General features: G+C 44.1%; 2 long non-coding RNA genes across 3 annotated transcripts; both read right to left on the minus strand.

Moving 5' to 3' along the window:
• Positions 1–13,390: 13,390 nt before the first annotated feature.
• On the minus strand, positions 13,391–17,668 carry LOC309875784. Its single transcript, XR_014317068.1, has 3 exons — positions 16,003–17,668; positions 14,498–15,275; positions 13,391–14,208 (listed from the first exon to the last, which is right to left on the minus strand). It is a non-coding gene; the product is annotated as an uncharacterized lncRNA (long non-coding RNA).
• Positions 17,669–20,671: 3,003 nt separating this feature from the next.
• LOC309876364 lies at positions 20,672–46,067 on the minus strand. 2 transcript variants are annotated; one of them, XR_014317163.1, is made up of 3 exons: positions 46,031–46,067; positions 33,435–33,715; positions 20,672–23,924 (listed from the first exon to the last, which is right to left on the minus strand). It is a non-coding gene; the product is annotated as an uncharacterized lncRNA (long non-coding RNA). The 2 variants fall into 2 exon arrangements; XR_014317164.1 differs by lacking the exons at positions 33,435–33,715; positions 46,031–46,067 and adding an exon at positions 24,256–28,110 and having other exon boundaries at positions 20,672–22,819; positions 22,935–23,924.
• Between the last annotated feature and the right edge of the window lie 26,022 nt (positions 46,068–72,089).

Genomic DNA, 72,089 nt, shown 5'->3' on the forward strand with positions numbered 1-72,089 from the left:
ATGTCAGGGCTATGTGAGCCAGAAGCTCCCTGCCCCAAAATGACAGGGTGTGCGTCTGAGCTGAAGTGGATTAGATATATTTAGATTTTAAGCAGCATCCTGTTTTTTTTTTTTTTCCATTTTTTTTTTCTTTTATTTTTTCCCCCAGGAAAATGTGAGGTAACATTCAAATAAAGTACTTTTTTTTTTTTTTCTCTCCCTTTTTTTTTTTTCTTTTTTTTTTTCTTTTTTTTTTTTTTTCCACAACCTTTTTTCTGAAACTAAACTGACCAGAGAGACTCACCGTAATTCAATAAACACATTTCAATGAATGTGCATTTCTGGTAAGGAAAAAAAATTGCTTCTGATAATATTCTAATTATTTCAGTGAGGTACAGTCTTCATGGGATCGCATAATACTGCTGTTCTTGGTTTCTCTAGAGCATGTACCCACTGCTTTGACTTCTTCTTACTGCTTAGATTAGATGCTTTCTGGCCTGTATGCAATGAAATATCAGTGTTGGTTGGAGCCTGGAAGCAGTGCTGTAGTACAAAAAGAGCAATATTTGTGAGCATTAATTAACTGGATGCTCACTGCCAGCAAAGGGTTGTTTCCCACGGATTGCTCTGGCAGATGTGGAGTCTCTGATGTCTACCAACGCTGAGCCCATACCACAACCATTTGCATCACGGGAGGTCACCAGATGGGTCTTGCCTTGTTTCCACAAGGTGGAAACACCTTTCCAGACTGATTGCAACGGGCCGACGGGTTTCAAGGCTTGTGCACCCACACACCCATCCATACACACAGAGATAAAAGCCAGCCCACATAGCCTGAAGAAACCCAGATAAAAATAATGTTGCCTTAGGAAGCTTATGCTATGCATGAGCAAGATGTGACACCGGGGACCGATTAGATTGCAAGGCTTCCACCGCCCGCGACGGTTCAGCATTTCAGATTCAATTAAAGAACTTACCGAGGAGTCACGGCACAGCCCGGGCTGGCTATCCGTGCTACATCCTAGATTAATTCGTGGTCAGCAATAAAGCTAGTTGAACAGCATTTATCAGATTGTTTACTTGGCATACCCTGCAACGCTTGGAATAACTTATTCTACATTTTTTTTTCCTCCCAGCTGTTTGCCCAGATGACAGGCTAGATGCAGGGCTCACTAATATAATTATCAAAAGCAGTCCTTTGATGAATCTTAGAAAAATGCTTGTGATACAGCACCAGGTTTCTCGGCAGAGCTGCTCCAAGCAGCCACGTAGTTAGGAGCACATGGCAATGCGCCGTGACTTCTGCTCTAGCCCCAGGGCTGGAGAGGGGGCAAGAAATTGCAGTGTTTTTTACCTTGCTGAGGGTAAGGTTGGCTCCATGTAACAGGCTGGGCCTTCTGGCTGTGCCAAAAGCCAAGGATGTTTGTGAAGCAGCAAGCTTTTCTTCCCATTATCAGCCTGTGCTCTGTACATTAAGGACGGAGGACCTGCCATGCAGGCTCATTTTAAATTGCAATTTTGAAATGCAGTGGTGACTTTTTTTTTCTTTTCTTTTTTTTTTTTCCAGAAGAGCAATGACCCCATTTAGCTCAAGAATGATGCTCTCTTAGAAAGTGAAATGTATATGGTAATAGCGATGGTGGGGGAAAATCTCTCTTTCATAAGAAAACCTGATACATAAACACACAATGCAGCATAGGGCACATCTTCATTTCACGCATGAGAAGTTTGTGCGAGTGAAGAAAAGTCCAGGTTTTTCTCCTAGCCCCAAAGAAACATAATCCAGAGTTTATATCAGATGGTTTATGGGAGTTTATTGGAATATCCAACAGGGTTCATGTAGTGTGTCATAAGGTAAAGCCTGTTCATTGGTGATTTACAAGCAGTGTGTGCCGGTGTTACTGTAATTTATAGACCACAGATGGTCAGGGGGTGCCCCTGCTGACTTGGAGCTGAATAAGAAGCTGAGCCCTGTGTGTCATCTGCTGCGGGTACCTCCGGCTCACTTGCCCAAATTAGCCCTGATGGAGAGCTGCCTCCCAACCTGGAGGGTCCCGAGTCCTCTGCCGAGAGACTACAGATGATTAAGGGTGGGGGAAAACAAAGCACAAAACCAAACCAAACCAACAACAAAAAAAAACCCAAGCATTTTGGAACAGCACTGGAGGAGAATTGCTTTTTACAATAATTTCCCTTACCCAAGGTTTGTACTTCACTTGATGGGTTTTTATCACCTGTCATATGCAGAAGGGAGAATGTCAACCCCTCTTCCCCCCTTCATAATCTGTTCGAAGACAAACATTTCCTCTCCCCAAATTTATATAGATTCATAAATCTCCCTTAAAATGGCCTCTAAGATAGCTCCCGTTTTTGTTTTTGTGATTTTACCCTTTTATTTAATTACTTGTAAGACTTTCTTGCACCAAGTTTACCCATGCCTTTGTGTCTTTAAACCTCATTAAATAATTGCCTCGTTACTAGAGCACCTCGTGCTGTTCGCACGGGGCATTGGCTCTCCGTGGAGGCAGGCAGCCTAGGGAGGCCAGGGCTCGCAACGCATCCAGCCCAAACACTCAGCAGTTATTTTTTTCAAGAGAATGAAGCCCCTTTCAGTTTTAATTCCTCCAGCTGACAAGGCTCATCGCACCGCCCTATATTTCTGCCTGACATGCTTTGCCTTGCTGCGTGTGGCCTTGTCCTGCCCGCAGAAATACCGCGGAGGTGGCGGGCAGGACACGGTGGCCTTCGGAGGACGTGTGGGATCCAGCCCTCGCTGGGGCCGCCCGCCACTGCAAGGTCATGCGTCTTAAAGGGCATCGATTATGTTTTGTTAAAATGGGCTCTGAACTGGGCTGACCCCTTGCCGGGAGGATGGTTCAAGATTTTTTTCTGCACTTGCCACCTGTTGCCAAACACAGCGGCAAATGCCTCTGTGTAAACCCATGTCCCAGCTCAAAAACAAGTGGCTTCTTTTTTAATTATTATTATTTATTTCCCAGAGATCAAAGACGTAAGAGAATTTGGTGCCTTCTTTAGTTAATAAAAAGAAAAAAAGAAAAAAAAAAAAGGAAAACATTTTTTTTCTTATCAAGAGGAAAAAAAAAACACCCTATAGACAAAAGAAGCAGAAGGAGAGCTGTAATGGAAATAAAATTGACAGCCTCTCAAAACTCAGGTGGCACTTTCCTTTTCCAGTTAATTACAGTTTTAATTACATGGCTTCTTGTGACTCCTTGATACCTAATAAACTAGACTCTGTGGGGCGGCAAAGTTGAGTTTTGCTTGAACTGCAGGTGTAAGGCTCAGCATGAAACATAAATCAACTTCTTAAACATGTTCCCAGGGTGTGTTCAGGCTTTTTCTTCCTATTTGCTTGTAAAAATCACATCTTTTCACCATTGTTGGTAAAAAAAAATGATTGGAGCTACAACGCTGCAAGTATTAGCTTTGTGTCTTTGGTTGTGAAAGTCCCCTTTTAGTAGGGAAAAATGGCTTTTTTTTCCCTCTTTTTTCTTCAATCTGATAATTTTTAAAGGAGTGATACATTACCTGCATAGACCCTTTCTCATTATTGTGTTTTTCATGGAGGTATTTAAGATAGCAGGAGAAAATATATTAGCAGCATGAAAGCAAGAGTAGATGGTGATGTGGAAAACAAGACATTCAGCCCGCAGGAGCTGCCTCCTCTGAAGGTTTTGAGCAAAGAGAGCTCTGGTTTGCTTTGCGTGTGTGCTGCCCTGGAAATCTGTGCCCAAGGTAGGCCCGAGTGCAGCACCGTGTGTTACACAGGAGCAGGTCCTGTGCTGACAGCCTGCTGCGGCCCAGAGGTGGACACAAACACGGTCCTGAAGCTCCACTGGCCTCAGTCACAGGACAGCTGGTGGGGCCACAGGTTGCCTGCGGTCCTCAGCACAAGCTCCTCGTGGCATGGGCTTTTGTGCCAGCATCAGGCCTGGAGCGCCTTGGTGCTGCAGAGCCCTGAGGCCTAAACCATGGCAGGCCTCAGCCAGACAGCCCAGCCTGCTTAACCACCAGCCTGAGCTCCCAAAACTAAATGGGGAAGCCAAAAAAAACCAAAAACAACAACAAAAAACCCCAAACCCTGCAGCCAATCGAGAATTTGCAAGAGGGGAGAAAGAATTCCGCCTGCCTTACTGACAAAATAGAGCGTCTCACCGTCTTTTTCAATTAGTTTTGGTTTTATTTTTGAAACCGCACAGAGACGCAATTGCAGAGGCGCTTTTTTGGTTTTGTTTTTTTTTTCCTCTTGCCACCCCCATAGTTTTTCCAAAGTGGGAAAGGCAGGGCAGAGTTAAGGGAGTTAGGGAAAGGAAGGAGAGTGGGGAAGGAGAGGAATAGGAGTGTAAAAGAGAAAAGAAGCCATAAAATCCGCAGACACGAGTGCCTCTCATTCTAGCACTCCAAGTGGCGTGGAGAGCGAGAACAAAGAGGGAAAAAAAAATCAAAAATCTAAAATGTTTTGGTTCACAACAATGAAATGGAGCAAACATTTCCAGCTGAAGCAGAGTATGCATTTTGTGTGTTTTGCAAGGCTTTCTGTGAAAGTTTTCAGACAAGGAGAAGGAAACAAGTGTGGGTGTCAGGGTAAGGGCACCAGTTTCCCTCTGTACTGGGCTGCCTGTCCCTGTCCCTAGGAATGCAGAGCCCAGAGGCTTGTTGGGCCACCCAAACACAAGGGAAGGCCAAGTGAAGAGAGCTTCATGACTGAGAAAGTGCTGTAAGACGCATCCTCCAGTGAGCGCATCCCTGCAGCACGTGCCGGTACCCGCCGGCTCTGCAGAGGGAAGCCTAGCAAGCATCAAACCATACGCCTCTGAAGCATATGGCAATGTGGTCTGAAGTCTTGCAAGGCAGCTCCGACTTGGAAAAGGCTGAAAAGTTTTCAGCCGGGGTTTTATGGTCTGCTGAAACACAAATGACCATTTTTCATCCAAGAGAGAAAGTTTATCTGGGGGAAGGCGAGCGAGAGGCAGCCACCCTCAGCCAGAGCCGCCCGGTCCCTGCTCCTTCACCACGGTAGCATGAGGAGCGTATTTCTTCCCAAGTTGTCGGCAAGCTGTGTTTTAATAATGGCATAATAGATAGTGCATGAAGGAGCATTAGCCGCAAAAATGATCCTGGTGGGAAGGCAGCTTGGAAGAGGTTTCCCTTCTAAACTTGACACCAGTGCTGGGAACCCTGCACATCTGCACAAGCCTGCCTGAGGACAGAAAGGATCAGGCGAGCAGTGTACAGTGTGAAGAAGCAACACTGGCTTGCAACAAAAACTGGGAAGATCCAAAAGGCATTGAAAAAAAAAATTGCTTGGGATAAAAAAAAAAAAAAAAAAAAAAAAAAAAAAAAAAAAAAAGATCCATTAGCTCAATGTGTTGCACAGTTTTATGGCTAAGTGCAAGGTGAAATGCTACATGCCAGGCATCACGGCTTTCTTTGGAGTCACCTGGTCGTTGGTGTTTTTCTTCTAGATTGTGCTCCTGGCATCTTGGCATTAGGAAGAAAAACAGCATCTAGGATAACATAAAAGAATTCTGACCCAACTGGTGCAGGCAAAGAAATTTCCTAAAAATTGAAAACCCAGGGAGGAATAGCACACCCCAAAGCCTAAAAGCCCCACCTTTAGGAACTCCTTTAATCCCACAGCTTTGGAGAGGACTTGGTGGCTCATGAAGATCCCACCTCAGGGCCAGAAGAAATCTAGGCTGGAGGAGGTGTCACAGCGATGGCAAAATGCTCTGCAGGACAGTCACATACCCAGCCAGAGAGGACTGCAAGAAGAGCAGACCCGCGCCAAGTGTTCCTATCCATGGTATGCTCTGTAGATCTCCTGGGATCCATTATTTCCTGGTTAAACAAGTACCTCCTTTGTTCTAACCAGCTCAGCTTGTTTTTAAGCTGGTCCCTCACAAACTCAGCCCAAGTTCACCTGAACAATCCTGGTTTTTAACTTGTAGGGAGAAGGCAACTTAAGATTTACTGGATAGTGATGGCGAGCCTAATGTAATAAAAGTCTGACCCTTCTGATGTGTATGGGCTACTGTATTATAAATATTTAATAAGTTATATGGAAAGAAAAGAACTATAGGGGTTACAGAAATCATATTAAAGCAACTAAGTAAATACAAAGAAGGTTAAAGTGTCTAACTCTATATGGTATAAAGGCTAAAGCAAACCAGATCTCTTTCTAGATACTTTTTCCATGTACAGCAGTAACTGGGCTGCATAAAAATAAGGCAAGTATTTAAAGACAGTAAAAAAAAAAAAAAAAAAAAAAAAAAAACAGGAAGGAAAAAAGAGAGAGAGAGATCTAAAGCATTTGGTTGGCATTGATAGCAATCGTTTCAAAAAGCCCTGGAACATTTAAAGAGAATTAGAAGGGATTTTGCTGGAATCAAAGGGGGAGCACTTTCCAGGGCTGGGTACGTATTTGGGTATCTACAAGCTGACTACATCAGAACGAGCAGAACAGCCTTGATCATCCAGGACTTTAAAATCAGAAGAAAAAGGGTTTCCTGTTTGGGCTCTTTTTTCTCACTCACACATCTCATGGCTTTCATTCTTCTGCCTGCTCGATGGTAAAGTAACATTTATTTTGGCACGGAGGCTTGCGGAGCGCTTTGAAAGGCCCGCCGGGTCGAGCAGCTACAGCGCACAGCGAGCCCGCCGGGGTGAGCAAACCTGGAAATATTTAGGTTTACCTTGGGAATCACTCTGGGGGGCTTTTATATTATTTTTTTTTTCTTCCTAACCTAGGTTTTGTTTTTAAAGAAGAAGTGGATACCTCCCTGCATGGCTGCAATACCCGCCGGGACACAGACGCTGCTGGCTTGCCGCCTCGCCAGCCCGCCATTCCCACTGCGATGCCAGCCCCATCACCAGCTCTCTGCCGCACCGGCCAAAATCCTTCCTGGCATTTGAGCAAGGATTTTGCCGGTGCAGTCGAGTCACCCTCGGTGTCACCAGTGGGGAGAGGGCAACCAAGCCCACTGAGAGGGCTGCCCTCTCCTCCAGCGGGGAGCTGGGATAGTGCCCACACAACAGGGTGCACTGCTCAAGTGCCCTCTGGCCTGGGCATGTTTCTATTCGGAAAAAAAAAAAAAAGAAAGAAAAAAAAAAAAGGCTATGGAGGGGAGTGAAGCAAGATGTTCAAACCAGCTGGAGGTCCCACCACTGCCAAGAGGGGCATCTCCTCCCTGTGATCCCTCAGTGGGGTGGAGGAGCTCACCGGGCCCCTAGGAACCAGGTTGCCTTGCAAAACTTGCTGAAAACTTCCATTTTTATTACTATGATCATTTTTTTCCTATATTTCTTTTCCCCTGGGAAAGGCAATGGGCTTGGCCGGCAGGAGGTCCAGGAGCAAGTAGGGGAGAGGGGACAGTGGCAGAGGGCAGTGGGAGGCAGAGCCTCCCCTCCTGCTGGGGCTCGCATTGGTGCGGCTTCTCCCCACCGGCCCCCGCCCCGCTCCTCCCACTGCCAGCAATGCAGGGGACGGAGGAGATCAATCACGGGTGGGGAGAGTTCATTGCGATGGGTTCACATCTTTGTTTTTCCCTTAAGCCCCAACATATGTTAGATATAGAAATTTTAAGGCTGGAAGTGTGCAGAGAGTGCGAAGCAGACGTACAGCAGATCCAACGAGAAAACGCAAAAATAAGTAGGCATTGCACTCATTTCCCCCCTTTCTACTGCCTCTGTGCTGTCAAGGTTAGTGAACAAGCCTACAAGAGACTTTCTTTGCGCAAGGAAAACCTGAGCTGGTTTTAGGTCAGGGAATGCATTTTCTTATATTTTCTTCTAATGATTTTTGTAGGCACAGGACACACAACACCCAAGAAATTTACCTCTTAATCATGTTGTGGATTCCCACCATGACCCACAGAAGAGGCGACATTCTTGCATGGGCTCTGGTGGGGTTGAGGGTAGCATCAGTGAGCAGTTTTGGGGGCTTTGTCATGGTTTTGGGGGCATCAGTGTTGCAGTTTCTATGCCCATGCTCCTATGAGGATGTTTCATGTCTGCTCTGCAGACCAGAAGTAAGGTTTATTGAGAAGGAGGGTGGGAAAAGTCACCTCCCGTGCTGGCAAACAACAGTCAGTGCAAAGACGACTGTGATTCACCTATTAAAATATCCACTTTTTTTCTCTGATGACCTTTTTTTTTTTTGTCTTTTTTTCAGTATTTTCCCTGCTACAGCTATCATCCTAAATAACACCAGCCCATCATGCTACTACCAGCGGCAGAGGCTTTACAGTGCAATGGAGAACTATTCTGAAGGTACAAATCACTTGACCTAAGGAATCTCCCTGGAGTGTCAGTGCTATGCGCTGCATTTTCACTCCGCCAAAGCCTTTATTTAGCACATGCTAAAGAACATTTAACATTTAAAGATCCCCTCTGCACATCCTCCAAATGTCTCCATCCTTTACTTTTAGATTAATATGTCTTCTGTGAAAATGAGATAATTGATTGCAGAGCCGTATTATTTACAAATGAAGTGTTGTTCATGTATTGACCTTTCATTTCTATAGCTCAATACTAGTTCTTGTACAGCACTTGTAATTAGTGAAATAGTAACAGAATTAGAAGAAAGATGTGGGGGGAAGGAGCTTATGTGGATGTTGTTAATGAGAAGAAACTTTAAGATGAGTTACACTTTTAAAACTGCAAAACTTCATGTTTGGTCAGTTTCTACATCCTAAATCTCTGTTTGGGAAGGAAAAAGAATATCCATCTGCTCCCAAGGGGAATCACAGGGGATGGGGCTGATATATAGGCACAAGTGTGTGTCTGCCCTTCACCCCATCCTGCAGCCCTTCTGCGCCGCGGGACTCGGGGCAGTCCAGCTGCCCTAGGGAGCAACAGGCAAAACCCACGTTCATGTTTCAGGATAACCAGCACCAGCAAAGGCAGGGGACTCGGGCATGTATGGCAATAAAGGTCCCCATACCAGTGTATATGGATCAATGGATGCTGCCATCGAAGATGCTCTCTCATGAGAGCCACTCGCAGGCTTGGAAAAACTTGGGATTTTGAGAATAAACAGGAAAATCTATCCTTCTGTGAGTCTGATGCAGTCCTCGTGTAAAGGCCATGGCCTGTTTGCATCTGGTTTAGTGTGACCTCTTCAACGAGTGACTGCTTCCAGTGAATGTGCTCTTCCCAGACTTCTGTGGAGAGGAGGCATGCGGGGGCCAGCCTCTCACCCTGCCTGGGGAACGTGGCTGCTCCAGGGGAGAGACACCCTCTGTATGCAGGCAACATAAACCATGGTGATGGTTTAATTGCTTCTAATGCAAACAGACAAACAAACAAACAAACAAACGAATCTAAATTTGGCTGGACCTTGTGCTTTTATTAAAACACCAAGCAGGCAGAACTGACTGGAATTTGAGCCCCCTGCTTTTCCCTGGGAGGGTGAAGGAGAGCTTCCCAATGGGACTTCAAACCCAGGAACATAAATATCTGAAAGAGAAAGCAAATGATTCAGCATCTCAGTAACAAAGATGTTAATAGCCTTACAGCTATAAAGGAACTATTGCAACTGTAGAAGAGGTTTTATTGTATGTATAACTATTAATGCAACAGAAATGTATTAAGAATGTCTGTCGTTGCAGGTCTGGAGAAAAATATTAGGCTTGGATAAGGTCATAGAGGAAAAACAGAGGAAAATAATAGAGATAAGGATGTGAAGGTGTTTCCAGCATCCTATGGATGTGGACAAATAGGACATGGAGTTCTTCAGAGCGTCTCTTTCAGAGAAGAATTTTGTCCCAGTAGATATGGGCTCAAGTGCAACATCCACTGAACCTACAAAAAATTACAAAACAAAAAACAAATCAGCAACCTTCACTGTTCTTTAGGGAATGCAAACATGCTGCTTTGGTGACTGTGTTATTTGCAGCACACACTGCAACTGAGGTATCTCCACTTCCATCTTCTTACTAAGGGGCCAGTCCCATTCCTCTCAAACAACTGGCATCCTCCGGCCCCAGAGAAATGCCAGCAGTGGTGCTCTGGTCTTACTGAACAGCCGTTCTTATTAAATGACGCTGCAAGAAGCAAAATTTCAATACAGCAGAAACAATTACACTATTTATGGTTGATCTGCCTTGCAAGCTACATTGTATGTGTAGGACACACAGCAAGTGTATAATGCTGCAGGAGGTGGCAGCAAGCTCAGCACTCCTGGTGCTGATCCCCCTCTTATGGGATGTCCCCACAACTGCACAGAAAAGTCCCTAAAGGGGACTGGCCATCCCAAAGAACCAGCTTTTAGCCTTCTGCACACATTCATCATGACCAAAACAAGGAGACCAGGGAGCTGCCTCTTGAGCACAAAGTCCCCCATACACGCGGGCGGCTGGGCTGTGCGGAACACACGGACCCTCAGAAGTGGAGCCAACAGGGAGCATGCTGGCTACCTGGGATTTTATAAATCTTTCAGCTATCAGTCTTTCCGAGCTCCAAATGCAAAATCCAGCAGCCCAGGATATCATGTGGATTTATGAGCTGGGATTTATGAACTGGTCTGGATAAAATAAGAACTGCCTTGACATTTTTTTTGAGGTTTGAGGAAAAGAAACAATAAAAACCAAATACCTGATTTCCAACCCCCCCCTTTTCAAAGCATGTTTATAGAAATGTGTGTACTTGTAGATGTATATATTCAATTATTTTGATTTCTCTTTCTACCTGTGTGCTCTTGGTCCCGGCTGGTGCTGGTCTTGCAGGGCTTCCTGCCTAGTGTGGGGAGGAGGAAGTAGCACACATCTCCCAAAAAAACACAGTCTCAAGCCATTCCCAGCCTGCTTCTGGGTTGGGAAAGGTGCTGTAAGGGCTCTGTGAGATTTCTGAATGTCTGCAAATAGTAGGACAGCTCCCCAGAAGGACACTGTTACAGCTCTCACTGTGCCACTTTCTTTCATCATTTTTTTCCTTAGGTTCTTTTGCAGCCCTTGTTTGTTGGGCTTTGTTGTTTTATATTTGTGGCAAGCTGTGGTTTTAGGTGTGCATGTGTATATAATGTGTGTACATATGTGTGCATGTGCACACTTGCATATGTATATATCAGTGCACGTGTGCACTCATACATGTATGAATCAGCATCAGTATATATACAGATACACACATATACCTATGTATATATACCTATAGGTATATGTGTGTATCTGTATATATACTGATGCTGATTCATTTACATATGTACATATGTATATATGTAGTTGGATGCTTGTTTATTCCTCTATAACAATGCATACAGACACACACATTTATGAACAAGTATTATGTATGGTTTGTGTATTAACTCTTTGATTAGAAACCAATACAAAATATCACTTTTTATTAATACTATTGAACCAGCTGTACTTTACATGAGCCTTACAGGCCCATCCCAAAGGACTTTCTATCCTTATCTGTATCTCATGACCTTAGTTTCAATTTGTCTTATCTTAAAAACAACAGTGAAAAAGAAAAGACAGCTTTTACCTTGGTCAAAAGGAAAACTGCCAGATACATTTTTGGCCTCTCTTCTGGTTGATCCTTTCATACTTCTGCCCACATTTTCCAGGTGGTTTTCCTTCCATGATCCTTGAGTTAGCTCTTTACTTTATGGATAAATATACCTCTTAGGAAAAGAAGACATATATAAACATAACATATATAACATATATAAACATAGACACATGTAAATACATATATATATATCTACATACATATATACACACATATATATCTACATACATACCTACATATACACATATGGCCAATGCCAAGGATGCTGTTTGACCTCCACATGAAACCCCCTCATGCTGATGACTGTTTCTCAAGGCTTCTGCCAGCCTTCTAGGAAGGATAGCATGGACTTAGCTAATTCCCTGGGCTGAACAGGGAGACAAGCCCAGAGAGGGTGGTGTGAAGGAAGATGCTCTGGGCCCTTCTCCTGGTGGTGTCTCAGCTGCACAGAGGATGCAATGCAAACACTAGGGGATGGGGATGATGCTCCAGAGCAGCTGAATTTTGCTTTGCACAAGAAGACCAAGCTTCTACGTTGCCTGTGCTGCCTGGATAAGCTCAAGTGGAGGCACTTGCCCCAGCCAAGGAGCTCAAGCCAAACAACCAAACAATAGCTGGCGGCAACCTCCCAGCCCCAAACCCATGGACTGCAGCCTGGAAATGCAACAGGCTCGGTCAAGAAAATGTCAGCAGGTTGCAAGGAGCCAGTAAGGGCTTAGTGGCTGAACCAGGCTCTTCGAGGGAGAGCAAAAAAAAAAAAAGGGTTTTCTTAATGGCCCAGTGTTGGTGGTAATTTGGCTTGCTTTGCTGGAATAGCCTTTGTGGGTCTGAAGCAAAAGGTTGTGTTTTGTCTTTAATTACCACACATTCAGAGTGCTTTTTCAGCATGGCACACATCCCAGGAATAATTTGATTTGGAGATTTTGTTTTCAATGAAATAGAGGAGTCCACATCTCATCTGAGAACTCTTGTTTAAAAAACCATACACATACACACTTCTTTTAAAATTACTGTTATTCAGTGTGGATCCCCCAATTGCCACCTTTTAGAGCCCAGGAAGGCCATGGAGAGCCCCAGGCTCAGGGTGAGGAGCCGGCAGACCGCTTACCACATAGGGATGTCCCAACCTCAGCTTCAGTCATGGAAGTTCCCTGCGAGTTTAATGCGAATTAATGAGATTTAACAAACCAGGAGGGTGGCGATGGTTGGGAATACGTGTTCTGGTCTCCACACCACTGAGCCCTCTGTCACCTAAGGCCTCCAAATGGGTGGCACAGCCACCGGCATCTCTCCTCGGCTGCTTTGTGCTGGTACCACGTCTCCCACTGCCCGCTCCCGGTGCGATCGCATCCTCTGGCTCGATCTCGACGTTTGAAATCCTCTCACCATCCGAGGGCGAGGGAGGGGGCTCCCGTGCAAGGCACTGAGTGCCTGGAGCCCGCTAAGTTCAAAGGCACCCTTCCGCCCACCCCAAGGAGAGATGAAGCTGGCCCAGGGATGGCTGGAGGCCACACAGACGGGAAGGTATGTAGCAATCCATTTATCACTTTGCAAATATTAGTGCTGCTCGCATTTGCTGCGGCAATATTTCTTCTTGGAAATTGGTGAAGTGAGTAATAACAATGTTATTTATTCTAAGACCTTGGAGCTGAGAAGCAATAACAGGGGGACTGTTCCCTTGAAAGCTTCTGAGGTGCTGGAAATAAAATGGGGGGTGGAGGGGTGAAGAAGAGATAGACCAACAAAGGGCTGGGGGAGAGAAAGGCACATTATAAAGCCATAGAAATCTTGGGTTTAATTTTGTTGCCCCAAAGGTAATAAAATGCATTTTGTAATGATTTATACACAAACAAGGAGGGGGGCACAGCGGCTGGCATTTTGAGTGTCCTGATGGACGTGCCTCCTGCACCATGGGGCGGCCACTTCGCCCTTGCCTCTCCTCACTTTTTTTCTCCTTCCCCCCCTGTTTTTTTTTGTTTCGTTCCCCCTCTCTACATTGCTTATCTGAATATATAGGGCTGCCCTTTGCTCAGATTTATGGGTTGGGGCAGCGCTGTGTGTATTTACAGTCTCCTGACCTGAAGACCTACAGCTGAACAAGAGAAGGAGGAAACCAGGGCCCGTTCCATAAACAGAGACAGATACGGGGGGGAGGCAGGAGGAACTGCCAGCACTTAACATTTTTAACTATTTGGCCAAGCGAAGGAATTAGTGATTAGATTAGAGCCCAAGAAAAATGAGAAGCAGGGTTAAAGATTTGGCGGGGAGAGGGCCGGGTCCAGCCGGGGTCTGGCACGGGAGAAATGCAAAGTTGGAGGGGTTTTGCAAAAGGTTTTCCATTAAAAGTTAGAGGGGTTTAATAGAAGGCTTTCTGGGGCCAAACGGCATAGGGATGAAAGCGAATCTCCAAAGCGTCTTAATCAGAGCCGTGCTTTCCTTGGGCAGAGCTGAATAACTCTTTTAAAGCACAATTAGGTTGTGAGAAGGTAGATTACTTAGTCTGTGTTTATTCAGGTACTAATTGCCTCAGATTAAGTAAAAGTTTGAAAGCCTTGCTTGACGGTAATAAATATTTCTTATGTCTGTGTCTATCGGGTGGTTTGCAAGCAGAAATTCAGTTCAGATGAGACATATTTCAACGGGCCCCGAGAATTACTTGACTTCTCTGATGTGAAAAGCAGCAAAAGTGGCAACAACCTGGAAAATAAATAAATGAAACGCAACATACGTAGGGGTCACAATATAGCATAAGTATATCAACATGATGAACAGCTTTGATGAAAATGGTAAACAAAACCACCCTCTCTTCCTGTGGCTTGTTTTACATTGCAATAAACCACTGACTCTATAACCTATCAGAACATGCTGAGATTTTATGCATCATTTCCAACTACTATTTGAACATTTGGTTTAGAGTAGTCATGAACTATAATTAATGGTATTTTTTTTTCCCTGATAAAAAGCGCACTTTATTGTAGTTTATTACCTGTTGGTCCAAAGCTCCATAGGTGACGTAAATTCATTGTGGGTTTTAGGATGGGGATAGAGGAGGGGGCTTCTGCACAGGATGATGATGAATCCACATTCACCATCTGTGATCAAACGCAGAAGTTTTGCCTGGGCTTCACTGCCTGTGATGCCCTATCCAATGTGCACATATTGCTGCTCATTCCGAAGCCTGCTGGAAAACAGAAGATGTGCGAGGAATTTAACCCCGATGCTGTTGCTATTGTCTGGTAGGACACTTCTATTATCATTTCTTTTAGCTGTACCACGTGCCTGAGCTTAGACCACGGGCATCACGCACTGGCATCCTTGCTCTTACAGAGGAGAACCCCCCCAGAAAAAGGGGGGATGGGGGGGCTGCTGTCATCATCTCTGTGGTCCCTGACTGGCTCCAGGTGCCAGCCCAGTGCTTTGCTCGTAGGAGCGAGCTGGTAGCACCGGGCCGCCGGGCGCAGCCTGCCAGGAGGAGAGGGGGAAAAAAAAAAAACAGGCACCACAAAGAACATTGAGATGAATGGCTCTATTTTATGAGCCATAAAAGTTTTATTCATCTTGACACCGAAACAGGTTTAGGCAGCGAGCTGACACGCCTTAAATAAATAAGTGGAATTAATTCCCCGGCTCTTGAAACAATAGCGGCGTGCATGTCACGCCGAGAGCTGCCCCATTGTTTCCCATGGCTGCGCGATATTGATATTATTTGTGTTTTTCCGTGCGGCTTCCTCTGGGGCCTGGTTGATCCACTTCAGATTCTTCCCCTGTTTTATTAGAGGTTGAAAAAGGTTCAGGACCTGGTTGTACCGCTGCTCCCACCGACAGCTCAGGAACCAGTTTGGCGTCTGGTTTGTCTGTTGTTTTACTGCTGACCTTCAGCTCAACTTTCCCCCCTGACCCCAGGAGGCATCTATCATGACAAGAGGCTGTTTAACACAAATGGTGCCCATTTATAGGGGAAGAGAGTCAGAAGATTTCCTTTTTATGAAGAATTTGGTTTTTCACCCCTCTTTTCTCAGTCACCACAGGTGAAATCCCTCCCAGCAGCTGGCTTATGAAATAATGCGAGGGGAGGCCGTAATGAGCTGAAAGCACCCTCAGCTGGAGATAAATATATGCAAATGAGATGCACAAACAAAGGAGCCTGGACAGAGAAATATCTGCAATTCCAGCAAAATGCTGCCTGCAGCTAGAAGATGAACAGCTTTGATAAAATGGTAACAAAAAGCACCTTTTTATCCTCCAGCTTGTTTTACATTGCAATAGACCATTGTTATTGTAACCCAGCGGAGCATGCAGAGGCTTTTCTGCGCCGGTTCAAAAAAACCTGTTTAAACATTTGTTTTTAAGGCATTCAGGGGCGATGATCAATGCGCTGTTTTGTTTTTTTGCCGGCTGGGGGTATTTTTTCTCGGCTCGCTTTTGCTGGGGCGGGCGTTCTGGGGGCGTCGGGGCCGTTCCCTGCTGCTGCTCCCGCCGTTATCCCGTTACCTGTTGGGCTCTCCGCGGGCAGCTTCGGTCGCACTGGCTCGCATCGAGGTGCATCGCCAAAAAATTTGGAGTTTGCGTCTGGCACCGCGCAGGGAAGCCGCAAACAGCGAGAGGCAGCGCGGGGACAGAGGGGGGAAAAAAATCCAGGCGTGAGCATTCCCGAAGCAGCACCCAAACAGGCAGCTTTAATGAGAGCAATCAAGCCTTCGAGCTAATTCGGAGACAGCCATCTAACACACTGATTTTAATAAGCTTTTAAAAAGGCAATCGCTAACTTTTAAAAGTCTCTCTTTTTAATTTAATTGTTTGGGGTTCGTACGTTGCCAAAACAAACACAGCCACTAAAATATGTTTTCAATATGCAGAAGTAGCATATCTAGACAATGTTTTAAATTAGCCCTGTATTTTGGGGGTTGGAGGAGGGAAGGAGAGCGAGAGGCTGACTTCAGATGACTCTAAGACATTTTCCGAGCAGGGTTGGTCACGTCAAAATAATACCTTGATATTCTCGCCTCTGCCTTTATGAATCCCCCAACGTATCCATAAGGATGCCTGTTTACCTATAGGTTTCTTTAGAAAATAAGCCCAATCCCATACCATATGCAGTTTACTTGCTAAAATGCAGAGGAGAGAAAGGCACAGAAAAGACAGTGCAGCAATACCATTTAACTTCTAACCTTATGATATCATTAAATAAATCTTTATGAATTTATAAAAGCAGCACAAACACCATAAAGTTTAGGTGGCCCTTTTCTCGAGGCACCAACCACAATTTTTAGATCTGGCAAGAAGAAAAATAGACTTACCTTTTAGGAAAAAAAAAAAAAATCCACCTCTTACTACGTTATACGGCTTTGGCACTTACAGATGTTAGAGCAGACAAGTGTCGGATTTCCCGATGTCAAGCAGATTTCCTAATTTTTCATAGGCTTCTCCTGTTGCATTTTTGGGGCCAAATTCGAGAGTAATCAATTTAATTTGCGTGGCTGCGCACCAGCGATGGGGCTACGCTCACACGTAGGCTCTCGTGACCCCTGGAAACCGACGGGCAGCTCTCCACTGGGAGCCCGGGGTGCCCCAGGCGCAGGGTTTCAAGAGTTAATGGAAACTTGGTGAGGGCAGGGAGCCTTTCTTTTTGCAGCCCAGGTTTGCAGCAGCATAATTATGTTCAACTGCTGTTGTTTGAAAAGGGCAAACAGCATCTTAGGCACAGAACAATGAAATTACAGCTGAGATTTAGGTTAGCAAAAGCCGTCTTCTGCAGGCTTTTATGATTCATTATTTCCCATTAAATACAGTATTAGAAGTGTACACCAGATAGCTCATGGTTGCTGCGCTCAGAGCACATTATCTATATTACACAGGTCTGGGGAGCAGAATTAGAAAACTTTGGGGGAATGAGCAATATGTGTTTGCTGATAGAAGTACCATATGGCTCATCTTCCTCAATTGCTTTCATTGCGACTCTGATGCTGGAGAAATTAAAGTTTTATTTGATGTGGCACAGCTTAATGAACTGTCTTCTGTTAGGAAAATTGAATATGTTTCCTGTTATTTGAGCACAGAGCCCTCATGGTTTTGGCTGATGAGGGATGCATTATGTATTGTTTATTTAGCATTTTGAAAACAAAAGCAGATATTGGAGGTAAAATTGATTACCGCAGGATGCGTTATATAATCACATTTTTCTTTCTCTCTTTCTTTAATTTACAGCCCTGCCTATTATTTTTATGAGCCTTTTTCTATTCCCATTCACCCCCCCCCCACAAAAAAAAAAAGAGAGAGAAGGAAAAAAAAAAAGAGAGAGAAAAAAAAAAGGGGGGGGGGGGGGTTGAGGCAGAGCACAGAATCTCTGCTTTGTTTAAAAGCAGCATTACAATTTTTAAGGCTTAGGGACCAAAGTGTGTGCCCACGTGCATTAACCTGCGGGTCGGCTCTGGGGATGCTTTGTTAGCAGCAGCCCTGTTGCTGTTCCTCCCTCTTGGCTGCAAGACACAAAGAGGGGAGCATCGGGGCTCCACCAAGCAAATCCCCCAGATTCCCTATTGCTAAATGTGCCAGGGAGATGTGGTTGCAGACCGGTGCTGGCCGAAGAGGAAGGGGTGGGTATCAGGGGGGTTGGTGTACAGGAGCGTGGGGTGGAGCAGGGCCTGCGCTACCTGCTGCTGTCGCATCATTTATCTGCATCAGGAGAGAAGTTATTGATGGGAAGGTGGTTGAGTTAAAAGGAAATGTGTATTTTGTGTTGTGCTTTTTTTGTTTTGTTTATAATACATAGAGGGGCACACACACTAAGGCATATGTGCCATACCCATACCATTGGGGTGCTTTTTCTCTGTTAGTAGCAAAAAATGCCATGACAAAAAGGGCTGCATTTGCTCTCCAGGTCTGTGAACAGACAAGTATATTTAGGTATACTGTGACACTTAAAGGGGAAAAAAAAATCTTTAAAGTATGCTAATCTGATTAATTCCCCTTCCACTCTGGAAATTCTGCCCGCTCCCTGTGATGCTTTTGCTGTTATCGATCTCCCAGCAAAAGGGGTGATCAGAGAGCTCAAAGTCAAAACTAGCCCAGCTCCGGTGCAGCGCCTGCTCCTGCCCTCCGCACCGCTCTGACAAAAAGGCAATTTGACTCATGTGCCCCGGGATGCTGGAGGACACTGGCACCCGCACCCCTTCAGCACAGCTCGTGCAGAATCCAAACGCCATCCATTAAAAGAGAAAGTCCCAACGTGTTTATAGCAGCGGGCCAAGTCCTTGTGCCGGCACAACTCCCATTGACGTCAGCAGGGCTTTTGCTCAAGCAGGGAGCGCAGGATCCTGCCCTGCACCTTCCTAAAGCAGAGACCTGGGGGGGGGATGTGGGGGACAGAGGGGAGGATAAGAAGTAGGGGGGAAAAAAAAAAAAAAAAAGAGAGAAAAAGAAATCACCAGTATTAGAAGGAGCATGTTGCTCTTGAAAATGTCTCTTAGCAAAGTGGTTAAGTAAAGGCCATGCAAACAGTGACTATAAATATTTTTGTTCTGTATAGCTGTTCAAACAGTGCCCCGCTGTAATGTCAGATGGGCTCAAAAATAAATAAATTAGGGGGGTGGGGGGGACAGCGAGGAGGGGGAGAATAAAGGATTACATAGCAGCCAATGCCAAAACCACAAAAAACTTCATTTTCAGACAGATATATTTCCCAGGGAAGAAAATGGTACATTTTTATGAAAGGCTGCTCCATGACAGGAGCCTCCTTTGAGGAAGACCATTATGCATTGTTATCAGCGTGGCGTAATTTGACTGTTGACAAAGTATCTGTGGCAGTGAGAATGAAAGCAGTTAGAAGTGTGGCGGGTTGTAATCAAGAAGATGCTTAGCTGTGCAACGCTGCATCTTGAGCAGATTTGAATCAACATTGCCTTGAGGGGACACACACACACACACGCACACACACACGCACACACACACACAAAAAGTCCATTAATTTTTAGTGGGAAAATTAGAGTGGCACTTGATGAAGTGAAATTTGACATGCGTTAATTGCTCCGCAGCTCCCCTAATTAGAGATTTTTCAAATTCTTTTACTGCTGTCAGGCTGATGCCGCATTGTCTTTGCTGGACAACTAGCAAAATTGCAAATTGGGCTGATCGAGAAGTCAGGCGCTGGGCGATCGCTCTGCAGCTCGCTCGCCGCTGATCCTCGTTTTCATGGGAGGGCCTACGAAGGGCACTGGGGGAGAGGGCGAGGACAATAAAATCCTTCTTCCTGATAAATAAGGAGCCGTGGTTTAACAGAGCTTGCCTTAAAAAAAAAAAAAAAAAAAAAATTAGAGGGAAACACAAAGCGAGGCGGTAAAGCAACGGAGTTGAAAACAAACCTCTCCCCTCTGTTAAACCGATGCCGTGCGTAACATTTCAGGGGGGATTCTGCCTGTAGCATGGCACAGCCGAGGGACATGTAGAGCCGAGGATCATGCAGGAGGGCGCTTTGCACCCAGCCACAGCACTGCAGGAGCCCACGTGTGGGGCTGGGCCTCATCGCGGGCTTTTCGGCGTTTTTGCTTTTGTTTTTTTCCCTCCCCGCTCACTCCTCCCCTCCCTTAGCCTTTGACCCTCTCTTAATTCATTAACATATTGAATTTTTTCAATTTTCCATCTTCTTGCAATAACAATATTAATGCCGGGGCCGAGGCCTGATTGGAGCTAAATTACTTGTTACCTGCTGGCATTTATTTATATGGCATTGAATTATAAAGCTTTGCTATTGTCATGCCTTGGGCGAATTGTTTATGACACCAGTAATAGGAGTAATTGTTATTGTTGAAATTACCTGTCAGCTACCCATAGCAGTGGCCCTTGTCCCACTGACAAATAGTGACAGGGGAGAGGGATCCTCCGCACGTCCTCCTGATGACTTCTCCTCCGATAATAAGGAGTGCAGGGCCTCTGATAATTTGCCTGTCACTGCCGAGCGCGGCTCAGAGAGAGTTGGCCAAATTGTTGTCATTCACTTTGACAAAGACAGCAAAACGCTCTGGAGCAGGGAGGAGGATTATCAAAATAAATGAAAGCGCTTACACATCCTTTGTTGTTGTTGTTGTTGTTTTGTTGTTTCTTTTTTTTTTTTTTTTTTTTTTTTTTTTAACGTTGTGTGATTTTTCCCCCCTCCTTCCCCACTGGCCTGCCTTCATGCCGGGGTTGCAAAGAGGGGCACACACGTCACACCCGTGTGACTTCAGAGGGGCAGGGGGCTCAGCCATTTGCTTTCTGTATGGGTTTCCAAATATAAATGCATTATATTTCCCCCCCCCCGCACAAGGCTGCCTATGGTTCAGGAATTACTGAGTGTCTGTCATTGCAAAAAGAAAAGCTTGGATGGTGTTTCTGCTGCGTGGTGGTTTTCTTTTTTTTCTTTTTTTTTAATATTTTTGACTTGCTTTCTTTTCCATACTGGGCAGCAGCATCACAGCTGTCAGCCCTCCTGCCTTCGCCCAGGGCCACGCCGCCATCCCCCGAATTACCTGCCCCCGGCACAGCACCTCCTCGAGCAGAGGAGGTCCCACCACTAACGAAGCGAGCAGAGGGCTCCCTGCCGGTAACGAGCTGACGTTCCTTGTCACGGAGCTGGGCCGCCTACCCAACCCGTGTCTCCCACCCTGCACCTCCCACAGCTCATCCTGTGGCAGCAGTAATCACTACTTTACGCTCAGGTAACAGCAACCTGGGGCATGAGGTGCCTCCGGGGCTGCTTTAGGCCCTTTGCTGCCTTTAGCCACCATCCAACGGGCCGAACCTCCCCGTGTGGCACCGTGACAGGGCTTCGTCAGCTGCCAGGCCGCGGCCTGGCCCATGCCGACATTGACAGTGCCCCAGCCACGTGCCAGTGCCCAGTGGTGGTCGCTCCCATGAGGGGATGGCAAATTTTGGCAGGGGCGAACCGATCACCCCGAATTCAACTCCGCACCGGCGCGGAAAGTGTTTCATTCGTAACCATTCGGCTCAAGCGCATAATTTAGCCGAATTATCAGCTGCCTCCATCTTTCCAGGGAACGAGCGCAAACAATGTTTTAGGAACAGACATCTAAATTTAGTAGGTTTTGAATAATTGATAGGAGCATGTGACAGAAGATAGAAACTTATGTTTCTAATCATCCCAAAGCATTTTCTCGTTCCTCCCACCCCTAAATGAAGTCACTTTGTTTGCAGTTAAATACACGGAAGATGTCCACTTAACAAGTCTAAAATTGTGATACCATTAAGGGGTTATCCACGGCAATAAAACGCAGGGAACATGCCTGGGAACGCGATCTGTAAGGCAGATAATTTTTAAGAATGCGGCTTGTCCTTGCTTTGTCTGGGGAGAGACACGCTAGCGATCCTGGGAGGGGAAAAAATAAGGCACGTTTCAAAATGAAGATATTTAAGATGCGCGATACATTTCGGGGCGTTGCTGGAAGCTCCCATTTGATGTTTTTCCTATAAAGCCTAAATTAAGCCTCCGAGGGACGGCGATGCGTCTCCTGCTCCTAGTTTCACCAAAAACCAAAATAGGTTTTAAATGGCCACGTTAAGAAGGCACGGGCACGCTTTCGCACACGACAGTAATCGTCCTCCCTCTGTTCCCCCCTTCGTTGCTAAACACAGAGCCAGCATCACGATAATGCATCTTTACATTCAAAGCTCATTTGAAATGTAAACTTTTAGCAAATGGCAATGGCTCGTGTAGCTGCATTGCTGAAGTGACTGGCAGCAAATTCCTTTTTCTCTCTCTCCCTCCCCTCCGCGCAACGTTTTGAAATACCCATCAGTGTCAAAGGAAACTGCGCAGAGCGCTGCTGCTGCTCTAAATAAGGCAGAGCAATGTTAAGAAAAACGTCAAAAAAAAATCTCGCTGGATTAAAGTGACATTTCTGTACCATGTCAACGCGGATGACAAAGCTTCATGTTTTGCATAATTTCAAAAGATATTCTTCATAAAACATCCAGTGTATAAACAGGCAGCGGGCTTTTGTTTTAAACATTTAAGATCAAAAGTTATGGTAAGAACAATTAATATTGCCTATTAAAATCCCGTGTTATTCTTAGAGATACATTTTGTGGTCACTGACTATAAATAAAAGCAAAGGAACCGAGCCACGGTTTCTCACCAATGTGCAATCTAGAAATATGAAAAGGCAATTTTCAGCCTTTTTTCCCCCCCTAAGTTTCTCTTAGATGTGTTTGCTGAATAAACGGGATTAACTGTATTTAAAACAAGAGATAAAGAACAGATTTTTATTACGCTGCACAGGCTGCCGGGCTTCCACTCTCCTTTCAAAGCACTGCATGCCTAGAACAAAATATGCATATTTTACCTTTTCTGACACTTTATAGAATAAGCAAAAAATCCCTGCAATAATACAAATATGGAATCAATAGGGAGTGGTGTAAACAGCATTTTTTACCCTTTCTCTTTCTGGCCAAAGGCTGGCGCATTCCTCCTGCGACTTTTGTTTGCAGTTTTGCAGCAGGATTAGGAAGCAGAGAGGAACGCGCTCGTTCAGCTGAAGGACCTCTCGCTGCATCTGCCTGAAAAAACTCCGCGACTGCTGTTAATCCAAAACTAATGGCCAGAGCGTGGTCGTAAGTGCGAGCCTGCTAGCAGCTGAATTTCAATGGACGCTTTCTCAAAAATAGGTACAAAGAAAAGAATTTAGACAAATTTGCCTCTTAACCTTTAAAGATTTCCTGCCTATTCCAGTATGTCCTTTATTACATTAATTTTTTATTTAAATTACACCATTAACTGGATATGAATTTATCAAGAATACATATATTGATTTATAAAACAGTATCATTAATTATTATAATAGCTAGATGTAGCTGATATTACAAAGCCATTTAAAGGTTTTTAATATAACTTGGACATACATAGATAGATAGACATTATGGACAAGACTACAATTTAAACTGGCTACCAGCAGTTAATGAAATCCTTGATTTATCTTCTAGTTTAGAGATTGATTATATTGTTGCTTTGCAAAACTATTTATTTTGTGCCATTTTTCAAAAGATGTCTCAATAAAAGAAAAAAGACAAATAAAATATTCAGTCAATTCTCAAAGCATGTTTTGTTTTATATTTTCTTTCTTAATGCTGCTGCTGATAATTTATTACAAGTTTGGAGACTTGTCACCTTCACAAAGAATTGGCTTGCTTGATAGTAGCTCTGTTTTGCAAATGCACAATTTCACATATTTGGAGGAAAAAAGAAAAAAAAAAAAGAGGCTGTTTTTCCAACAACATTGTGCTTTTTTCATAAAACAAAAAAACAACAAATGCCTTTCTAGCATAGATTTCTTAGGCATATTTTTGTTTAAGCTTTGGAAAAATGGGACTTACCCTAGTGCTGCAAAGCAGGCAGTCATGGAGAGCATTTTGATTTAAAATGCAATCTGAAGAGAAGAAAAGAAAAAAAAATAAGGAATGATATAAACAAACAGTACACCGCTTTCAAGTTACTCCTAAAATGTTCCTAGATTAACTAATACATTGAAAGTTTAAATCTTTACACATTGTTCTTGAGGGGCTATGTCTCTTGACTCTTTATTTATATCACTTATTCTTGTCTGGCAACATATGTTCCCGATTTATTATCGTATTTTTACTGTTAGCCAGACAAATGTAAGGGCTAGCTGAGAAGGGTAGTTTCATCTGATGAGTTTAACAATTGCAGGGCATCCTTTAGGGTTAGCCAATGGGCTCTTTTGAAGCTATAATACTCACCATTAACCGTTTGGATGCTGAAATATTTGTATTGTCCAGGTTGGGGCTTCCCTGGTGTGAGCCTCTTTGTTTCAGATGGGTTCACAGGCAAACGCACCGCAGTGGGCGAGAGCTGCTCATCCAGCAAATGCTCCCGTGCGCATCCCAGACCACGCTGTTAGAGCTTGTGGGTAACAAGTCTGCACCGTGCGTACCCACCTCCGGCCGGATAGAGAGAAAGGCATGCAGAAAATAATGCTTAAAAAGTCTAATTCTGAGATGTATGGCAAATATTAACCGTAAGCGTTCGGAACTCCGCGTGTGCTTTCTGACCACCGGAAGGTAATGGGGAGGAAGGCTTCCTCTGTCAAAGCACAACCCCAAAAACGTGTATTTTAAATAGATGCCCTGACACCTGGGGAAAAGGTGGGAGGAGAGGTGATGAGCTGGGTGCCGCGTTTTATATGTCTCACATCCAGGTGACTTGTTCTGGGGTAAGAACCTGCATTTTTTCCACCTCCTGTTTCCTCCCCTTGTCTCTCTTTGTTCGATGCGAAGAGGTTCCTGCACATCCACCAGAAGCTGCTGGTGGAAACAGGTACATTTGCATTTGCACCCCCACCCAGCTGTGCTTGAGCTTTGGGGCACCAACAGGTTTGCAGCTCCAAGGAGATGTAGGGATATAATTCCTAGCATAACATCACATTCACAATCTGCAGCCTTTTGACAATCGATCAGATCACGACACCCATCAGCGTATCCTACTACAGGTGGGATGCCCATCATGGGATGCTCAGGACCCCTGCGCACCAAAGAGCACAGGGTGAATCCAGAGCAGGCTGTAGGGCACAAGTGACATTTTTTTTGCCTTTGGGAGTCAAGTCAGGCCTTGGGGATAGGAGACTGCTCTGAAAAGTTTTAGTTTCCCATGCATCTTCAGGGAATGAGGGAAGGGTCAGTGTAAAGCTTGCACAAGACCACATGTTCAGAGCAGTAATCTGCTGGGGAACAGAATACAGAGGGCAAGACGCTGTGTTTCAGGTAGAATAAATACAGCAGTTTATAAATAAGCAATAAATACAGCAGTTAGACTCCTCGTGGGATCGCTTGAAAGGGGATTTTGACTTGGTGGGTCAGGGCACATTTCCTGGTGTCACCGGTGGGCCAGTGGCAAACAGCACAGTATGGTTGTCACTGGGAGAAGAGCAAGGGGAGAAGTGCTCCTGTTTTTTTTTGCTTTGACTTAATAGCAGTTCAGTTGTCCTGGGCTCACTTGTTTGTGGCTTTTTTTTTTTCTTTTTTTTTTTTTTTTAATTAGAAAAATGGCCAAACATTCCCTCTGCTTATTGCAGGGGAGTTGATAAGCAGCTGAACTTCCTAAAGATGACTTGGATTCAGCTGTGTGCAAAAACATCATAAAGATGGAGATCTTTCTTTCTGATCGATTTTCTATAGCATGAAGATAGCCCCAATAATTCCTTACCCCAGATTAAATTTTTATTGCACTTTGGCTGACCAAAAACAGTGGAAATGAGTGCAGGTGGAGCACAGGGTGGCTGTGGTCAGGGGCTGGCTCTCTCCAAAGGTTTTCTGGAGGCAGGTGCCACCGGTACCCTGAGCAAGCATCAAAAGTGGCAGTACTGGGGCTCAGAGCACGGGGCTTAACACCTATTTAATTTTCTATTTTAAGGAGGTTTCTGGCAACTTCATAATTAAGTTAATAACCTCTCCTGCTTTTGTTTCACCCCCCCACAACACTTTTTGGTTTTAGTGTGGGGAGGGAGGAACACGGAGCAGCTCGGTCCCTCAATCACTCCCTCTCTGTTTTGTCCATCACCTTGGTTTCTTTCCCCTGTTTTTGACCTGCACTTTTTCTGGATCAGACACTGGCAGGTTGAGAGGTAATAAGAACCAGATGGACAGAGTGCAGAAATTGCCCAAATGGGTACGAGAATGTGGGGAGCTGTCAGGCATGGAGAGAAGCTGGAATTTTTCAGCAATAAAATGGGATTTATCGCCACTCTACCACAGTCATTGCCGACAACCGTTTACCTTGACAGAAACCCCATTCCAATAGGCCATGCCGATGCAGATTTTTTTTTTTTTTTTTTCCCAAAGAGTGATGATTGGTATTTGTTCTAAGGCTCAAATGGCCTGCACTAAAGGTGAAGCATTAGGCCAAAGTCCTGTATTCCCTACTGAGGCAAATGAACCTGCTAAAATAAGTTCCTTCCACAATAGCTGTGTAATTGAAACCAGAAAGTGAGAGAATTTGATAAATTGCTTGACCCTGAAGGAATGTTAAGGTCATAAATTTTCATTGCATTTTTTGCCTCTTTTTCAGGAAAAAAAAATAATTCTCTTTTTATATATATTGATTATGTTTAGCATTTGTCTCCAAATTCCAGCTAGCCTCCAGATCATTAGCCATCGCTCTGCCATCCTCTCCCAACAGGCGACAATTACAAGGTTTCCAGCATCCCCACCTACACCGTCCTGGAACGGCTGAAGGACACAAAACATTCACAAACGGCAGCTCTTACATCCGACGGTGAAGGAATCTGCCGCACACAGCACTAACAACCCGAAATGGAGAGTTTAGCAAGTGCAATCCGTTTAGGAGGACGGAGTAAAAAACGGTGCTGTGCTTGGAGAATGATGGAGTAAAAAAATGTCTGCAAATCATTTATGGGGAATCAAACATTTATTGCCGTTCTTACCTTTTTTTTTTTTTCTTCCTGTCTTCTAGTTGAAAAAGGATGTTTGGTGTATTATTGAATAATATGTGCAGATGTCCCTTAAAGCTCAAAAGACCCAAACAAACCCCAAACCCCAGAGTATTTTATGATGGAAAACCACGTTTCAATAAGAAGTAAATAAATTGAATAAAACCAAGAAAAAGGTTAAGAAGAATTAGGAGAATAACCAGCAAGGTAAAACATCCAGCAACATTCCCTTCCCTGTGCTTGCAACCATCAATAAATACAGCCGTGCTAAAGTCATGGGCTAAGAGGGAGCAGGGGCACATAGAAGTGTTGGTTTTGTGTGTGTTGGTTTTGTTTTTTTTTTCCCCTGCAGTAACAAAATTCATCTCCTCAACTGGACCAGCTTCTGCTTCACCACTGACTGAAATCTGCTATCATACAGCAACTGCTTTTTATAACCAAGCTGCTTTCCCCCCCTGCCTGGAATATAACATTTCAGAGGCAAAACTCTCCTTGTAGCACTTCAGCAAGGCGTTACACTTTCCGTAGCCATACACACTTAACCCAACATGAAGCGAGTTAAATAATCATTAGCACAGTAACCCATTCCTATCAAAAGCTTATTGGTCCTCTAAATTTTAAATTAATGGCCTGTCTTCCTGTTCTCTGTGTGTGTCTGTCTGCTTTTCAGCCACCTCAGTGCATAGTCATAGATGTTTTATCAGCACATATTAGACTATTTGCATTATTGACATTTCAATTTTTAAAATTAAAAAGAAACAAAAAAAAAAAAAAAAAAAAAAGCACAAAGAAGAATAGTTCCTGCTGAGTTGTTTTATCTGTAGACTTCTGGTTCTTAAGTAACTCATCCCAGGATTAATTAGGAGCCAATATTTGACAAACCAACTAAGAAATACACTCTGTCCCTCTGCAGCCAAGTTGCTGTAGCTCAAAGAAGTTTCCTTAAGAAAGCACAAAAAAGAGGAGATAACGTAAAAAGAATTGGAACAATGCCCTGATAAAAACTCAATAATTTATACTCACTTTTTCTTTTTTGAGAAGTTAAATAAAACTGCTTTTTTTGTTGCTGTTTTTGTTTGGTTTTGTTTTCTTTTGAAAAACTTCTTTTTTTTTTTTTTTTTTTTTTAAGTCCTGAAGTAATTTCTAGTCATTTTAAGGCAGTTACTTATCCGGAGAATGAAGGAGTATCAGCTGTGTTTCAATTAGAGAAGGAAAAAAGATAAAGACTTGGAACTTAACCTAAAAACGTGAAGTGACATATTAGGATGAGAATTTTCATATGTTGCTGTATAAATATTTTAATAAAAGTCCTAAAATAATGTGTCTGCCTCCTGCTTTATAAAAGAGAGGAGATTATGAAGTGCAAATGATGCAGCTTAGATGTATCTATCTGACTGGGATTTTTCACCATTAAAGAGTCTCTTCATGCCTCTCCTCCAGAATTTGGTTTTAGAGCCCCAAAAAAGTATAAATCTCATGAGCATAAATAAAATATGAATGGCAAGTGGCTTCAATCACTAATATTTTTGCAAACTAACGTTCAGCTGATGCAACTCGATTTTGTTTTGCATTGCATTAGTGTCACAGTGGCAATGACTGGCCTTTATTCACCGAGCGTTTGAGTCAGCACTTTGAGACATTTTTCAAATTAGGTCATACTGCAAATTTGCAGCCGATACAAAGGTTGATTAAGAGAGCTCCGCAATTTTAAAGGGATGTCGTGTGAGGAGAATTAAGGCCTGCGTGATAGTTCCAGGAAATGTGAGGCCCCATAACTAGGTGGGAATAATGTATGGGCTATATGGGGAAAGAACATATTTCCTCGGAGCGCTTGAAGTAATACTCATTTACAATTTAACAAAGTCCTCCCCCCTGTTACGGAAGAATTGTGTTACGGGCCTTGAAAACAAGCCATGAATGACAACAGGGACACAGGGAGGTGAGCCCAGCTCTCCCTCTGCCAAAAGCCAGCCCTTTCCTCAGCCTCACCTGGTGGTAGGTGCGGACCCAGCACCCTGCCCCAGCACCCTTCCTCCTGCTACCCCCCACTAAAAATGATCCCGTGCCTCCATGTGACCCTTCCCCATAAAGCAGCAATGCCACGGCGAGGCTGAGCAGTGCCAGAAACCCACCCTGAAGAGTTTCTGGGCAAGTCATCAGACACAACTCGGCCAGGGGTGCCGGCTCAAAAAGCACGCGGAGAAAGCACCTCGGAGGAGCTGCTGGGTGCTGGAGAGCTTCACTGCTGATGGCTCCGTGGGAGGCGAGGAGAGTGAGCTCTCTGAAGGGCCCAATTTGCTGAGAGGGCAGACTCAAGCTTGACACTTCTGTGACGCTTTGGGAATTTTATTTTTCAAACTTTTGTTGTGGGGAACAACAGCTCCTTAGGAGCAGAGAGCTCTTCTTAATTGGATGTAAGTGGGTACAAGCTGACCGCCAGCTCCGTTTTGGGTTAGCTCTCTGGCCCACTTGACAAGGCACAAAGCTGTTATTAACGCCGAGTTTGCCTAATGCATCGATGCTTGGGACAGGATAAAAACAAGCAGGATTGTGGATGCAGCAGTAGTGCTTAACCCTCCTGCCACCAGAACTCAAGTCCCACAAGCTATGTTTTCTACACTCAGGACCATTACCGTGATTTAAAGGTCTAACAGCAGTGAAATAAAACATAAACAATTGAAGATTGAAGCCCGAAGAGAGATCTCTCGTGGCATGAACAGCCACGAAAGCCAGAAAAACATTTCACATTCCCCTTTTGTATTTCCCCTCGTTCCTTTGTAGCAGGGTCCCTGAACTTGCATTTTGAATGTGGGCAGCCGGCTGCGTTTCATGTTTTTGATGTTAGGCTCACCCGCAGACCTCTCCATTCCCCATATGTTTCTGGATTCAGTCACTTCACCACAGCCCTCTCTGACAGTACAACACCTCAAATCCCTCCGAGTGGCAGAGCCTATTTTACTCCCAGTCACTTTCAATTTGCCTCCAGTGTTTCTCTGAAGGTTTGAGCTGAATGTGATTTCCAGGACCAAACGAAAGGACGTGGCAAGCAGCAGGCCACAAATGAGAAAGTGGCCGATCCCATGGTGAGAAGTCACTGGAGGTGCTGGCTCACATGGGGACTGAAACTGGAGCGGGAGCTGCTTGCAGCCACCATCGAAATATTTCAATATTTTGAGCTACATTTACATTTCAGCTCCCTTTACCCTGTTCTACTGAGTGAGAGGAAAATTGCCATTAAATCCTGAAACCAGGAGTAGTAAATGAGATTTAAGGACATGAACAGCAACAAAAGGTGTATGCCTACTGCAGCAGCATCCGCACCTCGCAGAACCCAGCAGGAGCAGCGTGGAGGTATCTGCTGCTGCTTCTGGTGCCATTGCCCATCTCCAGCACTCCAGAAGTCATGAATCAGGCAAGAAAGGAAAGGAACTCGTGCCAGAGTGACTCAAACCAATTGTGGGAAAACGAATCGGGGGCTTCTTAGAAAAAATAAAAATAAAAAAAATCTTACTGCCTTTTGAGCCTTTGTGGGGACACTGAGAGCATGCTTCCAAGCTCTTTTGTTCTGCCCTAAGGGATGGAAAGCTGCTCTTAATACAAGAAAACAAAGCCCTCCACTGCCACTACCAACAAAAAAAGCTGAAACGCTTATGAACACTTTGCTCCAGGCAGTGTGGCAGTAAGGAAAAATCATTGCAACCATCACAAGACTTGGCAACACCAGGGCCATGCCAGCAGAGTGCTCTTACCCATTACTGTAAATCACAGGCTGAGCCCAGTTTGTTGCGAAACCTCCAATTGTGGCTCCTTGGATGTGATAAATAAAAATACCGTCCCTTGGTGCACTTGACTAGCATTTGTGGGGCCGAGAGGAAAATTCACGCTTCTGCACAGGGTCAGGACAGAGGCGAGATGATGCTGGGATGTATCTTGGCGTGAACAATTCACAAAGAAGAGCTTCAAGCAAACACGTAGCTCTCTGTGCCTCCATCCCCATCTGCACAACCACTATGGCCAGACAAGTACTTCATTCATTTTAAGCATTGCAGTATAAAGTGTTTGGAGAACAGGGCTTGGGGTCATTTTGGTTTGGGTTGTTGGGTTTTCTTATTTGATAGCAACATCTGCACTCTCACCAAAGTCCAACATGTGGAGTCAAAGAGAAGCTGAGATGGTCCCTGGGGCTTGTCACAGAGCATAGCATTCACCTTCACCAAGACATCTGTCACAGCATGACACTTCTCTTAATAAATACAGGCATCAGACCAGGTTTTGGGGCACGTGATGGCCAGCTCATTTGGTGTGCTTTCTGCTAGGTAAAGACCGAGAGCAGACTTCTACTCTGCCTGGACAGATATCCTGGAGCCCACTGGGGCCAGCAGCCCTTGAACGTGTGCCCGTGGTGCTGTAGGGCCCTGCCTCAGCCCAGCGAGGATGGCGTTACTCAAGCCCTTCCTCTGGGAGTGCTTCCACAAGCACATTTCTAACACAGCTTCTGCAAGTTGTTTTATGGGAATGCGGCACGACCACTCGGTGTGGATGACTTTGCCTCTCTTTTCTGCTGCACAGAGAGCTGGCAGAAGGATGGATGAAGCTAGAGGTGAACCTCCACAGCCAGCTCTGAAACCTGCCGAGCAATCCTCGAATACATCAAGCAGCACACTGCAGGGCTCACTTCCTACAGAGAATGTTCCAAAAACAACCAATTCAGGGCCCTCCCCTTGCTTAGAGCACACACTTTTTTGCACACACCGGACCAGCTGAATATTTATAGGAGAGGTTCGAGGTCAGGTTGCTGTGCTCAGCACCCTGTCGGCCGGTGCTGGAGCAGCCAGCTGGCAGGTGGCACCTCCCTGCCGAGCCAGCAGCATGGCCCCTCATGCACCAGCTGGCTTTCAGGGACACTGGCGGCGAGGGACCTGCAGTAAACCCATCCAGCCTGACACCCAGAGCCACTCGGCTGGAGTGAGAATGGGCCCTGACACACCAGCATTTAGGCAGAGCTTCACTTGGCAAGGAATTTTTGGAAACCATCTTTTCTGCTCTTTTCTTCTTCCCTGTCTCTTTTCACCACCCGAGGAACCCTTGGTATGATGGCTCCCTCCAACCCACGCAAGCCAGAGCCCGGTGTACAAACCCACACACCAAGCAGTTAGACCATAAGTCCTACATCTTCACCAATACCTCTTGTCTGATAACAAGCTCAGGCCTCAAACAAGATGGGGAAGAGCCAAGTGGTTAGGGGCAGGCGGTTTGCCCCACCAGCTCCACTGAGCAGATGAGAAAAAACACTTAATTAGCTAAATTTATTAATACTCTGCTTGCTTTTTTTTTTTCTTCAGAGAGGATACAGCTACATTATAGAGGTGAAACATGACTTTTGATGATCAAGCAAGCAGTGATTAAATAAGGTTAATCCTCATTTTATATGCTAATAGGATATTTATAATCTCAACTGCATATCCAATTTAGCTATTTTATTTTCTGTTGTTAAGAAAGTATTTCTTATTAGTGAAAGAGAATACCCCTACGTTCACTGCAGATGCTATTTTAATTGGGCTCAAGTGCATTGTGTGTAATTAGTCCACTTCTCTAATATTTCATCTATAATTACACCATGAACAATGTGCTTAAATTTCAGAAGGGCTGCCAGTTTCTTTTCTTTTTTTTTTTTTTTTTTTTTAATAAAACTGCTAATTAATTGGTGACCCTTCCCATGGACAAATGATTCATATTGTAGCCCAGCCACAGGGCTCTCAAAAGACTACCTTTTCAGAAGTTTGAACACCTTGTTTTGCCACACAGCCCCCGATGTGATGAGCATGAAAGCACCTCCACCACCCACCTGGCTTCACCAGGACCACCATTACAAGCCTCCTAACGAGATACTGCAGGGCAAGCAGGACTTTAGCAGCAATTTTAGATTATATTGGCTATCCAGAATGAGCAATGGGATGTTGTTTCATCCCACCCACCTAAATGCATTGCACCCATGGCTCCCATTCTCCATCTCAGTGGCCCAGCTACTGCATCAGTGAGACAAAGAAAAGAAACAGCGCCGAAGGTGGTGCCAGCGAATTTGTTGTGATCCTATCAGCAGGACTGAAAGGTCAAGTCTAAAATACACTCTCCTGGAAAATGTCAGGACAAGGTGCTATTCGAAGGCTGAAGAGCAAGCTGAGCTCTCTCAGAGGAAAGCAGCATAATGTGCAAGAAATCACATTTCCCTCTAAAATACCTCCAGTGATTTCACTGGCTTCACGCTGTGCTACCAAGCCTACCATCTTTCATGGAATATTACATGAGAAACAGAGGATACGACACTGGGGTAGAAACACAGTAGAAAAACAGAGGTGGTCGTGAAAATGGAAGACCTTCCCCCTTCCACACCATCACTCCCCCAAAATGACAGCAAGCCATTCAGCAAAAAACACGCTGGTATACATTTATATATATATATGCACAAAGTCATACCTGGTCACGTTGAGTGTGCAGGATCTTTGTCTTGTGCTCCTCAGACAATTTTTTTTGCAAATGCTGCTCCATGTCCGTGCTTGGCATTTCCTTCTGGGAGGGCAGCTTCACAGGTGGCCCAAATCCAGCCCAATATTAGTAGGGAAACTGCAGACACCTTAAGGTTAAGCTGTCCCTCCTGGATGTGTCCATCCTTGGTTATCCCATCCCAGGGCTCACAGTCATAGCGGCCTCATCACTGCCAATCTCTAATGATTTATAAGCACACAGAAAGGGGATTCCTAGAAAGAAACAGAAGACACCAATGATTAACCTTCCTACATTCACTTCTCTAAAAACAATAGAAATTCAGAGAGAAAAAAACATTAACATCCAGAGAAGAGCCTTGCCCAGGAGGACAGACACAGGACTTGAGGTCTCCCAGGATCACGTTGTCCCTTCCCAAAGCACCACCATGAGAAGCCAGCACTTTGGGGGCAGGTTTTTCTCCTCTCTGAAACACTAGCTACTATTTGGGGAAACGTTGCTTCCCCCCCCCCCCCTCCCAAAAGCCTGACCTCTTCCCATCTGCAGGAGAAAGTCAAATTGCTACCAGTCTGGCTCTGACACAAACTAACTCCTTCTGCCCAGAGTTTATTTTTCAAAACAAGCATTCCTGCAATATGCTGTTTGTTTAAAACACAGCATAAATGCCAGTAACCCAACATTCACAGGGAACAGCAACCAGAGGTCTCCCGCTTAGTGTTTTAGAGCTATTAAGTAAATCAGGGGAAAATTCCTCAGGAAATGATGGGGTTAGGCCTGATGGGCATCCCTGGGTGATTAAATGCAACTTAATGAGGTCACGGGTGACAGATTTGGGTGCAGAACTGTTTAAACAGCATGCAAAAAAATAGATGTTCATAGCACACAGGGGACTGGAATTGAGGCTGGTTGTATTATCCATGGCACAAAAACATGCCAGAAAAGGTGGCCTTTGTCCTGCCCACTGCCCATTCAAGCAGTGAGTGGAGATGAGGAAAGAAAATAAAAAGAAAAAAAAAAGCAGGCAGGAGGAAGAAACAAGCTTGCCTTGGCCAACACAAAGTGGTAGCTTAAAGGTAAACAACTTTTCAGTGTTCTGAAATTTTTATTTTTGAATTCAGAAAACAGAAAAACTATGACAATACGGTTTCAGAGACCAGAACGAATGGGGGAAAAAATGTTAAATTCCAGCACACTCAAGGTTTCATACCCATCCTTAAAAACTTACGCCACTGAGCAAACATTAAAGGGGCTCTCAGCTAGGAGCGGTCTGGATAGTGTCATGAGTCAAGGATGGCCCAGCATCACTTTGATTTCTTAGAGGTTAGAGAGGAGGATTTAAGTCACAACACTTTATTCCCACCCCCCCCACACACACCATGTCTCTAATAGAAAATGGTTCCCTTGATCGAAGGAGCTAAATTCTGCTGTCATTCTGCAGGACTGTGGGATAATTACATTGACTTCATCTCAGCACTTCGTTCCTGCTGATATGCCTGTCAAGGACAGGAGGGGATGCACAGTGTCTCACTTTCCCAAGTAACCCTTCGACACTCACCCAAGAGGGGCTTCTTACACTCCTACCACTGAACTGCCATGGAAAGAGGACCCTGGCTGGCAACCCACCAGTGATAGGGCCTCTTTGTGGAAAGACAAAAGGGGATTTTTCCCTTTGTCACCCTTAGTCTGTGGCCAAAGGGGCTTCCCATCGTGCTCTGTTGGCCCAGAACTACCCACTGTTCCTTACCAAAGAGCAAATGGATGGCTATAGGTTTTCGTGTGTGGTCAACAATGATGCAATATATCCTCCCAGTTGGCAGCAGCCCCCCTTTTTTATTTATTGTGCTATGTTATTAGTTATACAATTCACCTGGTAAAGAGTGACTTGCATTCACTTGTGAAGAATGAAGATTTTACCAGTTGACTATTTTTTTTTCAAAACTAGAACCCATATTAGTTGGAAAGGGAAAGGCCAAAGGGAAATTATTGCTATTTTAGACAGCAGCATAAATTTTCTTCCTATTTTTAACCTAGCTTTTAATTTAATAAGTTTTATGACCCTTATATTAAGTACATATGTTTTACAAGACATTGTGTCCCTTGAGTCACCCTGAATTTGCTCTACTATAGCAGAGTTAAATGAATGAATACTGTGTTTCTGATTTCAGCTCACCCCTTATTTGATCCTTATATAGTCAATAAACCCTCATAGAAGCATGGAGCAACTGAATTAAGCAGTGTGCCAAAGCTCTGTTTGTGAACTCTCTGTTAGTCTTTAAAAGGGAATTAGTAAATTGCTATTCTCTTATTCAGAGCCTACTATACCACTGCCAGGTTTCACATGCTGTTTACAAGGGATAAATGGGGATATTAATAATACTTTTGAAGCTATATGTCACCAATTTTATTTTCCATATGAAAATTCAAAAGGATGGCCAAGTTTTTCTTTTCTTCCCCCTACCTCACTGTTCCACCCCCCCAAAAAAATTATTTTTTTCTGTTGTTCTTTGAAAACTTAGAAAAAACAAAAAGATATAGTCAGCCCTGTGCAGGTTATAGACTGTTAAAAAAAATAAAAAGCAGTTTTGGAAGGAAGATGGGATATCTTTTCAGAAAATAAACATGTAAACAAAGGCCAACCCTACTTTCCCAATGTAAGTAATCCTTTCACCAAAACTGGGGCACATGGGTGACTGCAGAATCAAGCCAAAGGGAAAAAAAAATGCATTCTACAATTGGAATAGAATCAAATTGGAAGATTAATCAAATTACCTGGAGTAGATCCCTTTAAAAAAATAGGACCCCCCCCCCCCCCTTATACCCAGTGTCTGCAGAGAAAATAAGCAGGCAGCAAGATCATTCATGTTTGGGTGCATTTACCCTGTTTATTTAAGTAATGCTCTAGAGCAGCTTTTCACAACAGGTTTGCAATGGTGGCAAAACACAAAGATTAGAAAGGGATAGTTGATGTTTGCTCTGCAGCGGGAAGCATGAGTTATTGATTGGCTTCATATCAGCCTAGAGTTCCTTTTGAATATAATAAGATTAGTTTAGAAGGGTGTTTTATAAATCGGGTGGTTCTAATTTGATTTGAGTACTGGCTCTTAGTGACTTGCCAAAGTTCAGTAAATATGCAGAGTATAGTATATGCACTTTATCTTTGTGTATTAGCTATGACATAAACACAGAGGGGAAAAGTCAAATTTTATACATCAGAAAATGGGTTTGTTGCCAGACATTATAACATTGCGTATTTAATTTAACTGATATATGTTAAAATGGGAAACCAAATTCAATGAGCTGTTTGTTTCTTTCTACAAATACACTTACATCAATGACCTCGGAGGACATGACCTTAAAATGTAACTAGATGTTTAAAAGAACCTCAAAGATCTATATAAGACATTAATGTTTGTGTCAGAGGGCAGTATACAAGCATGTATATACTCAGCTGTCTATATGTCGACTGCTATATTTTTTATTGTTACAGGAAGCCAGCCAAAGTCCCAAACAGGAAAATTATCAGATTTTTTTTTTTTTTTTTTTTTTTTTGGCATGGTCCTGTTTAAGACTAGAGGTATGACCTGAAGTTAGAACGTATTTTAGCCCTATTCAGTAACAATTTTGGCACCTTTTGCATGCTTTCCAATGCTAACTCTTGTTGGGGAGAGCAAGATCCCCGCAGAGCCCCATGTAGTGGCTAGGTACGGCTTGTAGCCCAGCTTTTGGTGGAGGACGGGACTCCTAAAAAAGAAGAACCAACCATTTTAACCGGACATGTGGAACTCCTGGTCACCTCCCAAGGGAGGAACCGATGTCAAGTTCTGCTGTCTGTCAGGATTAAGTGCCTGTTTGCTTTTTCACTAACATGTGGTTTGAGAACAAAGCAGCTCAAATCTCCCCCATTCTTAACAAAGCATCTCAAATTGCTGAGTAAAATTCCTTAATCCCCCGTCTTAATCTGAAAACACCAGCGCCACATGGTAACACTGAGGTCTCTCTTTGTCCACCATAGAGCACATTGACATAGATGTTTGATTTGGAGCTAACTTTTTTCTTCAGCAGCCTGTTATCAGAGGGAAACTCCAGGTGCTTTGTTCTCAGAGCAGGTCTGCCCAGGTAATTTTCTTCCTTATCTTTTCATTCCAAATGAGAAAACTCAAAACAAAGCAGCAGGGGAACAAACTTGCATGGTTTTTCAACTTCATAAACACAAGGGGTAAAACTGCAGGTGAACTTTTCCATCATGCAGATCACGAGAAGGCATTTGGCAGTTGCTTGCCTTAGCTGTAGGCTGCCTGCTCCAGAGGGCAGGCCAGAAGACACAGTGGCTTTGGACAACTGTAACATGCACTCCCACCAGCACAAGCAAGCAAACTGGGACTAGAAAGTAAGCAAACAAAACACTGGATCCTAGGAGATCAAAGGTCTGCCTGGCCAGAAGTGACCAGAACTGGCTGACCAGGGGAGAAGAGAAGTGTGGGACATTCCCCATGCACTGTCCCAGCCCACCCTGTCTGTGAGAGATGACACATGGGCAAAGTTCTCCATAAATGAGTCAACCAAATATGCAAAAAATTTCCCATATAAAAGTTAGGCAGATGGGGAAAAGAAGAGAGAGTTTTCACTTCAGTGATCTTTATTCCTCTTCTTTTGCTGATTTTAGTCGCTTCCTTTGAGGTTTAGCTCTGGAGGCCCACGAACTGGATTGTATGCTCTATTACCTTGTCCTGCTTTGATCTGTACTTGCCAAAAATTAGTTTGTGCTCCGTGTTCTCCTCCATTTCTGACCTCGGCAATGTGCGTGCCTGCCTTCAAGCTTTACTTCCTGGAAGAGCTCCAAAAGATCCAGAGTAGCCCCTCTAATCTGGGGCAGGTCAGCAGCGGAGTCAGGACTTTTATCCCCAAAGCCATAAGGGCTCCATAAGGAGCAGCAACTGACTATCCGTGAGGAAACTTGTAACACGCTTTCTTCCTCTCGTCATCAAATAGGACACCAAGAACAGCTTCAGAGGGTCTGCTCATGAAAAATAACTCGGGGTTTATAACCAGCAGCAGTCAGCTGGAAAGCATAACTCACTGCTAAGCTGTTTATGTGCAGCTGGAGCAAAGTGGTGTGAAACAGAGCGTGTGGGGCAGGTGGGTACGAGGAGGTTGGACTCGATGATGGACTCTTGAGGTCTCTTCCAACCTAGAAATTCTGTGATTCTGTGATACACAACGGGCCTTGCAGAGCCCTGATTTCTGCTTGCCCTTCAGGTTGACTGTTTGAGACAGAGCAAAAGAGACTATCAGGGGTGTGTCCTTTAAGATGCCAAGGCCAAAGTTTGCAGTTTTAGAAAGTCAGCTGCTATCTGAGCAACAGTATTTGGGAAAAGATCACATAGACCATCACACCATCATGCTGAAAAGCTTGGTGATGTAATAGGTTTTCTAGAGATATGAGATAGTTCTTGAGACTGGAGATGCAAATGCTGGCAAACATTTCCTCACCTACTACATTACCTCGAAACATTGCTAAAAAGCAGTCCTAAGATACTTGCAGGAGACAGCAAATTAAAAATAACTAAAAATCTATAGAAGCTAAAGAAAAAAAAAAATGTGGGTACCTACATCCTCTGAGGATGCCACAATCAGCTCCTGAAATTCGCTCTTAAGGATAAATCTCGGGAATCTAATTTCTTAAATTAAATAACAGTGACTTTGCAGGCATGCAGACAGAAAGAGTCCAGGACAACCTTTCTCACAGAAAAATTTCAAATGGGGGTTTACAAAGTAACACTGTCTCTTGAACTCCCCTGAAGAAGTGGTTGCAAATAAAGCACTGAGGTTAAAAAGCAGAGAGCAAGGTACACACACACATGGGGAGTTAAGAGACTGGGATGGATGGGAGCTGGCAAAGCTCAGAGAGGACAAAAGACCCTTTAGTACAGATGGGGATGACTGATCTCACGCAGAGTCAGCACAGGTCAAAGTCTTGGAAAAATAGATTATTAGGGAACAGCATCCTCCAGAAAAAAATTCCCCATTACTCCTGTGGGCAATGAGATTGCACACTTGAACTATGAGCTAATGGCAGGCTTTTATCAAGCTGCTCCTGCAGAAATGCTAAGATACTCGAAACAACTCATTAGCCAAAATTCCTCCATCACCACGGTGAAAAACGTGCCTGGAAAACATAGCCACAAAAGAGGCATTCCTCAGCTGATGACAAACAGGCAGCTGTAGCTGCTGCATGCCTTCCTGGACCCAAGTGGCAACAGCTAGTGGCCTCAAGAATTAGTTAGCTCTCATTTATATCAGTTGGAAGCAGTGTCTCCACCAAAGTCAATATAGTTTCACTGGGGTAAGTGAGATCAAATTAGGCTCGATGTCCACAGACCTGAGTGTATTACTTGCCTTAGGGCAGGGGAAGGAGAACAAAGGGCTCATATATTGGTATCTGTATTTGGTCTGTAAAGTATTGCTCTCTCTCTTTGCCCGCTGCATCTTTCAACAACTGGCTATGTGGAGTCATACAATTAAAAAGTCATTTACGTTCAAGATTCCCATGCCGCTGATGTATGTCCTGTCATGGCAGAAGAGTGTAGCTCTCAAGCAGAGAGATTCAAGAGCCGCGAGAAGGTGGCTACCAGCTAATATCTCCTAAGGTTAAAGAGAAAAAAGAGACATGGAACAACCTGGAGGTGTTACAAGAGCTTCGTCAGAGCCAGCTCTAGGTATGAGCAAAGCTGGTAGCTGGCAAACCTGACAGGGAGATTGAGGCTCTGCAGTGTTTCCCATGTGCCCTTTTCCCTGTGTGCCACCAAAGGCTGGCTGGTAGCCCCATTGTGACAAATGTAGTCAGGGACATGAAGCACCAACTTTGAAGACTCAGTACCATAGCTTCATCCTTTATTTGTAGCCATAGATATCAAAGGTTTTACGTTTGCAGTGCACCAGCCTGGAGTGTAAAACACCCTGGGTGATGCCGGTGCTGGAGGCCAAGTCCTAGAAAGAAACTGCTGAGCCTGGAAGAGGACAGCCACCACCAGTAGGGACCCAGCCTTTCTGCAGCACCACTAAGCCACTATCCTGGAGGAAGCTCCCTGCAGCCCATGCCATGATCCCCAATTTCACTGCCTCTTTTTCCTCTTTCTACCTTTCCCCACTTTTTATTTTTTAAGAGGATTACTGCTGCACCATCCCCACCAGCTCAGGGTAAAGCACGTACATGAAACCCTATCTAGGAGTGCAGGCACACACAAACACACACCCCTTTTGCCAGCCATAGCATTTTATAACCCGTGGGTGAGTAATAAGCGAGGGTTCAGTATCTGCCTCATGGTATGATACAACATTCAATCACGTTAATTAAATTAATATGTCCTGCACTAATGAAAACCACAAAATACTATTTTGGTGTCCATGAGCACATATATTTTGATAATATCAACTTGTCATTCTGATGTTCCTTTCTTCACCAAATACTAGCAATGTAAACATATCTAACACCACTTTCATCGTAACAAAGGAAATTCTGCATCAGCACCAGACTGAACGCAGGCTGACTTGTGCAAGCAGCAAGCTCCAGAAATTCAGCCATACCAAGGCTCGCTGAGCCTTCTACAAATGCTCCTCCTATCTAATCTTTTTAATCTACTTTTAAGGTATATTTTTGGCTCATGTTTTGTTTTAGTTTATTATTATTATTATTCTTTCCCTGCGTGATTAGCCATCCAGGAAATGTTTAAATTACAAAATCATAAGGTTTAAAAGATTTATAGATCAAATTATATTAACCTAATGCAATAGGCCAGCCATACGGAAATTAGAAGTCTTTATATTATATTTTGGTTATTAAATTGCTCCCTTTATACTATTTAGTTTGTTTGTAACAGTAAGATTTTGCTGTCTGATGTCAGAACCCACAGAGTAACCAAGCAAAAACAAATGACTTAGTCCTTGGTTCAAAGAAATAATAGGTTACTAGCATAATTAATTTTATGTTTAATTACTGCAGAATGAAACAATCCAACAATATCCAATCAATCCTCAGAATGACAGAACAGAAGGTCAGCAGTTGCTAAGTCAATTGTTTTGAAAGAGAAATTTATGTCAGGTTCTCTTTTATGTGCTGGAGAAAGAAATTGGATAAAAGTGGTCAAGCAAACGTTAATTAATTGTATAAATGTAATCCTGTTGTCATGCAAAATCACAGAGACTCCAGGCGGAGTGTTCAAATTACTGGATATGCATCAATCAGGAACATCTAGACATGGTCTCCACTTAAGACAGCAGTAATCAAAGAAAGGAGAGCCAAATAAGAATGCGTACATGTTGGTTTCTGAACCTGCCTTCAGAAGCATGTTTGTGTGGGCTGACAGCCGTATAGAGACAGGTCCACACCACCCAAACTGCGACCCTGCTCGTTTCCTCAGTTGCACCTTGGAGACACCTGCTGCTGCCCTGCCCTTCCTCAGACTGGCGAGTCAAGCTATCAGAAAGGAGAGGTCGTACAAACCAAAAGCAGCAGCCTCTCCTTCCATGCACATTAGTCAGAGAGCTGCTCATTCCTACAGGCTTTTTCGGTTGGTTTTGTTTGTTTCCCTCTGAGCCTTCAGGCATTCAGCACATTTCCTTTTCTTACAGAACTACCTCTCAGGGCTACGTGCTTGTGCACCCGCTTCACCTGGGCACACCAGCTCCTGCTCCCTCTCCCAGGGGAGCTGTGCATTTTAGAGGCCTCACCTTCAGTTTCAACCATTTTTTCTGAGCATTGCTCATTAGGTGTTCCCAAGGTCAGGATTTCCAGGAGGGCTCAGCTGTCCCTCTGATCTGAAGCATCATTTTCATTACATCAGTCTCCTTTGCAGGTCTTGCCAACAGCACCAGAGGCCACTCTATTGTCACCTGTATCGTTCTTTAAAATCAGCTTAGGAAACAGACTTTGACAACCAGTTCTCTTATTCAATGATTTAACCTTCACCAGGCAGCTAGGGACCTCATCCAGGAGGACCTGGTGGCCCTGTCACCCATGCCACAGCTGGACATGGTTATGAGGGCTGGGAACCAAGGCTCACGCAGGCATACTGTGCGGGCTCTGATGTCTCCTCAAGATAATTTCTCACCATGCCACCTTTACCTCCATCATCTCAGCCTTTTATAAACCATTTTTGTGCAAAATCCAGCTGAGCGGTTAGCTGTGTGCAGGGCACAGGAGCACCGGGTGCTCTGCTTGTAGGTTTCCCTGTCCTCCCCATAGGCCAAGGACATGCTGCCAGTGGCAGGCAGGAGGGTACAGGGCTTTGATGCCAAGCACAGAAGCTAAATCACAGTCTTGCATGTGATGTGCTCCAATTTTGTCACCTCTAGTGGAAGGGGTCCCTGGGTTATGCTGGATGCCCCAGCTCACGAGAGCAGATTTGCACATGCAACCAGTGAACCACAAAGAAGAGCCATGCAGCAGCTCTGCAATGCTCAGGGCTTTGTCCTCAGGGGCTTAACTGGTACCAGAAAGGCACTGCTTACAACCATCTCCTTCTTGGTCCAGCTCAGCCCCACTGAGTGGCTGGAAACAAGGCTGATAAAGAAAGAAGACGATGAAATCTACAGCACCACATTGGCATTCCTAAGCCTCGTCCAGGGCCTGGCCCTTATTTTTCCATGGGGGATGCCAAAACATTTCCAGATTAAGCAAATACACAGCTGTATACTTGTTTAAAATGTATATATTACAGAAGGACCCAAAAGATGGCAACAAGTGGGAAGCATGCACCATCCCAGAGTCCTGGCATGGCCCCATGTGATGTTACTATGGTTATGCATGGCAAACAACCCTTCGGAAAAAGTTACTGAGCCTGAGCAGGGTCTGACTTTTAAATTTTAGCAAGGCAGCCAGTTTAAACTTCTGAGACACAAGTGCTTTAATGGTATAATGACAACATGAAGGTCCACTCAACTTCATTCTTCCGACTGTAACTTTGCAGCAGAGGCTGAACACAACTGCTTTCTGTACAGAGTGACACTTCGTACGGGAGGCAGAAACATTGAAAGTGATTGTTTCAAAACCTGCTCCTATTTTATGTTTCTGCTATGCTTGAGTCCAGGCTAAGGATGCCAGCATTACTAATCTTTGAAATGAGGGGGTTTACATTGGGAGTGTTGACATAACCTCAGCTACAGCAGAAAAAGAAACGGTACTGGGAGATGGAAATGTATATTTTTGGAAATAGATTTCTTTCTGACAACCCTATAACAAACAAGTGAAATTTTAATACTGTGCTTCGATGAAAAATGATCTGCTGAATAAACATCAGGCTAATTCATAAAGAGCAAACTCAGCCTGTTTAATATTTCTTGAACTGTCCCAAAAATTCTATTGATCACTAGTGATGCTGTAAATAGAAAATTCCTGCAATTTTCAAAAGAACAAGGAGAATCTCATTGGGGTTTGCCTATCAAACTTTTAGACACTATTGAAGCTCCCAGACTAAAACATAATAAATCAAGTATGAAATTGTATAGAGTTGGGCTGAGCTAGAACCTGTGATTATGCAGTCTATTCCTGGGATTTATTTTTTTTTATTTTTTTTGTCAAGTATTTTGTTTCTACTTAATTACCATGTCTTCCACCAAAAAGTCAAACACCCCTCCCTTGATCAATCAACTATTTGGATGAAAGTGTACAAATACTTCATTAACAATTAAACCGTTCTCCAGTTGGGTTCTGATGTACGATGCTGCATTTTGCTCCTTAGAAAACTAAACCCATGTCACGCATAATGTTATAATAAAGTGTCATACTCTGGGGCTGGGTCTCCACAGGCCCCCTGCTATACTCCAGAATTTTAGGCATGGTTATGAAAACAGCAAGATGTCAGATATATTGTATTAAGTACATCTTAAGGTGAAAGATCAAATGCTTATTCACAAGCATTTATATAACCCTGAAAGTTGAGGATCCTTCACTGCATTCTTCTTACTTTTTTTTTTTTAATTCACTTTTTTTTCTGGATATTTTCAATCTTTGCTTTGCCCATTCTCCCTTGTAACCAACCCTATTCTCTCCCCAGCTAAGAAGCCCCGAAGCTGCTAAGCACCCCAAAAAATCAAGAGCTGCTGGAACCAAGCATGAGAAGCAGCCACATGCCTCCCATTTTAAATAAATGCACCTTTGTTTCTCTGACCGGTGACTCTGCCCCAAGACCTGAACCCTCCGTCCCAGGGCGCCAGCCGAGCTCAGACCTGCAGCTCACTGCTCAGGCTACTAGCAGCTGGTGAAAAGCCACCTTTATTTCCCCTCTCGCCCTCTCTTCAAAGCAAGCTGCTTCCCACTGCCTTGCCCATGATCCTGCCTTCCCCTAGCACAAAGTATTGCAGGCTGCAAAACAACGTGGCAAACCAGGCAGGCTGCTGCAGATACCTCGCCTGGGGATAAAACACCGATAAAATCAAGGTAGCTTCGGCGAGGGGCACTTCACTTGGATCAGCATCTCAAGTTCAAGCTGATGGGGGGAGTTCAGGATAATTTCACTTTAGCCAGAGTTAAAACTCAGGCTGTTCAGTTGCAGTGCTATTTTAACCCAAGCTAACATCTTTCCCACACTCCTCCCTTTTAGCAAAGACATGCCTTCAGCTGACAAGTTCTCCTTTATTACAACTTTTGTCCTCCTCTTCCCAGAAAGAGCTCTGGGACACAGCAACATCTGTCCTTCCCCCTCTCTCCCCCCCACCCCCCCCACTTAAAAAAAAACAAAAAAAAAAACAGGCGGGTGAGGGGGGAGATACCATTTTCACAACTGACCCAGAATCTAATTCCCCTTGTTGCCTTCTTTCTTGCCCCCAAATCCCACGCTCGCCTACATGAAATGTACTCTTGGCAGTTCTGTAAAATAAGAAGAAAGGAAAGAAGAGGATGATGTAGATGTCTGAACCAGCCTTGTTGCACAGAAAGCAAAAGTTTGCCACGTTACTTTTAGTCAACTTTCTGCGCTAAGAAATGACACAGCTGTGACTTGACAGAGGCTGCAGCAAGCTTGTTCATTTTTAAGTGTTGCCTACTGGAATCACTTAAAACTTCTGCTTCATTCTCTGTATGCAAGCAAGAATGAATCTCCTCACAAATGTTAAAAAGATTTGCATATTTACCGTTTGGAGCTGCTCTGTTAATGCCTTTGAAATGCAGATGCATAAAGTCCCCTGAACCATTCCCAAAGCCAGCATGGCTGTGCTCTCCATCACTTACCACAGAGCCTTATTCTGGACCTGCGTAAGAGCTGAGGTAAGCATAGTTTGTACTACTTCAGAGATTATCAATTTACTCAGGAACATGCATACCAAACTCTTTCCCTCCTCTGCCATGCCATCCAAAGTTTCGCACAGATCGGTGCCTGAATCTTTCTGTTATCAACCCTTTTTCTACACTTACACAGCCAAATCCCAAGTAAATACGTATGCGTACACACATGTGCACATCACACTTTCATCCATATAACAGCTCGGCTAACGTTCTCCACCACCACCCCCATTCCCTTCAACTGATTAGAAAAGTTTATTTTAATGCATGTCTGTCCCAGGCTTCAGCACCATACCTCAGTGAGAGTGATAGGCCAGCATACCTCAGGCTTGGTTTATGAACTGACAGCCCACTTCCACTGACACAAGAAAATATGACCTAGGCTGGTTTTAAGCCACTGATTGTCAGATCACATGTTCAATATGTCATATGGAGTACACTTCATTAAGGACTGAATTACTTTACTTGTAACATGAGCTAAATTAAAGTCAATGTCAAGCTGCATAAATCACCAATTTAAATGTATCACTAAGTGCATTGAAACACTCATCATCACCCTTTGCCCTAAAATAACCCAAAAATCTGGGCTTCATTTTTCTGCATTTTAAGGATGACAGATAGGAAATTTTTGTTCTTTGCCAGGGCTCCCAGCTTCACTGAGAAAAACTACTGAACCTCTAAGGAATATCTGTGGCCCACCAGCACCTCTCATCAGATGATGCCTTCCATGGTGCTGGGAATTCAGAGCTCACACGGAAACAGCAGCACACAGAACACCCATCAGGTTGTCACAGGACTCCTTTGTTAGTCTGACAGGGTGGAAATTTGGGATCCTGCCTGCTTAAGAAAGGGTACAGCAAGGGACAATCCTGGGAACACTTGCAGTCACCAGGGCAGTCCCCCTTGGGGCAGCCCCCAGTGACATGACTCAAGTCAATGGGGTATCGCAGGATTTAGGCAGACAGCTTTCCCACTGAGATGTTTTTCCATTACCAGAGATGGAAAAAAAGCTTTGTGAAAAGGAAGTGGTCAGTAGGAAAACACGCACCAGTGCCCCATCCATAAACATTCAGGACGCAATGCTCTCCTCTCAGAGCTATTCATTCCAAAGCTGAGAATTGATTTAGGTCTCTTAGATCCATGCTGAAATTTTGGGGAAGGCACTGGCTGGCCAAAACCATGGAATATGTTTACAGATGACAATGGGTGGCAGAAACAATTAGTACGAAGGTCCAATTCTCCATACCCATTGCCCAAGTCAGGAAAATGCCTCTGAAGTCCAAAAAAATACACCATTGTAAGACTGGTGAACGCAAGCAAAGAATTAGACTCTAAATTGCTTCTTCATATTTATTCCAGCTGTTTGAACAGTGGATTAACTTCTGTTAAATAAGTAAACTAAATTTACTTATTAAAAAGTAAATAGGACTTGTCTGTTCTTTTCAATAGATCTTTCATGTGTTTTAACTTGAGAGGAAGACGAGAAGTGAAACAGCGAAGAGGCGTTTTCTTCTGGTCTGTTTGCCATCTGGATCTCTCTAGGCCCTGGCATCTGCAGGATAGGATGGAAAAAAAAATCAAAGTATTCCTGGAAGGAAGACGAGGCTGCTACCTAGTAGACAAATGGGAGAGAATCGAAGAGAAGGGAGAAGGGGAAATGTGAAGGGGAAATGTGAAACTCATTTATTTAGCCTCCTAGTGCAGATTTCTTAGCATGCCCCTTAACTTTCTGTGATCTCTTTGTTTTCTTGAGTATGATGATTTTCATGCCTTCTATTCTTTTTTCCTCACATTTTAGTTTGATGTTCGTTCTCCACAAGCTTCCTGCATATGTCAGCATGAAACAATAGGCTCTCATTACACTTGGCTTCTTTCATCTCCTTCAGACACTGACCTACATTTGTTCTGTTTTTGTCAGCGTGGAAACATTTTCCCGGATCAGTTTGTTAAAAAAAATAAAATAAAATAAATCACATGTTCCATATTACCAACGGTGTTCTGCAATCTAGGGTATTTACTCTGGAGTGTCTTGCAAAGAAATTTCAATTAAATTAAAAAAATCCTGCAATACCTGATTGGAGTTGAAGCTTTACACTCGCTAGAATCGAAGCACTAGCAGAGCAAGGGAAACCATTCTTCAGTCACCATCTACCCACGTGCTGTCACTGCAGGATTAGCCAAAAAGACATGTGCATTACTAGTGTGGTAGAAGCGAGACCTCACCATGTGCAGATAATGACATAGCCCCTAGCAAATAACAAGAAAAACCTCTTCCATTCCATAGCTGCACGTCTTTGTTTCGCACTGGTTGGTTGCTCACATGCTGGTCTGGTAACACAGTGCTGCTTGGTCATTCTTACTTCTCTGCTAGACATCCTGGCCAAATTTCGTAAGAAACCAGCAGTGAGCAGGCTCAGCTCTGCCTGGTGCCTTGGGGGAGTCCAAGTGACATCAGCGCATCCCAAATCCTGCTCAGGGCCTCCTTTTGTGCAGCCCTCTTACAGACCTGTGACCTCTTCCATAGCACACAGCCTCAAGTCTCCTTCTATCCGAAGCCTCCTTCTCTGAGAAAGTGTAAAAATTCGACAAGAAAATGAAGACAAACCATGAACAGCTGCACAAATCTTAGTGTCCAGTCATGCCAACCACACACTTTGTTACCCTTGACATAAAAAACGGCAGATGCAGCAGGTTTCATCCTGCCACTTTCAAACTGCAACCCAAATAAATACAGTGCTGAAGCACAAAGGACTAGAATTTTGGTAATGTGGTTTGGCAAAGCAATCCTGACAATCTGTCATCTGGAAACATGTCACGTTTGACCTCAGTTTCATAAACCAGAGGCTAAGCATACTTCAACCCATCCTAGTTTGTGGGAATGCCTATAGCATAAATATTATACTGTCTTCCTGAAGACGACCATTTTTAAAATACAATTTTTGATTTTATTTTATTTTTTGCCTGTTGCTCCAAGAAAAAGTTACACCGACTGAATATTTATAGAAGGCCAAAGCCAAAGCAGCAAGGGCTCAAACAGGCAGCCTCAGCTGCGGGCAGGCAAATTCATAGCTTAGGAACACCAAACAGAATTTGCCTGCCCAAATGCTGAGTTTCAGGACCACACAGATTGGCGGCATGCTTGGCAAACTCTTGTGTCTCACTAAGACGTATCAGGGCCATAGTGCTGGCCAAAGCCAGGGTGAAGGCTGGTGGCAGATGGGCCCAACCATTCTTGCCACGTGGCATGTTCAGACTGCCCTGAACACAAACCATGTGCACCTGAAACACCACTGAAATGCAGCTCCCCCCATATCTATTGATAAGAACGTGATCAGATGCCATAAGGTTTCACACAGGGCGTGCTTGTGATATACATCTGATGACCTTTTTTTATTACCATTATTTTATTTATTTACAAACAGGAACACCAGACAGAAGGTTGAAGACAACTAGAAAAATCCTACCAGTCCACAAGCTCCCAAGCACAGATCTGAAGATCCTTGGGGGAAAAAAAAAACAGTAGGAAGGGGCTGCCAGACATAGCCCTTCTTCTGGGCTACACAAAACTCAAGCACCCCAGGTCTGAATGGACAAAGCTGCTCCTAATCCTAAAAAGCATCACTTTGCTAGCACTGAAACACCAGCAGGGAGCATCCCAGGTGATAAGGCTGAGCAGTCCCACCGTGTCACACAGACTACTGCATTCCCCTGGGACAGAAGCAAACTTTGGCGTACAGTACAGTTATGACCCCTATAACCACCTATCACTCTGAGATGGAACAACCTAAGAAAGATTCCTTAATTAATCATCATAGAAGCTCAGTAAGTGCATGCTTAGAGGAAAAAAAAAAAAAAAAAGAAAAAAAAAAGAAAAAAAAAAGCATGTTCCCCTTTGATTACAGAATGCACTTCAGGAGCCATATTCTGATATTTCCTGATTTCAACTCCTATTAAAAGCTCCCTGAAAAGTCACCATTTAAACTTTCCAGCTCCGGTCAAAAATATATTCTTTGGAGAGACTTCAACTTTTTCCACTTAAGTGCACAGAAAGGTGACATACTTACCCATGAATGATGGTAGGCCAAAAGGGTCTTTAAAGTCCTAAGTCACCGGACACATCAAATAAAGTTTTAGTACTAACTTAGGTGGAACATGGAAGACAGAGTGGCTTGTTCCCCTCTGCAAAGTCTTTACCCTACCCAGCCAAGAGCCATAAAGCAACTTCTAGTGGCAAATTTGGGAGTTTCCTCACATGGGAAAACCTCCTACGTGGTATGAAGATTGTCTTTGATGAACAATTACTACCCTGAGATAACCCTTGAGCAGCCTCATGCATGCTGAGTCACACGTGCCATTGAATGCACATGAGAAACAGCACACAGACACTCCTGGCACACTGGAAGAGACAGCAATTTTGGAAAACACTCATAGATGCATCCTCACAAAACAGCATACCTGACACTCTTCCCTCTATAGCAGTGATAAACATGAATTAATTATCTATTCTTAATTCAAATTTCCCCCCCCTGCCCCAAATGGGGAAAAGAATGGGTCCCAGTGAGGACCTTTTGCTCTGGCTTGTCTCCATGTGCAACAGATTTAGTGCCTCAGCCAGAAACCACAACTCTCAATGCTATTGCCCCACACTGAGCTCCTGACAAGTACTGTAGACTTTTTATAACTGATTAGGAGATTATTTTGGCTGGCCTTGCACTTGCACAGGTGACTCCTAACAAATACTTAGTGCTTTGGTACATGATGCCAGCTACAAGCTCTTTATTAGCATTTATTGGTATTAGGTAACATTTTGAATTGACGGGACAAATCGTTCGCAACCCCAAAGGACTCTTGTGAGCTTTATAAAATATTTATGTAGAGGAACCACTGTACTGAAGTTCACAATGACGTCTTTCCTTGTCCCAAGCAGGTGAAAGGCAGCAGGCAGACACCTCAGCACATATACATCGTATGTAAAAATGGTTTGTAAAAATAAACCCAAGTGAGTAATGACAACTTGATGGGCTCCAACTGGAGGAAACGACATGGTTATTGAGAAATGTGCAGTGAGGTCAGAGGACCGTTTTAGCCATGCCAGGGTGGTGTTCATACAAGAGAGGCTGTCTGTGCATGAGCAGGGAGTAGGTGCAAACACAGCGGCAGCAGTGAGAAGCACAGAGGCGAGTCCCACCTCCACCACAATTACACGAACAAGCCCCCATCAAGCATCCTGGCCATCTCTGCCTGCTGGTGCTCAGCCATTCCTGATTATATTGCCTGCAGATATTAAAAGATGTGCTGTCCCACCCTTCTGAGGGGAGGGAAACAAGAAGCATGCCTGTCAGAGCAGCTCTGCTCCAGATAAGGATACAGGGATCATCAGGTGCAGCTGAATCCCTCAGCAACACCTGAGATGTAAACTTCCATTCCTATTAATAGTCACTCTAGGTCTGTCTCTTCCATCTCCCATTTTGTCTCTTCTTAACCTCCTACCTAATAAAGGTCAGGCTTTCTCAGCCATCAAAAAATCTCCTCTTGCAAGTCTTTGACTGGAGGAAAGCTAAGAAAACAGGCCAGGTACAGAGTGATACAACGGAGCAAGATTTACATGTGCCGAGCATCTGGTCCAATTCCTTTAAAGCTCACAACAAGCAGAAATATTGCAAACTGATTTTCCAGCAAGTGAGCTGCAAGCATCAGAAGCAGCATTTTCTTATCTTTCACTCTTTTCATCTTTTCCCCGTCTTCCTTGTTTGTATACATTTGTATTTTTTATTTTCTTCATTTTAGGAGCAGGATTGGACTGTAACAATAAAACTTCAGAGCTGCTACCTAGAACTAGCTTTTTCTTTCACAACAAGGTCATTTAATACCATCTGAAAGAGTGACAAGCAGGAGATTTTTCTTATTCCTCCTTTAAAGGACTCTACAACTAAGGCAGAATAAAGAAGAAAAGAAGCAAAGTAAAGACATGCTTCAGTTTTAACATTTGAACTGCAATATTCTTTCTCTGGTTACCTCAAGAAAAGCTGTGCTGTACACTCATCTGCACAAAAATTTGTGCAAAGTGCTTCCAGCCTCAGCACCTCCAGCCTGGGGTTTTATGCCCACACAGCAGAGCCTGTGCAATCAAGTCAGTGCCAAAATCCCCACCAGCCCAGCATCTTAAACCACCCCAAACCAGCCCAAAATCTTAAACCACCCCAAAACAAGCAGAGGAAGAGCTGTATTTTTCCTTCTACTCATTCTACTGCTACAAAGGGCCAAAACATCTTAAATCATCTGAGCGAGAACCATCAGGCACGCGCTGCCAGAGCCTCAACCGACCATCTCATCGTCCCTTTCCTGGATGGAGGTGAAACAGGCAAATAAGACATCTCCACAGGCAGAAATGTCTTTATAGCAGAGCCACTGGTGAAAGCCACACTGGCCCCAAAAGGTGTTGCTGCATCTCAAATTGAATGCAAAGCAGCCAGGAATTCTATTTCTACACTATTATCCAAAATGTTGGGTTTAGGAAAAAAAAAGTGACACAGAAAGAACAGGCCAGCCCAGACCTCAGGGGCCAACTCCTCAGCTGGTGTGAATTAGTAAAGCTCCTTCAATACAATTAGAGTCATTTACTCCCACTGAAAAGCTACTTTAGAAAAATGGAAGACTCAAAAGCCAGTATCAGGGTCCAGATTTTAAATCCCCTCCCCAGCCAGCCTTCCAGATGGTACCAATCTGCCCGGACAACCCAGAAAGCTCAGCCAGATCTCTCAAGACCCCTATTTCAATGCACAGGATGGTGGCTCAGTGCAGGGTAGAACCTCACCTCTTTGTTTCATCCAGGTGGGGGAAGAAAAAAGACCAAGGCATTTTGCTATTGCTACAGCTTCAAGACAGTGACCAATGTTAAAACAGTATCTAATTTTAATTAATGGGCTCCTGTCATCAGCCCCTTCCTCTCTCCTCTTCTATGATAGAGGTGCCAGAAGAAAATTGCCAAAGTTAGTGAAAAGGTTGACAGTCTTCACAAAAAGGTCTTTGTAAGCAAAACCTTAAGAGGAAGCGCAACTTGGGACCCACCAAAAAAAATCCATTACCAAAAAAAAAAAAAAAAAAAAGACATCTGCGTGTTTTTCCAAGTGTTTTACTTGGTCTGAATGGGTTCATTTTTCCTGCAGCGCTGTGAGTGCTGCGCTGACTGTCTCGCAGTGAGAGACCAGCTAAGGCGACTGCCAGATTGTCATAAAGAAATCAGGTAACAGGGGGAACGGGTCCACAAAGCAGGGGAGCTCATCCATCTTCAGCTGAAAGCTCCCTTCAAGACCAGCTTTCTGCAACTCTCAGCTACTTAACTTAGCCAAACGCCCTTCCTTCCCGATGGACAAGACCACACAGGATCTAACCTGCATATCATCTTATCTTGACAAAGGCCAGCACCAGATATTTTGGAAAATGATGCAGACAAACAAACAGGAAGAACCCTGTGATGGGCAGATAATCTAATCTCTCCCAAGTAACTCTTCACCTTAACCCCCAGACTCACCTCCTCCCTTTTAAGCTGTTTTATTCCAGTTCAGTCACTTCTCGTGCATAAGCACGCACTATGTAGACACCGTGCCAAACAGTGGAAGTAGCACCTAGATATCACTGTGGCGGACACATATGCCTGAAGACATCTGATGCTTAGCTTCCACTGAAATGTGAACATTGCTCCTAAATCACTCGGACAAAATGTGAAAACGTGCTTAATTTCTACCAGCAGGGAAAATGTATTAATTAAGCTGAACTTTCTTTGATATCCCTGTAATTGCTTCTGAGCACTTGTCATGTTTCCAGTGCTAGGTACCTATCAGAAAACAAAAACCAGCATCACTTACATCCTCTAAAAGAGTCTCTAGAGTCAGGAAGACCAACACCATAACACAGTCACCAGCCCCACCATTATAAATGCTATGCAAAGTCCTGTTCACTGCAGCCCTTCGTGGAGGATAAGCCACACAGCAACGCTTCTCAGTAGAGAACAAACCTATTCACATATTTTAAAACACGCTGGGAGGTTGTTTCCTGACAAAACAAAGACAGTTTAAGGCATATTTGCTGTCTGTGTTTCTTCATGTTAAGAAAAATTTTGATTACAAGTGGTAATTAATTGATCACATACAGAGCGCGTGCTTTGGAATTGCTGTGAATGAAATTGCCTTGAAAACATCCTAACGAGGACATCCCCAAATATTTGAAAACAGACAGAGCTGCAGAATGAATGCTGAATGTCATTCAGAGCTGATAATAACCATAATTCAATGCCAGTAAACAAATAAACAAAACCTTTTGGGCTAACAATTATTGAAAGAGTTTTAAATTGCTGATTACTATCGTAATATCTGTAATGGAGAACAGCTGAGTTTCTGCGTGCTTTGAAGAGCCTACTGAAGTAGCAAGGGCCATTTTGTATATGGGTGATTCACCTTCCCTTTGGTGCATTGGTTCTTATATCTCAGGAAGAAATCAGAACTATATCCGCACCTAATGGGAATTGTAAGACCAAGGGTCTATCAGTGTCATGATCTTTTTCTCAGTAGCCAAGGAATAAGCCCGTATTTCTCTACGTAGTCTTTCTGAAGCACTGTTATTCCAATTCACATTAACATAATGGAAAATTCCCAAAGGTAAATGGAAACTAACCTTCTCTGAAGCAAACAAACAAAAAACAAATTAAGCCAAAACAAAGAAACCCCTGGAGGTAACACCAGAACAATCAGGGACACCACTGGGCAGCTTGTCAACCAAAGCAACTGCTTTAAACATCAGCAGCTTCCTTGAGCTTTCTTCCAAGAGCTGAAAGAAGGTTTTTGCTCTCAATGTATTGGAGAACCTGGCTCACAATCCTCCTCTGCCTTAAACAGGATTTCCTGACCCTGAGAAAGGGAGCATAACCAGGAGAGCAGCCTCAGGACAGGAGTCACAGACCCTGCTGGGGCTTGCTTAGAGCAGCAAGAAGGGGAACTGAAATGGCAGCAAAACTCCAGAGGTGATGGGAAGGGCTCTTGGATATCCGCCTTCCTGAGCAGCTTAGGGAACTCCAGCCCCAGAAGAAAGGAAAGAGAGAAGCCACAGAAATGTCTGCCTAGACATGAAAAGAAGCAACAAACCATAGAGAACAAAAACCACTCCTCAGTCCCTTACTTCTTAGTAGCAGCATTGCACTGCCTCATGGTTGCATTCATATGCTCAGCTCTGTCAGGACTGCAAGACTACATATGGCGTGGATCAGGATGAGGGCTGCAGGCAAAGGGATCACTCATTGACTGCAAATCCCTTCATCCCAGCTCAGCAGCTCAGCTACTCAGAGAGGAACACTCAAACCTGCCCTACCACAAACTTTTTTCACTTGTGCTGCTACCCATCATGACTTTTTGATATCCCAGATCATACTCTCAGGCACAGAGTGACAGAGGTTAAAGGATGAAATAGTCATGTCCTCACCTTCTTGAAGCTCTCCTATCCAGCAGGTTTTCTGTACAGGTAACAAAATAGCACGTGTGGGAAATAAAATATTTGACCAATCCCCTATTTTCTCCAACTTGCTTTCCATCAATTCTTATTGAGAAGAAGATCAACCATACCCCTGGACCATATAAAAAAATAAAATAAAATCAGAAGCAAAAGTATAAGCTACCAACCTAACATCACACTAGAATAAACTCACAGTGGGCTAGTTAAGTAAACTAGGTACTTCCAGATCAGCTGGGCTTGGTGAACATCACCTAATGGCAATTAAGGAGCTAACTGTAGCCACCTCTGAAAGGCTAACCTAAGACTTATGAAGGACAGGTAAAGAACTGGGGGATCGGAAAAGGTCAGGGTGGGGAGCATGGCAGGAAAGGGGAAGGAAGTGTTGTTTTCTTTTAAAGAGGTGGGTTACTCTAGATCAGTATTTTAATCTGCTATGAAAAAAAAAAAAGAAATCTGGAAGTAAATAATCTGATAAAAAGAAAATATGAAAAAGCCAGCATAGACTTTTCCCAAGAACACTTATTAACAAACTCATACAATTACTATACAGAGTAAGCATAGTATGCCATTACTTCACTGAACATTTTCTTATGATGTTCTCATGAAGTTAAATATTGTGCATCACCACCCTCATAGCAAAGAATTTCTTCCTTATATCTAATGAAGAACTCCCCTATTTTAGTTTAAAACCATCACCCCTTGTCCTATCATTCCAGGATAGAGTCCCTCTCCTCTTTAGCCCTATATCAGTCCTGCTAATGTACTTAGTGAAGGGAAAAAAAAAAAAATCAAGATGAACAAACAAGAAAACCAGCTTAGACTCTTCCTGGCATTTTCTACCACCTGACATCTGCTAATTCCCACCCAGCTGGCTGAACACAGAGACTTGTCATGGTCTCCCCGTGTCACCAGGGCTCTGAAACCCACCCCACATAAGCATTCAGGAGGGTCATCCTCCCTCACAGGAGGAGCTGTGCTGCTCACCAGGAATGATGGCTTATCGCTGCTCCCTGGGATCTCAGTGTGTGTTTATTGTGCACGTACAAAAGTTCATCTCTGCTCGGCCAGGACCCGCAGGCTTGGTGCTTCCTGGTGGATGGAGACATACCCCAGTCCCTCCGGGTAGGTTTCCTTTGTAGAGCAGGCAAGAGGTAGACTTGTGGCAAACAACATTACCCGTAAGTAATTTTCCCTTACTTTATATAAGCAAATGCCTTTGATATACAACAATCCCCGACGTGTTCAGGTTACATGCTTATTTTAAGATCTTTTGTTTACTTTATGATCTTCATAGGTCATTGACATCCCATTTAGCTCTGGTGACCCTGTTTATACAATTGCAATATACATTAAAAAGCGTTCCTTTGGATAACATTAACATTCTTGATCTTAATCCATCACATGGGCTAACAATAGCTCCAGCTCAGATGTGTACGTAACTGTTAAAAGCTTTAATGTAGAATCCAATACACATATCGAGTGGGAGAGGCCTGATCAAACAGATTGGCTTTCTTTTTTCCATTCTAAGTGGCAGAGGATCCAGAACTATGTAAACTCTCGTGAAATGTACTGCAGTATCCCTCCAGCCTCCACTCAGAGCAATTAGATTCCCTTGAAAATGGGGATTTTTTCTTCCCCCTCCCTTCAGCACCTAATGCTGTTGCTGGAGCACTCAACCATGGCCACCTCCAGGAGCTTTGGTCCCTGCTTTTCTCCCACTCACTGAAAAGTCAACACCAACCTGGCATTTAACAAGCTCTTCAGGCTGTCATTTCCCACACCTGATGGGCCAGGAAAACCTGCTAGCAAATTTGTTAGGAAGCAAGGTTGCTTGCAATGTATTTCTTAACTCAGCTGCTGTTTTTCCACTCCTGATGACCACATCCCATGATGACCCCAGGACCCAGTGGGATGTGAGGTTAGAACACGGTCTTGGTTTCCTCTAGGCTTGCTACATCTGAAAGATGAAAAAGTCCAAAAGGGCCTCCCACCACTTGCAAAATGCTGGCTGTCTCCAACAAATGGGTGCTCAGTGAACACAGATCACTGGTATGTGCACAATTGCTCCTACAGAAACCAGCGAATCTGCAGGAAGATCAGCCACGATAACTTAAAACCACCCAGAAAAAAAACATGATATACTTATAAATGTTGAGGCAGCAGCGTCAGGCTACAAAACTGAGAGAGATTGTGACAAAGGAGAGTTAGATGCTTTTGGTTTTCCTGGGTCTCATGGTGATAATGCAACAGATCAATACACTTTGGGAAAAACACCACATTCTTTAATTTTTTTAATTTTTTTCCCCAGTGTTTGGGTCCGACTGCAGTTAGAGGAATGGACACCAAACAGAGCCACACGTGCCAGTCTTCAATCCACTCTGGGTTTGGCCCAAGAATAGCTGCTCCTGTGTAGATGAAGGGGTGGACCAGTGACCTCCCTAGGTCTCCTTCAATACCCTGTGTCATGTCTTCTGCAACACTGCTTTTGCGTAATTTGGGAAATATCCACCTTACAAACGTGATGGAAGTCACACAATGTGGCCGTAACTAGGATGGGATGACTTTTTTTTTTTTTTTTTTTTTTTTGTCTTTTTTCCTGTTTCTCCATAGGTTCAAAAAAAACATTTTGGCAGACACTTTAACGTCTTTTGGGCTCAGCCCATATTTCCCAGGAGACGGGGTTCAGTTGCAGGGTAAAAGAAAAAAAGTCATAATAAAAGATCTGACACAGTTGCCATGACACACCAAAGGCAGGATGAATATGCCAGAGAGGACACGTCACATGAGGAGAAAGGAGAGCAGGAGGCCAGGACAGCAGCAGAGAGAGCCAAATGACACGTCCTTGGGTCAGATGGTTACCGCTACAGCTCCAGCACCTCTGAGCCATGCCAGCTGTCCCACCACCAGACTCTGTCATGTCACTGATTCCCAGAGAACAGGAGCAAGATTTCAGCTAAGTTTAGGAGCTAGGCTGTGCAAGGAGACTGCCAGCACCCCCACTCAAGTTGAAAATGAAAAAACCACCCCTTGATGAAAACAAAAAAAATTAAAATGAAAAAAAAAAAAAAAACACCCCTTAAAAATGAGATCCTGGGGCAGGAAAGCAAAATGGTAGCTGATATCACTCCTGAGGAGGCCTTTGTTTGTTTGCTTAAGAATAGGTAGATTTGCTCTCTGGGAGGACTGGCACGCCAGCACTGCACTCAGACAGAGCCATGCAAACTGCAATGCTGTGTCACACTTCAGGCATGAGGATCTTCCCCCTTATAAAGAACAGTTGTTTTCTTTCTACCTTATTTGTTGTTCTTCTGGGTACAAACTAGAGATTTGTTCAAGCTGTCCAATATTAAAGTCTGATTAAAATAAAATCTCTAACTCAAAAAAAAAAAAAAGTCAAACAAATCCTTCAGACAGAAAACTTATAGGATGTGTTACCTGTCCCAGAGCAAACTAGAAGCCAATTTTTGCAAAGAATGAGCTCCCCTGAATGCATGCACAATTATTTTTTTTTTTATGGACATCAAGTAGTGACAGAGCTAAAACCTCCAGTTCCTGCCTGGAAGGGCTAGGTTCCCATTAGAAATAGTCCCAATGTGGATGTTCCTTTCCAGCCCAAGCACAGAGGTGGGCTCCAGCACAGGTTTCAGAAGCTACAGCAGTGTGCCCATGGGAATCACGGAAGGGGGCAAAGAGAGGGGAGAACCATAGAGTCCCTCAGTTTTGCTCCGCAAGTGTCCCTAGGATGGTCTGACACTCACAGACACGTTCAGTTTGGGGGCAAACTTGGAGCACAGAGGCAAGCTCTGTGGGATGGGAAATGAACCTGCTGCTCTGGATTTGCCAAAACCACAATTTAAAACCTTGCTATAAACTGATTTCAGGCAGCTCTCTTCAACACCTTCAAGCTGCCTGAACCACTATATTATTTAAGATCCCCCCACCTTTTTTTTTTTTTTTTTTGGGCAACTGCCACCAAGCAAAATAAACAATCCAATGCTGAAAGGCTTCCCCTACTTCACACAAGAAAGGAAGAGCAGCAAATCACTGCAGCGTCTGGCTCGCACTGTCTGGTAAGCTCTGGGGCGTTTTTACTGGCAGCCTTTTTTTCCCAAGGAAGGTGCGAACAGCGATGGAAGAGCTCCTTATGAATCTGGAGAGTCCACCCCCTCAGCGAGCTGAGCTTTCTGAAATACCAGTGCCTATTTCCAGCCTCGTGGCTCGGCAGCTATTGATAAAATCAGCTGCGTCTCAAGAAAGGAGGATGCTGTTGAAGCCAGTGAATGCTCTTCAAGATGTTTTCCTTCCTGCTCACACGTAGCTGGTAAAATGAAGCGACAGGAAAAGCAAGAGAGCTGCACAGCAGTTTTTGGCTATGGTTTCAGATATTTATACTGGAATACGATCATTTTCGCTTCCATCGTAGCTTCTCCTTCTGCTCGCTCCTACTGGGAATAGCATTCGGATGGCACTGCACTCTGCTGCCATAATAATGAAGATGTCACTAATTTACCATTTAGACTTCACTGCCTATAAAACAGGAGGAGGAAATGGGCTGCAAACATGATAAGGAGCAAACCCTGGTTTGAACACAAATACACTTGAGAACTGGGAGGGAAAAGGGGAAATTAAAAAAGATCAACTAAAAAGCATTGTTCCAGTAGCTGGGCATTGTGGTGAACATTCAGGATAGTCCCAACCACAGATGCAGCCCAAAATCCCCCCAGAAGTTGGCCAGATTGGAATTCTGTGATATTTTGGTGCTTAGCAAGTAGTATTTAGCAGTACGTGGCCATCAAGGGTGTTTTTTCACAGCTCTGTCCATTCTTTGCTGCTGAGGCCCTCTAATGTTTCTGAGGTCCCAATTTAACGTATTATTGTAACCTGTGTTTAGATCTTTCCCTGTGCTTGAGGCCCTGATTGAGCAGAGATAGCCTCCTTAAAATAAATAAATAAATAAAACCTACCCCTGTTAGGGGAAGAGAAAAACACATAAGAAAGAGGATTGGCTGCTGAAGCTGAGCCCAAGTCCCCAGTGTCCACCTACCTTGGACTCCACAAAGCCAGTTTTTTGGGGGGGAGCTGGCCAGCACCCCAGGGTGCCCAGAGTGGGAGTCTTTACCCTATACCCCATCTTGGAGGCATGATCCAGAAATAAAGCACCCTTGTGAAGCCTCCAGAGTGTTTCCTAAAGCTCCCCAGAATTTGTCAAATTTCCCAGGCATTTTCTACGGATACCAAATACACCCAGGCTGTTCTAGTCCAGCAGTGTGAAATGTTATTTCCTAGTTCTTTGCTCAAATTTAATGAGCCATTTCCTGGGTGACCTCCCTTGGAGGACATTTTGAAGCACCACGTACTTCCCTCCCCCTCCTTGTTCAATGCAGCCAGCCTCTAGCAAGAACCCCAACGTCTATCTTTCCAAACCACGTTGCAAGTTTTTGGTACCACAACTCAGATACAGGTTGCACTGGTCTCCTCTTCAGAGGAAAAGCCACTAAAAAGGTCAGAAGTATGGCAAAAGGCACCTATCCCACCACTTCTTTGGGAGGAAATTTCTGGGGAGCAATCTGAGCCCAACCTGAACTCGTGCTGAAAAACCTCTGGGAGCCTCAACGAATCTGCCCCTAAAGTAATGCTCTACTTTCCCCCTAACTACTACTGACTGATTAAATGAACCTCAGCATACAGCAGGTCTTTGCTGCTGTTGTTATTTTCTGTGTTACTGTTTTTTGGATAAGATATACTTAGGGAAAACACTAGAGATCTCAATTAAGCAGCTGGGTGACTTATAAATATATATTTATGTTTGAAGCCTAAGTGGCCATTGGCTTCCCTACTGTTTTACTTAGCTAACAAAACAACTCTATCAAAGTAAGTATTATTCCAAAACCCAACTTCCTGTGCAGAATGCTCCCATGTGCTCCATCAGTCTGCTTCTCTGATGAACTACATCGTTTCTTATAAACTGTCCATGGCCCATAAATTTCCAAGCATAAAGGCTATTACTGTGCTGTGCAAATCTGCTGAGAATTTTATCCTTATAACTTCATTTCATTCGGTTGCAAATGAGTTTGGTAAGAAAGTTAATCTGCAAACTTATTTTTTCCCCCTCCTCTTCTGCTTTCAGGCTTATTTTGATTAGTGACACTTTCTTGATTTAGTCCTGAGGTGGGTTTTGTTTTGACTGAGTTCAGTTGGACAGCCTCTGCCTCTAATTAACTTCCTTAAACTCAGGAAAAAACTTCTTAAGTATTCCTTTCCCCCAAAGCTTAAAAACAAAATTCAGAATAAATGATAGATGAATGTAGATCCAAGTGGCTTTTGGGCCACCTAGTAGATAAATATTGCAAATTAAGCATGTTTTGGAGTCCAAATAGAAGACCCCTACGTATGTTCAGGTATCGGGAGGGATAACTACTATATAAAAATGCATTTTTCCTTTCTGTCCCAAGCCACAGGATGGTGGGAAATGGATATGTGTTTGTGCATGCAGATGAAAACCTCTTATAAATGTTTTGCTCACTTTAGCTCTCACAATTGCCTGTTTACATTAGGACTCCTGTTGTCACATGGAGAGGACAAATCTTCAAACAAGTTTCAGTCTCACTATCCACCGAGTCAAAAAATGACTGGATTTTGCCATTGGGTGCAGCATGAGGCTTGTGCTTCCCCTGGCTTAATTCCAATTTACATAACAATACAAATTAGAGTTGCTCAAGGCCATTGGAGAGGTAGGGGAAAAAAGATGAAATAAGCCATAACTCTCATGGCTTTTTCTTCCTCTAAACCCCAAGAGCAGTCAATCACAAGCAATAAGAAAAAATAATGGGAATAGAGACATTCTGATATCTTGATTCTGGAGACTTCTTGACTACCTTGTACTAATTTCATTATGCTCAATTTAAGGGGATTTTATTGATAGATACCCCAGGAAATATGACTTGGAAACAGTGTGTTACCTTGGGATATCACCAAACATTTGACATTGGGGAACTAAAACAAAAACAGATGTTTTAGGAAATAAGCAGCTTGAATATATCACTCATAAACCAATTAAAAGTTTCTGCAGCAAGCTGACATTTCCCATGAAGCAAGCAATGGGAGTAAACGCAAGTCAGTTGGCTGCGAGCTACGGAGCAATTCCCAGCCACAGCTTTTATTTTTATTATTTTTTACTGCTTTGAAAATGAAAAAGAAAAAGGTGTGATAAAGAAGCAGTCTCACCTTGTCACTCCCTCACCCAGAATCTGTCTTTTCACCTTCACACTTCCATTCATTGCTCATTAAGCAAACAGCGAGATATTCCCACTATTGTTGGGCTCTTTGGCACAGACTCTCAGCAATTTAATGTCCAAGTACACTGCAAAATAAGGCATGAAAATTGTTTGTTTGTTTCAGGTATTTAGTAGAAAATAGTTTGCAGGTTCTTGAGCATACAGGGGGATAATGAACAGTTTGGGGGTTTGCTTTCTTATTCTAAAAATTTAATCCTTTATTGCTTTTTTCCCCAGTATACTTTGTTTTTTTCTTTTACAGACCCAAGCAAAAACATCTAAGCACATGCTTAACTTTAAGCATTAAAAAGTCAATGGGATTTAAGCATGTGTTTAAAGGCAAACATATGCTTTAGAGCTATGCTGAATAGGAATGGTTTATTGAATCAAGGCTATAGACAGGTTAATAAAATGGGTTAATATATGCAATCTGGAAACAAAAATTAAACAACGTGTTTCTGGAATATTAGCATTATAAGCACTACTTCATTCTCGCTCAATTCCCCAAATTACTATTGGATTTGTAATGTCCTTGACACTGTCTCTTTCTTATTTCTTGAAGAAATGCAGATTATCATCCTAGATTATAATCAGCTGGCTAACATACAGCTTCAAGCTTATGATTTTATCCAGAGCAATCCTGAATAATATGAATTTATTTCAAAAAGGAATTTATTCACTACAATGCATTTACAATGAAAAATCTTCCAAATCTTTTCCACAGTCGCATATCCATAATTCCCTCCATATAAATATTCATGTGCTGTGAATAAGATGTAAAAGACATTGTGCTATTTTTCAATATTTACTCTAGAATTAGATCCGCATAGGTGCTTGTTCTATGACAAAAGATAAGAGCTTGCACTCTCAAAGATTTCTTTTAAATAGATCATAAAATCCATTGTGAATATTTAAGCCAAGAGTAATAACATGGTGTCATATACTCACAGTATAATGCAGCAACACTCTGCATTTTGACATCTGCCCAGACAGATGTTTAGAACGAAGTTCCTCAGATTCTTTCTTCTTTCTTTATTTATTTATTTAAGTTGCATGGAAAAAATCTGGGAATCATCTTTTATATCGAAGCTACTTAGTACAATTTAACTGTCAACAGTTTAATTAATTTAAATGTAGAGTTACTGTGGAAGCCAACAACTCACATAAGCCTCCCACACAAAAAAAAAAAAAAAAAGAGCAAAGCCTCCCAAAATTTTGCCAGCAAGATCCTGACCTCACGACGGATATGGCTGTGATCACAGGACACGCAGAGATCAGCCCTCTAAAATCACACAAATGACTGGTATAACTTTCTGCTCACAGGCAATCTCAGCACTGGCCGTTAATAGATGTTTTGCCACTATTTTCCTTCAGAAGGACGACGCCGATCGTTCGCCCCTTTTGCCCGTAAGTAATGCTGCCGATAGATATCAACATGTATATTTACTTAGAGCAGTTGCAGAGCAATCTCTTTATAACTCCCCATGTCTTGTGATTTCTGGGTTTTAGATTCATGTTGAAACGTGCACATTACCACATGCTGACTGCCAAATTCATTATAATGTAGATCATGTTTTAGTGATATTCCTTTAAACAAAGTTAGCTCGATTTTTAAGTGCTTGCTGGTTAGCTTATTTATTATGAAGATTTGTCAGGCAGCACAGTTAAGTTAATCAGTAACCAATAAAAGATTTAAGTTCAGAGATATAAACTGCTTGATTTATTACTCACAAAGGTTTTTGGCTTCTCAACAGGAACTCATGAAAACATGTTGTTATGGTTACTTTGGAAACCGATACCTTTTTATACCCTACTAATACAGAGGAATTTGAGAGGGGAACCTATGGTTCCCAGTTACGTGGATAGCATTTTCTGTACTATGCAAATACGCCGACAACACAAAACTCGCTTTGTTTGGCAGTCCCAGCGCGGACTCCGTGATTTGTTTTACTCCACACATCAGCAGAGCCATCTCGCTTTGCACATGTCACTTCCTTGTTTATAATTTCTGCAATCTTCAACAAAAATCAATCTGACCGCATTGTTTTCAAAGCAAAGGTGCCAGCCAAAGGGTACTTACAGCAGCAATGTTGCGTTACAATCTTCTCCATTATGTAAATCCCAAAGAGGAAAATCACAATGTCAAATACAGTTAAAACTGAACATAAACTATCCTGCTGTATTTTTTTTTATTTTTTTTAATCCTACCAAACATGTTACCCAATCTCATTTCACAGCCACTCTGGTGAATGTTATGCAAGTTTTTCCCCTACCTGTGGTCACGGCTGTCTATATGCCGAGCACACAGCGTAACTTCAGTGCAGCCTGCCTGGGATATGCATTGCATAGGATTTTCCAAACACCAATGTGATCGGGGTCCTGGGGTCTTAACGAGCCAAGTCTTCAAAAGCAACTTGGTCTCTAAAGTCCTATTGCTCTACTTTGGGACATTTCAACCCTAAATTGCTCTTTGTTTTTAAGACTTCTCTGTGCTTCAGGGCCAGATACCGACAGCATGACCTAAATCAGACCGCAAACATCTCCGTCCACCACACGGGGTGTGGATGTCTCAGTGCCATCCAAAAATCACTCAACTTCCCTTCTGAAAAATAGGATACATCCCCAGAGCTGTTCAGACACAAGTAGATACACGTTGGCCCAACCCGTTCACCAAACTCGTGCTCAGGTTCGTACTGTTACTTTGCCCAAAACACAGGCTCTGCCCCAGCCTTGCCGAGGTTTCAGGCACCCATTTCAATCCAGCACATGCAAAGCAGTTTGCAAGGCCACAACGTATAGAGATTATCAAATAAATGATGGTCAAGTGTGAATCACAAGGTCAGGCTCACTCTCCATCAAGGCGCTGTGACGACATCGCCATAAACCCCAGGGCAAAGCTCGGCTGGTTTATGGTGTCACCACAAAGCTCCTCCAGGTCGCTGCCACGGTTCGTGGTCCTTATTTTCTGTGCATGGGAGGCACACAGCTGAGCCCATCATCCCACTGCTCCTTCACCACCTTCGGGGGGATTAAAATGCACCTCTTAGGTGGGTGTTGGGGAGGTTCATCAGCTACAGCTTCTTCCACAGCTGCAAGAGTCACCTGCATCCCTTTGCTCCCTGCATCTAATCCACTGCAGCCTTCTTTTCATGAGTATGTATCATTTTTGTGCATATATATAGCACATATCTTGCAAATGTTGTTTTTATGTGTAAAATACACGTTTCATCTCTACTTATATTTTGTATGTCTGAATTAACAGCCGGTGCTTGCTGACCACTGGTGATCACCACCAGGTTTGGGAAGAGGCCCAGCAGGTGGGCAGAGGATGCAGCCACCTCCTGGGAGATCTACAGCCCCTACAGGCTGGATACTTGCTCTCTCTATTTTTTATTATTATTTCACAAAGCAGGCACAGCTACACAGGGCTTATTAAGCACCACTGTCACTGAGGCTGGCAGCAGACACATGCCACTGATCTCCAAAAACTGCTGGATTTCCTGCACAAATCTACTATGCAAAGACCAATGCCTACCTGGCATGGGGCAAACCACCCCTTTTCCGTGAGCCCCAGGGCAGATGACACAGCAGGGACACAAAACCAGCAAAGAGCTGGAAAATGAAACCTCCACCCTCATCCCACTGCAGATTTAGAGATGCAAATAAAAATGGGGATCCCCCGCCCGGGAGTGTCTGCATCCAGCCTGCTCCTGCTCACATTTATTTCGGAGAGACGCAGGAAAGTACATCATCTGGTGGCTTTGGCACAGCCAAAGCAGCACACCACAGCTGGATAGCTGATCTGTGCCTTTCGCCTCGCTGAGAGGCCTACCACATGCTATGAAATGCTTTAATGTCCCTTTAACATGCTGTATAAATAATTTCCGTATCCATTCAGTTGTGCTCACATGTGGTCCTTTGAAAGAGTTAAGTAAAAATTACAGTACCAATATATCTTTGAGATGAAACAATGACATTTATAGGTCATTGTAATCCATGCATTAATTAATTTTATTCCCAGCCCTCCATATGATCCATATGATGCCTCAATGCTAAATTTGGCCTATGAGGCTCTGTTTTAACAAAAAGATAAGTTTGAAAACTGCACTCAGAGGGAGATTCTGAGTCACTAAATATCCGAGATGTCTCAGGCCAGGCAAGTAAATAAGCCTGCATACCCATAGCAGCCTAGAGGATCCCTTTTTGGGACAAACTGGGCCTGCAGAATTATCTCAGGAAGAGAAGTGCCCCAAGGTCCAGCCAGGGATGCACCCATCCCCAAACACCTCTGGGTATTACTACAGGAACCAGGTGAAAAAAAAGTGAGGGTGCATCCCACCAGGACTTACCACTTCCCACCTTCCTCCCTCCGATGTGTTGACAACATCCATCTGCAGCCATGTGCCCTGTTCCCGTCCCACCTTGGTGTCACCAGAGCTGCTTCTCCCTGGGCTTTTATATCTGAGAGCTCCACAATGCAAGCACGAGGAGGAAGAGGCCTTTTAATTGGCAACAATTAAATGCTTCGTGATTTAAGGATTTATTCTATTAGTGATATGAGAGCCCTGATGTGATAATCTCCAATTAACAGTAAGGGAACGGCGTGCATAAATCCCACTATGCAGTAGCAGCAGCAAATTAATACGTTGGTTTTTCCTTCATAGGCGTTACAAGTCCTGCTACAGAGGGTAGAGGTACGGAGGGGACCTCTGTGCTTGGCTCCATCACTTTGAAAACATTTACATATTCTTCACATGCCTAAAGCACAGGCTTATAAACCAAAGGTTTTCCAAAACTGATGGCAAAGCTGCAGCCCCGGTGCCTGCCGGGTCACCGGCAGCACAAAAGCTGCCGTAAAGGAGAGGTCTCAAGGAAGCATTTCCCTTCTAAGTAGTGCAGACCCATGGCTCCACATCCTACAGTGAAACAGTTTGCCCTACAGCAGGGAGTGCATAACCCTGACTACAGGCTGGAGCATTGCTGGAGTATAAGCCAGCACGAGGGTGTTTCTTTGCTCTCACGTGAAAGTCACTCCTGGGTAACAAAATCCCTTAAATGCTTATATAGAGATAGGGAAATGCAGGTGGGGCTTCTCAGGGCAGCACGTCAGGAAATGTAATAAATAGGCCTGGATCATTCAAGTGCGGGATGACAGAGAATTACTGTTCAGTATGCTGAATGCATCGCAGCCCAGTGATGATATAGGTGCCGTGGGTGTCTGTTGGCCTTGGTGGCTCTTCGTACTCCTCGCTGAACAGGAAACAGGCACGGGTGTGCGCTGCAGCTAAGGAAATGCACCATCAAGAGCAGGAGGGGAACAGTTCAGCTGGAAGACAAGTCCCCAAATTGTCCACATGCCTAAAGATTTTCCTTGCAAGTTTTACAGCATCCATTCCATCTAACACATTTCACGTTTAGATTCTCACATGTGTGCATTTACCCACATGCACAAAATAATGCTACAAGCAAAAGAAGGAGAAATCTGACAATTTGGAGACTATTTATCTTACTGATCTAGAAATTCAAAGGGACAGATCCTCAGTTAATAGAAACCATCCCTGAAGCCAATAAAACTGCCCTGCTGAAAGATCTGATCCAGAGATATGAGGATGTGCAGCATGGAATAAGGTGGCCGGGAAAGATGGCCCAGCAAGTACAGGAGATCTGGATACTCCATTTTCATAAGAAGTTTGGTTGGAAAGGGAGTAGCTGGGCAGTCATTGTGTATAGGAGGAAATCCCTCTTCTGCTGCCCAGCCCAAGAGTCCCCCCCATGCCCTGGATGTCCCACCTCATTGGGAAAGGAAGAAAGCAGTGCTGCCACCTAAACACCATGAAGAACAGTGTTCAAATCATAATTCCCAAAGCCAAAATTTGACAAAAACATGCTCTGAAGAGACTACCTCCACGAGAGGCACTGTCTTGCTCGGTAAGGGGATAACAAGTATCAGCAAAACACAGAGCTGGTCTGTGCTCCTCCTTGGTTTCAGAGTTACTGCCTTATATCCCTACTTTCTTAACAAATTACTCCATTGACACTACAAAGCATAGGGCTGAGAGTGAAGGATAATACACAAGAGAGCCCCTAGGCTGCTACTTTGGATTATAAGTATCTAATTTCAGTAATTTAAAGCAAATTCAGTTTTGTCAGAGGCTGCAGTCCAACCTATAAAACTCAGGTCCAGTGAGCATGACAGCGTGCCTTGGAGGAGCAGGGCTCCAGAAGGGAAAACAAACAGCTCCATTCAACTCCTTCAAAGGCCTTTTCTCCTCTAACCATGAAGTTAATACCAACTTTCTTTGATTGTGCATGCTGTAGGAGATTGTGTAGCTTCAGTTACCAGCTTTCTTACACATCTCTTGGTTTTGAGTGTGTTTTTGCACTCATGACAGGGAGACTTCCATAACATAGAGCAGCCAGGGATGAAAAAGAGGGAGGATAACTTAAAACATATCAGTTTTTGTAAAGGGTACTTCATGTCTTCCTGAAAGCATGTGCCTTTCGTACTTGTTCACAGCCATCACACAGCTACCTTGGCTATGTGGAAGGAAAAAGAGCAAACCAAGCCCAGCTCTCCTCTGCACTCTGGCTGATTTGAGGTCACCCCTTTATTTCGGGGGAGCACTTCACATTTCCTGCTGAATTTGTCTCGGCACAACAATAAAGAGCCACCCAGGGGCCCTGAGTAGCAATCAACATATGAATTCCCTCATTTTTAGCTGTAAGTGCTGCAGAAAGCACAGCCTTGGTTGAAACCCCATTTATTAAGGGTTGCAGGCCTCAGAGAGTTTAGATAAATCAGGAATTTGTATGGTCTGAATCGCAGAGCTCACTCTCCCATGCATTTGTGGGGTCAACCAGTTTTAGAAAGCAAATCTTTTCACCAAGTTCCTCTTTGCTCCAGTCAAAGAGGAATTCCCCGAGCCAAAATTTGAAGGATGGTATTTCAAGCTGGATACACGCAGACTGAAAAACCTCCCACTACTTCTTCATTGCTGCTGGAAGTGGGACTTCAGCTAACACCAGGGCTGCTCCACCTGGAAACAAAGAGCAAGATCAGAGCCCTTCTCTGGAAAGCAGAGCTGGGCTGCTTTGTGCTACAGCACTCCTGGCTGTGCACGGAACAAAATATTGCTTATTGACACAAAATAATGCTTGCTTACTGCCTGCACAGAGCTTAGTTCCCAATGGTAGCTTCAAAGAGTCAAAAACAAGGAATTGTTGATTATTACTATTACAGGGCCTTTTTTTTAATTCCGAACAATCATGACCAAATGGTGGTTAATCCTAAAGGCTGTCCAAGAACAACAAATTTGAGCAGTAACTCCAAAGTAATTGCTCAAGCAATAGCTCCTAAACGTCTGTGTGCAGAAAGCTGGCACTTCCCACGTACAGATGGCAACAGAGTTGGGTGGTGTGGACTTCAAGGGCTTTGGAGCCTTCCAAAATGAAGCAGATGGATGGATAGGGAGAATTCCCTTATGGATGGATAAGGAGAACTTTTTTTGGTTGTTTGTTATTATTAAAGGGTATATGCCCTCATCCTGTAGGTCAAAAGATGAACACAAGCTGATTACCAATGGGACCAAGGACAAAGCTTCCTCCACAAGGAGGATCTGAGTAGCAGCCAGGGCTGTTCCCTGTCAAGCTCCTGGTAGAAAAACCAGCCCTCCTTTCCTTTCTCCTTCAAATGCAGAAGGATAGCAAATACCCCCTCAAAAGTACCAGCTCCTTAGCCCTGACCTACCCACTGGCCCACGCACACCAAGTGCTTGCAAACAGGCCTGAAATACCTCACCATGACACTGAATCAGGCTGCTGGGCATGGCAAGCTCACACCGTGCATCAGCTGAGCGGTTGGGAGTTTTAAAGCAGGAGCCAGGGTGCTTTTAATCAAAAAATGCACTAAAACTCATCGATTAACAGCCTCACACTAGGAGCCAGCATGCTTGTGGCTGAGAGGGAGGAGGAAGGTGGGGCATGCCACAGTGATGTAGCACCATAAAAAGTCCATCTGAAGCAGATTGGGGTCATGTCCACCACAAGGCTGCAGCCTGCGCCGCACAGGAGGCATTTTTATGGCACAGCTCTCCCCTAGCACTGATGGGGCCATGTCTGGTCCTCCTGGGTCACAGGTGAAGGGCTGCTTCACTCTGCTGGTGGCAAGGACCAAGGACCTGCACTGATACAGGTCCTAGGGCTGACGCCACATCTCCTTGCCTGGATACTGAGAAAAACATGCTTTAAAAAAAAAAAAAAAAAAAAAAAAAGCCTCCCTCTCTCTATATATTATTCTTAGTTTCTTCATTGCAAGAGTTTCCCAGAGGAAGCTCGTGTGCACCTCCCAGGCATGGGGGCACAGATGCACAGGCAGCACCCAGCTATGGCCAGGTAGGAAAGGAGTGGGACCCCCTGCTTCAACCTGTGTTAATTTTCTCTTTTTGACCCCAAAAAGAGAGCAGGCAAGGTTGTAACTGCCCTGCCTCTTGCAGCAGAATTGTGTCCTGGATGTGAAAATGTTTTGCCGAGGAAAAGGGATGTCCTTCCAGCACCCTCAGTGTATAAATGAGGCAAGGTGACCTCCCAGCCCTGACCTGACCTGAAGAGGGGTGATTGAAAGAGGTTCCCAGCACAAACTTCTCTTCTCTGGCTGTTCCCATCATATCCAGCTCCTCACTCAGATGAGGACTCCCAGCAAAGCATCTCTTGCACTTTTTGGTCACTCCCTGTCCACGATCCCCAAGCTGAGCTGAAGGCCACCACCACCACCAGGTTCCTGAGCTGCTGGTGGGCACCAGCTTGGCACAGCCTCCAGCCACCATGGGATGGTGGCCTCTGCTAGACGAGCATAGTGGCACCCACGGAGAGGTTGGTCACCTCTCAAGCCACCACTGCCACATTCAGAAAGTCAAGGACAGATGTTAAATGGAGCTGAGCCTTTACCTTTCATTTTTGGCCCATTCTGGCCTGGACAGAATGGACTCAGGAGAGCAGCTGGTCATGCTTGGGCAACAACCCCACAACAAGCACTTCCAGCCTTTCTCCATCATCCCATTGAAATGCAAGCCCTGGCTCTGATTCACCAGCCTGGCAACTCCCCAAACTCAGCAGAAAGCTAAACCTAGGTGCAAACCTGGGCTCCGCCACCTCAGCACCTCTCTAATTGCTGAGAAAGAGCAGCAGTGGAAGTAGCAGAATACTAACGAGTTCCAGTAAGGGAAACATTGTGTAAGAGGAAAACAGGGTTAGCGGGAGGACTGATTTGCCAGGTAGGAGGTTTTAATGCCATCAGGGAAGACACCGCCAATCCCTTCATTAACAAGGCCTGTTTAATTGTGCTGCCGTGACCCGATCCCAGAGCAGCCACCCGCTGCCACAAGCCATGGGGCAAAACAACCACCGGCAATGGGGAAACTGAGGCATACTGAGGCAGTCTGCCCTCCCACCAGGCAGGGCCACCTGTGTCACCCCAACACATCCCTGGGAGCTGGCCCTCGGTGGCCTCTCTGGGGATCCCACTAACTCCGTGTCCCACTCGTGCTCAGCCCCACCAGCTACCCTGCCAGAGGAAGGTGGCCG

This window comes from Aythya marila, assembly GCF_965140915.1.
Source record: "Aythya marila genome assembly, chromosome: 3".
NCBI lineage: Eukaryota > Metazoa > Chordata > Aves > Anseriformes > Anatidae > Aythya > Aythya marila.